The following is a 71,246-nucleotide window of genomic DNA, read 5'->3' on the forward strand; positions in this document are numbered from 1 at the left end:
ATTTTTAAATTCTATTTTAATATTTTTTTTATACAGAGTAGCTGTTTCAGCTACTTTGCATGCATACAGAATAGCTGAAACAACTACTCTGTGTAAACTAAATATACTGAAAAGTAAAAAAAAAAAAATAATTTTGGTCATGTCTGCCTGTTGGACTGGCGGACAAAGCAACAGGCAGACAAGACCAAATATTTTTTTCACCCATCTTCAAGCATTATGTGGAAAATTGTCCTTGTTTTCATCTCCATCAAATCGCTTCTAATTAGAAAGGTTCCAGTAGAAGAACGATTCCTTTCCACAAAGTGGAACCAAAAAAGCAAAACGTGCTTCGCTGCGTAGGTCGATATGGATTCACGAATCTTCATAACGCACAGGAGCCCTTCAAGAGAATATTGATAAAAAAAAATTGAAGCAGTTTATCATAGATGATTTCTGGTTAAATCAAGCAATTGTTAGCAGGGGGTGATCGATGAGAAGGTTCAGGAATTAGAGGAAGAGAAAAATAGTGAAAATGAAAATGAAAACATAAAGCAGGAAAATAAAGAGAAGATACGAGAGGATATCGATAAAGCATGGCGTGCTAACATTTTCACATGATAGGAGAGAACGAGGTGATTGCAGGAAAAGAGGCAAATATATGAAAGATGATACTCATAGATTATGCATACACTTTCTCGAAGAGAAACCTGAGGCAAAGTGAAAAGGTGTTTGATATTCCTAAGAAGAGCATATACTCAAAGTTGGTATCACATATGAACTTTAGAACATTAAGAACATTATTAGATACACCTAAAAGCTTTTTGTAAGTAAAGCTAGTTGCTAAATGCTTGTAAATTATGTTAGAGGTCACTAAAATATGCACTTTATAATAAAAATGTACCAAACCTTTTATTTATAATTGAATGGTTAATGAGCTATAATTTTAAGAACACCAATAAGTTTTTCCAGCAAGTATGAGGAGAAATTACATAGTGCATCATCAAACTTTATACTTTGTAATAAAAATGTATATAAAATTTTAATTTTAAAAAAATACATAAGCATTATCTTTTATAATAAATCAAAAGTTTGTTACCTTTTTATTATAAGGTGTAAAGTTTGGTGCTATGCATAGAATTTACTATTTAAGTGTATCAGAAAAATTAACCGATATTATTAAAATTAAAATTTAGCAATCATTTAATTATAAATAAAAAATTTAATATAATTTTGTTACAAAGTCACCGCTAATGTAATGTACCCTGCTGCATGGTTATAGATAAAAAGCAAGTCGATTGTAGTAACGCAAAGTTCTTTTCTTCATATATTAAGTAGAAAAATAATGTTGACCTTGTAAAAAACAAACAGGTAGTTATATATATATATGTAGAAGTTCTGTTGGTAATATAGGTTATCTTCCTTGGTTAAGAAAGAAATTTTCATCTTGAAAAGAAATTAAAAAAAAAAACCTAGAAGCTTAAATTATTAAGAACTAATATTTTCCTAAACTCATAAATAAAAAATCGATTAACTAAATTCTTAATTTAATTTTAAGATAGATCCTAATAAAAAGGAGTTTAGAACAAAGAGTTTAATAGTAATTTTTAAATTAATTGGATAGCTATTTAAGAAATATAAAAAATATTTAATTATTGATAATTACAAGTATTGAATGATTATTTATAGAAAAATTTGTAACTTACTAATACAATTTAAATAAATAAATGAATATCTAATTAAGAAATTAACTACACTTGATAAAATCTTTTTACTCACTAAAATGCAAGAAAACATCTTAAAATTCATAGAAAAATGAAAAGAAGAGATAAAATAAAAATTGTATAGCAATTAAGGATTATTCAAATACAATTTTTATAAATTTTATACAAATAAATCGATATTAAAAAATCATTGACTTTTATAAAAATATTTATATATTCTAGATGATTTTTTACGGAGTAAAATACATAAAAAATCTTAAGAATTTTTCTTCAATGTCTCTTAATATTTCAATCGCTTTTTTTTTTTTCTCAAACTCTATCTGTCTTCTTCTAAAATTCTCTTGCAATATTATTATCATTCATCCTCACTATACTCTTTGTTTTGAAAAGAAATCAGGAAAAGAAGCTTAGAAGCTCAAATTATTTAGAGTCAATATTATCTTGAACTCATAAATAAAAAATCAATTAATTGAATATTTTTAATTTATTTTTAGGATGGATCCTATCAAAAGAAATTTACACCAAAAACAGTTTAATAGTGATTTTTAAATTATTTTAGTATTTATTTTAATTATCTATCTAAAAGGATATTTCTGTAAAATATAAAAGTATATTAATTGAGGCTTTAAATTGGTAGAAATGATCAGGCAGTACTCCCCATATGATTCCAATCTAGAGCATGCTCATGTCCACCAATTTTCTTATTTTTCATTATTCTATTCCAATCAAATCAATTCTAAAGATTATATTAGAAATCAATAAGAGAAAAAGTAAATGGACCTAATTTATTACATCATAATTAAATTACTATTATGATAGTAAAATTCGATATAGATGAAATTGAAACAATAGCTCTGCTTTTTCTTTCCTTTTCATATTTCATTTTTCTTAGATTCCAGAAAATCTATCGATATTTCTGATTAAATCTTCTTGCTCCTAGTTATTCTATAAGAATAAATAACTATTGGTTCAACTGAATAACTAAATAAAATAGATAGACCCTTTTCTTCGTCTCAAGTCGATGGATCTTCTCAATTGGAGGATCTCCTGTATGGATAATACACATTCTAGTTGATCGGGCCTAATTCTAATTGTTTTATTCCGAAGCAAAGATATTCACGGAGCGGTTCGTCTTATTCATATATTCACGACCACGAAGTATTGGATTCTCTTTCGGATAGGCTCGGAAAGGAGAAGAAAAGCCGGAATGCCAACAGACGTCTATTATTGAATTCACCGGATCCGAGAGTATCTATTTTATTTTGGAAACATTTAGTGCCAAAATCACTGAATGGGTAAGTCGCCAATCCCTAAAACGGACTATGTAATGTACTTTATCTATTGGGTTACGGGCGAGCATTTTCTCAGAGATTTTTATTGTATCAACTACCCTTGTGTAATTCCCGTTGAAGCATATACTCGGGGGTGGTTGCAGGGCAGAGGGAATCGAACCCGCGTCTTCTCCTTGGCAAAGAGAAATTTTACCATTCGACTATATCTGCATCCTCATTTTTTTTCGTTCTTGATACATAATATTTGGATCATATTTATGAACAATTATGCTCGATATTTCAAAACGATTATTATTATAATTATTATATTATTAATTATTTATATTATTTATTATACTATATATATTATACTATAATTTATTATACTATAATTTATTATATATTATATATTAATATATATTAATTCCATTTATTATTTAATAATAATAATAATATTATTATATATATATATATATATATATATATATATATATTATAATTATCCCTTTAATAATTGAAAAGTCAATTAATCTATCACCATCACTAATTTGTAAAAATCTGTATTTTATATTTTATAAATTTCTATTTCCATTTCCATTTCTATCTCTATTTTTATTTTCTTTCAATCTAACCATTTCCGTCTTCATCTTCATGGTAAGTGATAAAAGGATATTACAAAAAACACTAATTTATAGCTTTATTTTCTAAATATCTATGAAGTTACACTCAATAAGACTATTAATTTCTTAAAAAATCTCATAATAATTTACTCATTCAGGTAAGTAGTTATTGCATTTATTCTTTCATTTGATTATAATAAAAGCTAAATTTAATACTTTTATTTATAAAATTGTATAGCTTTCGATATAATCGACATGACCATAAAATCATATATCTAGAAAAATTTATAAATTAATCCAATTTTCATATTAATCCAGCACAATTAACATTTAATTAATAATTGAACTTGCCTATATAACTTTATGAAAGAGAAAGTTTTATAATTAATATAATAATGAAATTGTGCATAATCTATATATATATAAAATTTTGAGCTAAGCTTCTTTCTTTAACAAGCAATGAAGAAATCATTATTGAAGAGATGCATCTTATTATTTAATTAATAAACAAATATACTAAGATGTATATAAAATTGACAGAAAAAATCTGAAAATAGCTCGATATATCTTGTTAAGAAAAATTATAGATATTCCGACATTTAATCTAGCTTCCTTCTTATATTTTCAAAATCTTTTTTCGTCCTTCATAAAGTATTGTCGCATTCATCATTTTATTAACTAATTAATTTTTTTAATTTATGGGAGAATCAATGAATTATAAGTTATATAATAAATGATAGTAATTTTTTTATATTTATTGTAAAATAAAAATTCATATAATATAAAGGAGAAGACTCAAATTCAAAAACTTTTACTTTTATAAACAAACAGTTTTTTAAATATACATTAATTAAAAAATATAATATTATATATAAAGAACTAAAATATTTCTCGATATAGCATTTGAAATTAATTTGCTATAAAAATAGTCAGCATCTAATTAAAAGATGTTTATCAAGTGACAGTCTTGATAAGGAAAGGTACTATTTTTTCAAATATAGAAATAAAAAGTGTATAATAAAACTAACTTAAGGATATATTTATAAGTATTCTATTATTTAAATTAAAAGAGAAGAATCCTTCTCGAAAACCATATTTAGTCAGCAGGTCACTAAATACAAATAATACACAAACAAAGGATATTATTGCAAAAAGAAAAGTCAAAAAATGAAATGAAAGAAGAGACCCGTTCTTTGCAGGGAACAGGACAAATAGGAGAAGTACGAAACTGCTGAAAATTACAGGTAAATCCAAGCAAAAAACTGTTAACTGATTGGTATATTTTGAAAACCTCTTACACTTAGCTCTATTTGGTAACCAATAACTCTCTCTGCTAAACTAAACCCAGTCCCAGTTTCTGTCTGAAAAATCCTCTGTTTCAGGTCAGTGCCGTTGCTTTCTTGCATTTCAATGTTTGATGTTTCTTTCTTTAACGTCCATCTCCCTCTCCCTCTCTCTCTCTCTCTCTCTCTCTCTATATATATATATATATATATATATATATATGTTTCTTTCATTGTTTCTTGAATTACAGTGTTATGTTTCTGTCATGCAAGTGATTGCAGCATTACTTTGTTTTGATGTATGTATATATGTATGCTCTTGTATGATGTTTGTGATTAGAAAGACAGTGAATTTGATTTGGATATAGTCAACGATTTTATAAAGATTGGTGCTTCTTCTTTTTTTTTTTTTTCTTAATTGGTTTCTACTTGGGGTTAATTTTGGTGGATCGCCTTCAATACGAATCTTTACCTTGTTTATTATTGAATGCTGTTAGTGTAGTTTATGGAATGGAGAAATGCTCAGTTATTGAAGATTTGTGTTAAATTACAGACTTCATAAATGCAGGATTGAGATTCTATTTTAATAAATTGAAGTAGTAGCAGTAGTAATTTACTGGTAATAATTTTTGGTAGTTGTTAGTTGTTACTGTAGTCACAGTTACTGCTATGTGGGCATTGAGAAATTGAATTCATGGTTGGTCTTCTAGTAAGTTTAATTTGTGATAGAAACTGATTAGTCTTTATTGTTTACAGGCACATAAAAGTTGAAATTGTCTAAATGGAGTTGGACTGATTTGGTTATTGTTTGTATAATGCAGGAAGATGTCTGAGGGAGAGATACCAGCGAATGGTTGCCAGGAGGACAGAGAACCTTCTGATTCTTTGCTGGAAAAGGTATGATCTAGTCACTTTTTCTGTTTTATTGCACAATCAAATTATATTTCTGATTGAAGGCAGATTTTAAATTTCTCATGTTGGGATTTGCTATTCTATTTGAAGTGATTGGAAAATTCTTTTAATGTAATTTGTGTTCTCAATCAGTCCTTTGATTTTCTTTATGATTAAAAGTTCCAATGTGTATAGAAAAGGATTTGAAACTTAATTTTGTTGAGGATTTTAAGATCCTAAGGATGGTGGATGATGCAGAAGCACAAGAATAAAGTTCACTTGGCATATGACAGCTTATTCTTTGTCCGAAACCAAGTCACAGCTTTTGTGGTGGCAATTATTTCAGCATCACATCGGTTGGTTGCTTGTTTTATCTTATTAATTCTTATTTTATGTGTGTTGATTAGAGAACTGGAGAGTTTACTGAAATGGTGGTATATCTTGTTCTTCTTTTTGTTTTTCTTTCATTTTTGGACTCTATGTTTGGATTCGTGTATGTATCATGATAATGAAAATGAAAGCTTCATCCCATAGGTTTTGTTGTTACATATGTAGTTTTTGATTTATATCTAAGCAACTTCAATTGACATTTCCTTCTTGCGTATTATGCTTTTGACTAGTTTGTTTTCTTTGGAAGCGCATATCTTCATAAATCAATGCTGCAGATGCTGTGTTTGTTTCTAATTTTTTTTGTATGTCTGGATTAAGGTTGACCCTGGAAGTCCTGCTTCACTGACCTGGCAGCGAAAGTTAAATAGTGAGGATATTGCCCTGTCACAGTTCAATTTAAGTTTTCAAGAGAAATTTCAATTGGTATGAATAAATTTTATTCTTTTTTAAATCCTTCAATTTCTCTTCTTTCTCATTATTATGTATAATGAGTGAAGAAACCTAAACTGATATGACTGAGGAGGCCTTGAAGTAAAAGGAAAGACTATACAGTATGTATACAATGCTGGAAATGAAGATCAACAAATGAATGTTGTGTTAAATATCATTGGGGCAAACACAAAGTATTAGAAATGCCACCTTGTAATAGTTTTCAGATGACTATATTTCATAGTGCAGCATGCTTAGAAGATTCACCGTTTTCTTTTGGGAACACTGCTTAATTCACTTGATCTTAAAAGAGATGTCATTGTTGTAAAATTTGGATGAAGAATTAAAATAAAGAAAATAATAAACAAGAAAAGAATGTGGCTTACAAAGTTAGAGGTCTATGAAATATCTCTCATCTTACTATCTTGCTAGTCTTGTAAGATCCTAAAATTTGAGCAACATCATTGGAAAATAGCTGTATCACTTTATTGTTCACAGAATATAGAATCCTTTTCCTTCTTTGTTTAGGTCACTTAAGAATGCTCTACCTTCATCATAACTTAATTATTTAGAATTTCCTAAGATGGGAATGAATGGATTAATTGCTGTCTTATTTTAGCTTAATTGAATTAATTGAAAAAGTAGTTAGCTGATTTAAATTGTTGCACCCAATGATAGTGAATTAAATTAGCTGATTTTAGTTGTTGCATACTGTAGTATCAAATTTTCCTCTTATATTTTTCACTTAACGTTGTGACCTGATATGCATGTAAAGACATACATGCATATATTATGGATTCATTGACACTTCTGCAAAATTATGGGAACCAAAGCCTTGACATTATTGGCAAGGTTTCTGGGGTGGCCAAGTTTTTCACTGCCTTTATCACCAATGTCCATAAGAAGTCACCAATGTCCATAAGAAGATTTCAATTGTATTTTGCAGGCTCCTGTAGGTATTCGGTTGTGGCGTCTTATCCGAGAAGAAACTGCCAAGGGAAGGGTTAGTGTTTCATTTATAATTTATCTAATATGCAAGTTATTCTTTGATGTATTATTTATATCAAGGCACACAGATTATTCTGATCTTCATGTTCTGTTTTGGCAATTGCAGGCAGGCATTATCAATCCATTTCTTAAGCGGTTTATAACATCTTGTCATGGCATTCCGCTTGGTGGCATTGGGTAGGTCTTATTCTATAGTGTACATTTTGTCTGTATCATGTTGCATTCCTCACAAATCTAACATTTTATAACTGTATCAGTTCACTGTCTATTATCTTCATCATATTTAGACTAGCATGGTTGATGTGTAAATTGGTAGCTCATATTTAAAATAATTATAAGTTAATTTGGATTGTTCAAGTCTACTGTTTGCAAATTTTGCAGGCCATATATCATTGATTGTTCTTCTTAGATGTAAATATGCTGGCATATTGCTGGCTGGGTGTTTCAGATGCAGCCTGCACATGACGTGTTTCATTTCTGTTATTAATCTGCATTGATTAATTTATGAATTACCCCTCTAATTACCTTATTTTCTTTTTGACGTTTCTTTTGGCACTTTACAGCTCTGGAAGCATTGGAAGAAGTTACAAAGGTGAATTTCAGCGTTGGCAACTATTTCCTAGAATATGTGAAGAAAAACCTGTTTTAGCAAATCAATTTTCTGTAAGTTTGAAACATGTTCCCAGCCAAAAAATTAGATGCATGTTATTTCATGTAGCTACCCTCAGGGAGGTGTCAGTAAAGTTGATCATGCATGCATCAAATAATGAATGTCAGACAGTGGAAAATTAATGACATACGTAACCTGTTGTTTCTGTCTTGTGTTTTGAAAACTGTGGATGGTAAATGGTTCAGTCAGTTCAGGTTTTGAATGCCTAATTCTTGTTGGAGCGGGAAATGTATTGCGTGACAGTGATAGTGACTGAATGTTCTGGTGCTGTCATGCTGGAATATATTATTGAAGTGGTTACTGTGGATATGGAGTGATTTGACCTTTACATTTGATTACAAACAATTTTGAATGTCCTCATGAAAGTGACTAGAATATTCGTTAGAGAATCTAATCAGAAGCTGTTTCAAATGATATGCAGTTCTTAATTTGAATGCCAACACTTAATGTAGGTCTTTGTTTCACGCTCAAGTGGTGAGAAGTACTCCAGTGTACTGTGCCCAAGGAATCCAGAGGTGCTAATGTAAGTGATTAAATTTATGATAATTAAATTAATACTGCACCTAATTTCAATGAGCATCAGTGAAGTTGAACTGCCGATTTTGAGAGAAAAATGAGCGAAGAATGAAAACCAGTTACTGTTTTAACTTACTGAATTTTATGTGCTGACTCAGGGAACCTGCAATTTCTGGAATCGGGTCATGGGACTGGAATCTAAAGGGAGATAATTCTACATATCATGCTTTGTATCCAAGGGCATGGACCATATATGATGGTATTTGACATTATCTAGTGGTAACCGAACCAAATTGTTGTAACCATCAATGTGGATATTTTTTCTCATTTTTTGGTCACCACTCTTAAAATGCAGGTGAACCTGATCCAGAACTTAGAATTGTTTGTCGCCAAATTTCACCTATTATTCCTCATAACTATAAAGAAAGCAGCTACCCTGTCTCAGTTTTCACTTTCACGGTAGGAATCTTTGAAGTTTGGGTGTTGGACATCTTAAAATACAGCTTATGTCAGTATTAAGTGACAGCTATTTTCTTCAGCTCTATAATTCTGGGAAGACTACTGCGGATGTCTCTTTGCTTTTCACTTGGACAGTAAGTCAATTTTAGCCCCTCATTTATTCTTTTCCATAAATATTTTTTATGGTGCTTTTCTGCTGGTTAATATTTTTCATGGTACTTTCACATCGATTTCTACATTAGAAGCCATCAAACCTTATTCGAATTTATGTTGTCTATGCCTACTCAGAATTCTGTTGGAGGGAATTCTGAATATTCTGGTCAGCACTTCAATTCTACAACAATGTGAGAGAAGTTTGATTACCCATACTTCATTTATTTTTGTTCTTGTTGTTTTCATATTTTACTTGTGAAATTGTATACGTGCTTGTTAATTATGGTGCTTATGGTTTTATACTAACCAACATGATTATCCATAATTAATCCTGCTAGGATGGAGGACGGTGTGCATGCTGTTCTTCTACATCACAAGTAAGCTCAGTTCCTAGCAAAAAAGACATTCTGGAATCATTTGATTGCTCTGTAAATTATTATACGTTCAAATATCCTTGATTTAAACTCTTTATTTATCACTACAGGACTGCAGAGGGGTTTCCTCCTGTAACATTTGCTATTGCTGCACAGGAGACAAATGATGTTCATGTCTCAAAATGCCCACGCTTTGTAATATCAGGGAACTGCCAAGGCATAACAGCAAAAGACATGTGGCATGAAGTGAAAGAGGTTGCTAAACTTTCTCATACTATAATGTTTGCCGCTTGCACTAAACATTATCCTAGTTTGTTTTGTTACTGCTCAGAATGCTTGTACAAAATTTCAATATGATCAACAGATGTTTCTTGACTTCTTTAATTTTGGATAAGGGAGAAGTAAGCATAATGGTTTCCTAATAGAAGAATTTGTTTTACAGTAAGAATTATGACCAATGCTGCATACACTAATTTCTTCAATATTACCGCTGCATACAAAATCTCTCATTTCTTATAAATGATATATATAGGTGCTACATTTTCTAATATTTTATGTAGTCTATTCACTTTGGAATAGATATCCTCCGAGCTTTAGAATGTTGTATAATACAGTCCACCCACAATGTCGATCCAAAGTTGTGATTGACCAGTTAATGCTCATATTTGCTGGGCAGGATTAGGGCCCTGTTTTTAATTCACATGTGTTACGCAATGCTTGCCAGCAGTAAAGAATGGATGACCTATCTAAAATACTTATTCTGATACCTAGTTTTGTTTCCCTCGTACTCCCTTTACTCATGCCTGTGCCCATCTTTTAGTCAATGGAAGATGCACCTGATATCAACACTTTGCTTTTGGTGAAAATATAAGAGTTCCCTAATTTTTACTTGGTGCGATTAGCATGCACGTTGTAGGTTCTTTTGCACCAAAATCTAGTTTCTGATGGGAAAAGATATGCTATAACTCGATATTCACTTATTATAAGAATGTGCAAGGTTTAGGATTTGGGTATTAGTTCAAGTGGGGACAGGTCAGCATGTGATAGGCCTTAGTTTTACAGCTTACCAATTTGAGAGTAAAAGAGATCGTGAGAATCTCCTTGATACAAATGAAATTGATAATGTTTAGGCATACATTTGGTTTTATTATTGCTGAGATTAAGTTCGCTACAGATGACTTGCCTTGGGCTATAGAAAGATGGTAGTTGTCATACACTGTAATTATTTTTTTTCAATCATGCATTATAATTCCAATAATGATTTTTCAGAATTTCAAGTTTTGGCTGGAGATAAAATGTTAAAGCTTCTCTATGGCTTTTCTTTCTTTCTATTTTCTTTGCTCATGCTTTTCTACAATATACATTTTCCTATGTTCTTCTCTGGCAATATTTCTTTAGTGGAACAGTACACACTAATCTTGCCTGTTCTGCATACATATTCCTTTTACATCATTCTATATATAACTGACAGTATGTTCTTGTTTTCAAATAGCATGGATCCTTTGACAACCTTAAGTCTGCTGGAACATCAGGGCCTTCAGAACCAGGATCATCTATTGGGGCAGCCATTGCAGCCTCTGTGACTATTCCACCAGATGCAATACGCAGTGTCACTTTTTCATTGTCATGGGACTGCCCTGAAGTATACTTCATGGGTGGAAGGACTTATCACAGGTAGATTTCCAAATGCTTTTCTGAACATATTGCTGGCTATATGCTGAAAGTTTCCATCAACAGGCGTTATACAAAATTCTATAGTACACATGGCGATGCTGCTGCAAGAATTGCACATGATGCAATTCTAGGTAATGTCCCATCCCATGCTATCCTCTTTAAGTTGAAATCCTCTCTCTTTCTTTCTCTCTCTCATTAATGGTCCTGAAAAGTTGAGCGAGATTATGCATAAAAACTGATGCCACATATTTTACCTTTAGCAACTTCTGTCCTATATTAATAAGTTAACGAATTGTTTCCAATTCTCTACTTTTCATTTTCCTTGAAACATAGAGCATGGCCTTTGGGAATCCCAAATAGTAGCCTGGCAAAGACCAATTCTTGAAGACAAAAGGCTTCCTGAATGGTGAGCATTGATATATAATTTTCTTATCCTATGCATAGTCAAATTCTGAAGTTCTTTTGAAGTTTCTTTGCAGGTATCCTATCACTCTCTTTAATGAGCTATATTATCTTAATTCAGGGGGGACCATTTGGACAGGTATATGGAGTTCATGGCCTATTCTTATTCTTAGGCGGATAGTCCGATTTTAATTAAAACAAATCCTTTTTTTTAGCTTGTAAATTTGAGGTTTTGACCATTAATTCATTAGATAGTGACCTTTTATTTTCATTTTATTTTGCAGATGGATCACCTCCATACCATAATTTAGTAAGCATTAGGGGAAGCAAATTCTCACTTGATACGTCAGGAGCAGGTTTGAAGAGCATTATTGATGTAACCCATGAAAATGATACTGCAGTTAATATTCTTGGCAGGATGACTTCAGCACTTGAGCAAATTCATGCTCATGTGGCTTCAAACTCTGCTTTTGGAACTAATTTGCTTCAAGAAGGAGAAGAAAATATTGGTCAATTTCTGTATCTTGAAGGGATTGAATATCACATGTGGAACACCTATGATGTTCATTTCTATTCATCTTTTGCATTGGTTATGCTATTTCCCAAACTTGAACTCAGTGTTCAAAGAGACTTTGCTGCAGCAGTAATGATGCATGATCCCAGTAAGATGCAACTTCTACATGATGGACAATGGGTCTGCAGAAAGGTTCTTGGAGCTGTTCCTCATGATATTGGAATTAATGATCCATGGTATGAAGTAAATGCCTATAGCCTTTACAATACTGATCGATGGAAAGACTTGAATCCAAAATTTGTCCTCCAAGTTTATAGGGATGTGGTTGCCACAGGTGACAAGAAGTTTGCAGAAGCAGTTTGGCCCTCAGTTTACATTGCGATGGCATATATGGACCAGTTTGACAGGGATGGTGATGGGATGATTGAGAATGATGGCTTTCCTGATCAGACATATGATACATGGTCCGTGTCTGGTGTGAGTGCGTATAGTGGTGGGCTATGGGTGGCAGCTTTGCAGGCTGCATCAGCCTTGGCACGAGAAGTTGGTGACAAGGGTTCTGAGGATTACTTTTGGGCTAGGTTTCAGAAAGCAAAAGATGTGTATGATAAATTATGGAATGGTTCTTACTTCAATTATGACAACAGTGGTGGTAGAAATAGCTCATCTATTCAGGCTGATCAATTGGCTGGACAATGGTCTGTTTCATTTGATGCGCTTCCTTATATGTTTTCAATGACATGCTTTTAAAATCATTCAGGAAAATTGATTAGCATCTCTGAAGTTTATCTTTTGCATTTTAAAGCAGAAATACTTCTAAGTTTGCTTTAGGAGGCATGGGTAGTAATATAAAAAGATAGATTTGAACATACCTCTGGAGATATGTTTGATATATGTGCATAAGCCTGTGCATAATAAACCTGAGTTCAATAGGAAAGTTACGTCAGGCTTGAGAATCTTTTTTCTGAGATTAGTATAATAAAGTGGTTCTCAGGCTTGAGAATGTTGTTTTTGAGTTCATGTCTTGCTCATTTTTCTGTAGTGGGGATGGGTTAAATTTGCTTATCGATTATAATAATGTTGTAGGTATGCACGAGCATGTGGACTTTTCCCAATTGTTGACAAAGACAAGGCAAGAAGTGCACTAGAGAAGGTTTATAACTACAATGTCTTGAAGGTGAAGGATGGAAAACGAGGGGCTATCAATGGAATGCTACCGGATGGAAAAGTTGACCTATCATCAATGCAGTCAAGAGAGATATGGTCTGGAGTCACATATGCTCTTGCTGCAACAATGATTCAGGAAGATATGTTGGATATGGCTTTTCACACAGCAAGTGGTATCTATGAAGCTGCTTGGTCTGAAAGGGGACTCGGGTAATGTACTTTTCCTTTTTTGTTTTCATCCTACAATTAAATCGTATTTATAAAACTTAGTCTCCCAAGTTGCATAAGAATCAGTGATCCAGTAAATAAAACTGCAATCTTTCATTTTTAGCGAATACCGTATTTTATTAATACAATCAGGAGCTGTCAGTCATGCTCAACAGTTATAGACATGCACACTCATCCGCGCACACATACATGAACATTATTGAAAGCTGACTAACGTGCTGCTGTTCTCATCACAGGTACTCTTTCCAAACTCCGGAAGCTTGGAACAATGTTGACCAGTATAGATCTCTCTGTTACATGCGCCCTTTGGCCATTTGGGCAATGCAGTGGGCTCTGTCAAGACCAAAACTCGAAAAAGAGGAAATGGAAATGGAAGTGAATGAAGATTATCTGCTTCCGCACCACGCTGGATTCACCAAAGTCGCTCGCTTCCTGAGATTGCCAGAAGGGGAAGAATCTCTAGGTCTTCTCCAATCTTTGTTTAACTATACTTGCAAGAAGTTGGGTTATAACTGATTGCTGTACATCACATTTGAAATTAATTGTTGTGTATAAGGAGGGTATATCATTCAAACATATGAATCAGGTTCATTTGTCATAAACTCTATTGATTTAAGATTACTCTCTGAACCCTTGAAACCAGCTAGCCCATCTTCTGTGCTCATTTATTCGGTTGCTTGCTACATGCATTATGTGATGATTGCTATTGGATATTTGGATATTTGTTGTCAAAGGAGTCGGGAAAATTATAAAACAAGAGAAAATTGCATTCAAGTTTGAATTCTTATATAAAGGGCAAACTAAAGCCTTATTTAGATCTCACAATTATCATAACCGCAATCCAAAGTGCATTTGATTTCAATTTGTTAATATGTCTATACATTTAATTTCTTTTTTTAATATCCATAATGTTGCTATTTTTGCTCTTATGGGTTGTTGATTTGAGCAGTATAGAATTTATTTCGTAAGTAAAATTAAAAATTGTTTTATAAAGAAATACTAAAAAGGTGTCAACTCAGTTGAGACGTAAAATCTTTTTTTTTTATATGCAAAAAAGAAAATTATTATTATTATTTCATTTTAGTCCCTATTATAGTACATTTTAATGACTTGAAAATCTTATATTCTTTCATGGTATAATTTAGAATATTGCTAATTTCGAACAACTCCCATATATGTATATATACACACACACCATATAAAATTTAAGTGTTCCATATAGTTACTTTCTGTAATAAGGCTTAGCAATATGAGACGTGATTCTACTAACCACTAACGGCTCTCTCTCTCTCTCTCTCTCTCTTTCGGGCCTGAGACATTGGCTCAAGATCAGATATAGTTCCACAACTCTCGGATAGCCAATCATTTTCTTTGTCTCCTGATAATAGAAAACAAACTTCCCTTTTAAATAATCCAACATCCTGTATAAAATTTGTCTCTCCATCATCTTGTCTAACCACTATTTTATCTTGAAGGTTGCCTTAGCAAATATACTATCCTTTCTAAGAGCGGTTTCCGGTTCTAGGAAACCGCTCTTCTCATTAATTGAATGATACTAAATTTCATTAACACATTTCTTGTTCATTTCCATTTCCTTGACTCATTGTGTTTTTCTTGATTATACATACGTTTTCTTGTATTCTTTCATATTTTACATACGTTGTTTTTGTTGTTCTTTTTGGGTATTGAGTACTAGTTTTAATTTGATTATACTGGTCATTTCGTATCTCTATAGCAATTCAACGTTATCAAACTGGATAAGTTTGAGAACTGGATGCATAGAACAGGATTATCAGTTTCCTACTTTGAGTTGGGTCAGTGTGCCCGATTCAGGATTCAGAAACTAGATTGTTGTTGTTGTTATTGTTGTTTGTATTCTATTCATAATCGAAAGAAGAAAAGGAAATGGTCAGGATTCACAAATGCTCATCTCCACAGCCTGGTGAATGGGTGAAAGGCAAAGTTATTGGATCAGGATCACACGGTAACGTTCATTTGGCTATGAATAAGTCCACTGGAGAACTCTTTATTGTTAAGTATTCGCAATCCAAAAACTCTATTCGATCCTTAGAGAATGAGGCTAATTTTCTTGAGAGTTTGAATTCACCTTATGTTGTTCGGTATCTAGGAAGGAACTCATCAAAAGGATCATCAAATGATGGAAAGACATTAAGTATTTTCATGGAGTACATGCCTGGAGGCAGTTTATCAGATGTTGCGGAGAAATTTGGAGGAGCACTTGATCAGGAAGTTATTCGTTTGTATACTAGAGAGATTCTTTGTGGTTTGAAGTATATTCATGAGCAAGGGATCGTCCATTGTGATGTTAAGTGCAAGAATGTGCTTTTAGGCTCGTCTGGGAACATAAAATTGGCAGATTTTGGATGTGCAAAGAGGATAAAAGACGTGGATATCAATGGAGATTTTTCAGATTCCTGTCAGGATATTGGAGGAACTCCATTGTGGATGGCTCCTGAAGTTCTGAGAAAAGAAGAGTTGGATTTTGCTTCTGATATATGGTCCTTGGGATGTACAGTTATTGAAATGGCCACTGGAAAGGCTCCTTGGTGTGGTCAGGTCTCGGATCCAATGGCTGCAGTGTTAAAAATTGCATGTAGCGATGAGAAGCCTAAGTTTCCAACTCATTTTTCCAAAGAGGGCTTGGATTTCTTGGCCAAATGTTTGGAAAGGAATCCTGAAAGGAGGTGGACAGCAGAAGAACTGCTTGACCATCCCTTTATTTCTGGTAAATCACAGAGGAAATCTGCCAGTTCGCCAGCAAGTGTTTTCGACTTTGGGATCTTGGAGGAGGGTTATGATTCTGATGAATCAGAAAGTCCTTCTGAAGATGATTATCGAGGCAAAAATCCATTTTCAACAAGGCATTGTGAGGAATGGAAGAGAATAGAGAAGAGGCAGCATTCTATGGAGTCTGATTTTGGTTCATCAGAAAATTGGATTACTGTTAGATCAGGTTGAAGATTGTGTATAGAGTGATAAATTTCAATGTACAGCTAATATAATATTTAAGGTAGGCAGTTTTAAAACACTTTTTAAGACCTCTCTCTAATGGTGAAGTGTATTGCCAATGGCAATGTTCTTTACTATGGTCTTGTGATATGAGCTAAATAATACAGTTTTTCAGGCAGTATGTCCGTGGTTGTTATCGAAATAATATTAGCATGTACTGTGAATGTCATTACAGGAAAATGAAAAGGAAAAAGGGTGAAGGTAGGGAAAAGAAAACCCACAGAAACAGGAACCTAAATCCACTGGAATAAGTATCATCAAGCCATCAACCTTGTGCGCCTGTGATAAAAGAAGATCTATAACTAGATTGACAAGTAGAAAATAGAAATTGCAGAGAAAATTGTTATAGAAAATACAATCATTTGGTGATGAGACAACTTTTGCTGCATTGTTAATTCTTATTTTAATTCTAACTGGAACATAAGAGGTTTATTTACCTGCTAATTTATTCCTGATAGAGGATGGTTGAGCAGCAGCATCGCTATGCAGTGATTCAGCAGAACAAGAGATTCCGATTTTAAATATTGAAATCAAGCACTCAGGGAGTTTATTGTTCTTCAAGGTTGTGTTTGCATCGAGCTGCATCTGAAGAAGGTTGAGATCTATAATCTGTGTGACAGGTCTGACAATGCTATTTTAACATTAGTATGAAGGCTTAAACCCTGTCTAAACATATCATCAGTAGGCCTCTTTCCCGTGAAAATCTCCAACAGAAGTATGCCAAAGCTATATATATCGCCAGATACAGAAACTTCGCTTCCCACCCATACTCTACGACATAGACGTAATGATCTTGTCAAGTACTTGAGTTTGTTTGATAAGAAAATTTAACAAATGTAGTTAAGAGAATTGACCAAAGGGGGTTTGGCTCTGTAGTACTGCAGTTGTCTCCAGAATTGCGAGATTATGAGTTCGAGCCCTTAAGAGCCAATTTACCAAAAAATAACAAAGGACTTTGCAGATACTCTAATTACTAAAGTAAAAGTACAAAGGAACGAAACATTTCTAATTTTCATTTGGAGATATGATCAGATCAAAAGGAAAGTATTTACAATTACGATCAAGTATATGTACCTGGAGGGCAATAACCAATGGTGCCTCTTATTCCAATGGAGCTAGACTGGTTCGTAGAACAATCGAGGTTAGCATTAGAAAGGAACTTTGCTAACCCGAAAATCGCTTACGCATCCAGTCATTTCTTCATCGAGAAGGACATTACTTGGTTTTAGATCACAATGGACGATTGGTGTTTCACAATGATGATGGAGATACTCTAGTGCACAAGCAATATCAATGGCAATTTTCAATCTCTGGAGAATATTTAAAGTCCTTCGCACTTCGTCTGACCCAAGAGCTGGATGCAACCAATCATCTAAGCTTCCATTAACCATGAACTCATAAACCAAGACTTTGAAATCATTACCACGATAATCAACACCTGAACAAGCTGTGAGTAATCTGACAAGATTTCGATGTTTGATGTTCCTTAAAGCTCTGCATTGAGCTATAAAACTCTTTGAAGCTCCTCCACGCATAAGGTTAAGCACCTTCACTGCAATAGTAAGTTGCTGTTGCTCAAGCATTCCTTTATAGACAGAACCAAAACTCCCTGTTTCGATCAAATTGTCTGAAGAAAAACCGTTTGTGGCTTTGAGGGGATTTTGGTAAGACAACTTCAGCAATTCATTCCCATAAGAGCAAGATGCAGATTTTTCTTTCTTCTTTCTTGATTTGCAAAGATGTAAACCAACAAGCATAAATGTTGCTCCGATAAGCACAGCAATTGCAGAGATTATTATCTTCAATTTTACACTGAGTCTCCTCTTTGGCTGTTCAAACTTGCAACCAGGTAACCTAAAATCTGGTCTGCCACCACAGAGATTTTCATTTCCTGCCACCAATGTTTCACTTGCATTCTTGAAAACGCCTTCTGTGGGTATTGAACCTTCAAAATTATTGTAAGATAGATCCAACAACTATAAAAATTTAAAGTTCACCAAAAAGTTTGGAATATTGCTTGTTAAATTGTTGCGAGAAAGATTCATTACTTGAATGCCTTGTAAAGAACCTAAAGATGAAGGAATGGACCCCTGAAACAGGTTAGCCCCCATCCGTAAGACTTCTAAACTTGTACAGCTGCCAGGACTATCAGGAATCTCTCCTGATAACCTGTTTTCCATAACGTCTAGAGATCCTAGATCTTTTAAATTTCCTACTTCAACAGGAAGGGAACCAGATAAACGGTTTTGAGACAGATCAAGAAAAATTGATAAGGAGGAAATTTGAGTTATCTGTGGGGAATGAGACCACTAAGATTGTTCACAGAAAGATCCAATCCGAGCAATTTCTTGCAATTCTCTAGACTAAAAGGGATCGTGCCTTGAAGATGATTTTCAGATAAATCAAGTGAAATCAAATTTGTCAAGTTTCCAAGAGAGGGTGGAATGCTTCCAGAGAAATTATTTATTTCAAGTGGTGGTACTTGTAGATTTTGAAGCTTTACAAGGCTTGTCGGAATAGTACCTGAAAGTTTATTCTTTGTTGCATAAATAGCTGGCATGTTGACAAGACCATCAATTCCACTTGGGATGCAGCCAAATATCTGATTGCTTTCTATATTGAAGATCTCGAGCTTCTTTGACAGGTTTCCAATGTGTTTGCGCAGCTCTCCTCCAAAATTATTGTTGCCTGTATCTAGAACTATTAAACTGGTGGCATTAGTTAACGGGGAAAGAAACCCCAAATCGTCAACATTCCCACTTCCTAAATGGTTATAGACAATGCTTAATCGTGAAAGCTTGTGCAACTGATCAAACGAAGGCACCTTACCTGTAAGATTATTTGCGGGTAGTTGAAAAACTTCTAGACTTGAGGCATTAGAAATTGAAGTTGGAATGGTACCTGTGAATCGGTTAGCGGCAATAGAAATGAATTGCAGATTTGGAAGAGAGATGCCTAAGCTAATGGAAGGGTGCCTTGTAACTGATTTCCTCCCATATCCATCATCTCAATCAAAGAGAGATTGAAGATGGAGGGAGGGAAATTACCTGAAAACCCGTTTTCTGCCACGACTAGAACTCTTTAAGTTCATCAATTGGCCTAAAGTATCAGGAAGAATACCATGCAATTTATTTTTATTTGCAAAGAGTCCCCGAAGGGAAGATAGATTACCCAAAGAGGGAGGGATGGTTCCCGTCAAAGGGTTTGGTCCTAAATAGACAACTTTAAGCTTCAGTAAAGAACCAAGCTCCTCAGGAATTTCTGTAAAAAATGTAATTGGAAGTTTTATTAATCTGTGATGATTTCAAGTTGAGATTCTAAGATTATATGACTATGAATGTTCTGTTATATACAAGTTTTGAGTATAACGGTCCTTTTGCTATCCGAAGCTTCCCTATGCTCTATGCCAACGTCCCTTTCTAGCTTGGGAAAGGTAGAAGTGACCTTTCTTCCTCTTTTTTTTCCTGATTTAAGGCCTGTGATGATCTATACTGAGGACTTGACCTTCAGTCCTTGATTGTTGGTCCTTATTGACTTGTTTCTGTTTTAGTTCCTCAACATTCCTCCTCAAGATGGGTTCGAACAAATTGATAGAACCCATTTTGCTAAGAAGGCTTTGATGATTTGATTTGTCTAGAGCCTTCGTAAAGATATCTGCCAGTTGTTCATGGCTCCTGATGAATGGGGTTTCAATTTCCCCAGACTGAACTTTTTCTCTTATGAAGTGGCAGTCCACTTCAATATGTTTGGTTTGTTCGTGAAAGACAGGATTTGATGCAATGTGCCTAGCTGTTTAATTATCGCAATATATTTTCATTGGGCCTTTGCATCCTATTTTCATGTCGGTAAGCACTTGTTTGATTCAAATAAGCTCGCTGGCTATCGACGCCATTGCTCGATATTCTACTTCTGCACTTGATCTTGCAGTCACAGTTTGTTTTTTGCTTTTCCAAGCTACTAAGTTTCCTCCCACGAAGTTGCAGAACCCAGAATTCAATTTTCTGTCACAGCTTCCAGCTCAGTCTGCATCAGAAAAACCAACTACAGTATTAGCATCTTTATTATTTTTCATCCAAATACCTTAACCTGGAGTGCCTTTGAGATATCTAAGGATTCTATCGATAGCGTCTAAATGACTAGTGCGGGGAGCATGTATAAACTGGCTTACCATACTTACAGCGTAGGTAATATCAGGTATAGTGACAGTTAGATATATTAATTTTTCTACTAGACGCTGATAATTTCCTATGTTGTCTAATGGTTTGCCATCTTCTAAATTCAGTTTGGTTTTAGTCTCCATTAGGGTGTTTATTGGTTTGACTCCTATTTTTCCTATTTCTTTTAATAGGTCGAGAACATACTTTCTTTGAGATAGAAATAGGCCTTTATGAGATTTGGCTATTTCTATCCCAAGGAAGTATGATATTTGACCTAAATCTTTGATATCAAATTCTCCTTTTAGTTTTAGCTTAACCTTTTCAATTTCCTCATTATTGTTACCGGTTATGATAATGTCATCGACATAAATGAGAATAATAATAGTGCATGTGTGAGTGTGTTTTACAAACATAGAAGAATCAGATACACACTTATTAAAATTGATTTTTAACAAAAAAATGGCTTAGTTTGGCATACATGCTCTTAGAGATTGCTTTAATCCATAAATAGCCTTTTTGAGTTTACATACCAAGGAGTGATATGATGAGGACTTATGACCTGGAGGAAGGGTCATATAGACTTCTTCGTATAGCGATCCTTGAAGGAAGGCATTTTTTACGTCCATTTGAAACAGACTCCAACCTGAATTAGTGGCAACAGATAATAGTATGCGAACAGTGCTCATTTTGGCTACAGGGGTAAAAGTTTCCTGGTAGTCTACCCCATAGGTCTGAGTGAATCCTTTTGCGACTAACCTAGTCTTATATAGTTCGATGGTACCATCACATTTGTACTTTATTTTATGTACCCATTTATACCCTACAGGTTTTTTATTTGAAGGCAAAGTGATAATATCCCATATGTCATTCTTTTCTAAGGCTTGAAGTTCTTCCTTCATGGCTTTACACCAATTGGGATTAGAGTTAGCTTCATAGAAGGATGTGGGCTCAGTGTGTGTTATAAGATTGCCTATATATGCTTTATATTGACTTGATACTGAATTGTAATTAAGAATTGTTGGATTGAATACGACACCTTGTGGGACACATAGTCCCTTAACCTGGCTGGCGGTCTGGTTGGTCGAGATGATCTCCGCAAGGTAATTTCTTCTTGTGGTGCACTTTATTCTTGTGACTTTCTCCCCTTAAAGAAGTTGCCTCGGGAAGTGGCTCATTGTCTAGTGAAGTATCCTGTATGTGACTGTTAAAAAAGGAAGAGTTAGACGGAAATAATAAGGTAGAAGGCCCATGAATGGGAGTAGGTCATTGGTGAAGTAGGGGGTGCTTTCATCAAATGACACATCCCGAGAGATATAGGTTTTGTAAGTGGAAGGGTCATAGCATTTATACCCTTTTTTTAGAGGAATATCCTAGAAACAGAGTTTTGACAGAACTCTTATCGAGTTTGTGGTGATGTCTAATGTGGACAAAGGTTGTGCACCAAAAATTCGAATGTGTCCTAATTCTATTTCCTGCCTTTGAGAATTTCTAAAGGACTGAGATCGTTGAGTTTGGTGCTGGGTAATTGGTTGATGAGATAAGCAGCAGTCAAGAGGGCATCCGACTAAAAAACATGAGGGACATTATTTTGAAACAGGAGTGATCTTGTGACTTCAAGGAGATGCCGGTTTTTTCTTTCAGAAATCCCGTTTTGTTCGGGAGTATAAATGCAGGTGGTTTGATGTAAAATGCCCTTTATGGAGAAAAAATCAGAAAAACTTTTATTTATGTATTCAATGCCATTATCGGAGCGAAAAATTTTAATTTTGGCATTGTCCTGATTTTGAATAAAATTAAAAAGTTTTGGAAGCAGGTAAAGACCTCATTTTTTCCTTTTAATAAATAAACCCAAGTTGTGCGGGAGTAGTCATCAATAAATGTGACAAAATATCAAAAGTGATTGTATAAAGTAATGGGGGCAGGTCCCCAAATGTCAGAGTGAATTAGGTCAAACATATTGTCAGAGATAGTAGAAGATACAGGAAAAGGTAATCTAGTATGCTTAGTAAATTTGCAAATGTCACAACAACTAGAATTCATATTTAGACAAAAAAGTTGGTTTAAGACTCTATCAGACAGATGCCCAAACCGCCGATGGATCAATATTTCTTGAGTGATAGGATTGGTCGAGACAAAACACTGGTTGGTGGAGTCTGTGAGATAATATAGGCCATTTTCAAAATGACCCTCACCAATCATCTTCCATGTGGTGCGATCCTGAAACAATACTGCAGTTGGTGAGAATATAACATTACAATTTAGAGTCCTAGTTATCTTACCAACAGATAATAAGTTAGTTTTAAAGTCCGGTAAGAAAAGGATATCATGAATATTATTATGCAATAAATTTGAGGAGCCAAAACCAGAGATTTTAGCCTGATCTCTATTGGCAACGACACATGTTGGGAATTAGTAGGGAAAAAATTTCGCAATTTTATTGGATCCCATGTCATGTGATACATTGCTCCAGAGTCGATGATCCAATTTTGTGAGGCATTTAAGGAATTTACATAATTTTTAGATACCAAACTTGACCCACGGGGTTGCTGGAGTTGAATAATTGACTAAAGTTTAGAAATCAGGTGAGAAAGTTGTGATTTTTTTGTTGGATCCGGGTCAGCCCAGTTGAAGGAATCGGGTCAGGTCGGGTCACTAGAGCCGAGTCTGGTCAAATTAAAAGAGTCTGACTTGTTACTTACCTCCCGACCCGATTCAGACGCCTCATCATAACCCTTAGGGTTAGATGAGTTAACAACTCCCAAGCCGCCAAATCTCTTTCTCCCTTCTTTCTCTTGTCTTCCACTTCTCCCCCTCTTATCCCTGCTAAGATTCGGTCGCAGATGCGGATGGAGATGGCAGCAGCGATCCTGAGAGTGCTCCTAGTTCATGCAGTGGTCGCACCTCTCGATGCTGGCAGGTGCTCCTCTCGCTCGGGCCATCTCGCGAGGGTATGAGAGGTTGGAGATGTAGGCCTTTTTTGTGTTGTCGAAACTGTTAGTTGTACCCATAGTTGTGCGTCTAGTCTCCTCCTGTTGGATGATGGCTATGACGGCGTCGATTTTGGGGAGGTTGCTTGACAATAGAATCTGCCTCTTTTGGGTCTGTTATTGGTAGGAGGTAACTTTGGAGTTCTTCCCACCAAGTCAGTACCTCAGTCGCATAACTCGTGCTTGTCCGAGTCCCTTATTTAATCTGTGCCAATTCTTGCTTCAAATTGAAAATATGAGCATAATTTTGCTCATGACCATACAGATTTTTCATTTTATTCCAGATGGCCTGTGATGATGCTAGTAACATGTAGAGTCTGGCAATCTGAGGCTCCATAGTGTTTGTGAGTAGTGACATGACCATATGGTCAGTCGTCTGCCACTCCTCTATTGCTTCCACTTCTTTTTTTGTTGGTTGATTAGGGTTGATTGATTGTGGCTTGCTTTGGGTTCTTGTGATAAACCCTAATTTTTTTCTACCACTCAGACTGATATAAACTGACCTCGACTATTCAAAATAATTTTGATTGCCTTTTAGCACAGTGTTGGTTAATTTTGTGATATCACTATGAGACATGGTAAGAAAGATTTTTTTGTTTGTGTTTGTGGTTTGGTTTAGATTGGTAGGGGATGACAGGATCAAGCCTACTGTGATACCATGTGAAAAATGTAATTGGAAGTTTTATTAATCTGTGATAATTTACAAGTTGAGATTCTGACATTATATGACTATGAATGTTCTGTTATATACAAGTTTTAAGTATAACGGTCCTTTTGCGATCAGTAGCTTCCCTATGCTCTATGCCAACGTCCCTTTCTAGCTTGAGAAAGGTAGAAGCGACCTTTCTTTCTTCTTTTTCCCTGATTTAAGGCCTATGATGATCTGTACTGAGGCCTTGATCTTTAACTGTTGGTCCTTATTGACTTGTTTCTGTTTTAGTTCCTCAACAATTTCCCCTACTAAGTTGTTGTTATCCAAATAGATTGTTACTAGGTTAGAACAACCTGATATGCTGGCAGGAATTTTACCACTAATCGAGTTGTTGAACAGAGATAACGTTTGCATTCTATGCAAATGTCTAATCTCAGGAGGAATCCCATGGCGGAAGCCATTGTTTTCCAAGTAAAATACCCTTAGAAAACTCAAGTTGCCAATATATGGTGATATGGAACCTAAAAGTTTAAATGACCATAGGTCCAATACTGTCACTCTCTGGTGTCTACGCCCACATGTGATGACGTACCACTGGCATAAGTGAAGAGAGCTATTCCATGAACTCATAATACCAGCAGGGTCATTAGTTATTTTGGACTTGATTTCTAACAAAGCTAGTCGATCTGTCTCATTATTCCTGAGGATGGCAGAGGCCAGCAAGCTAAAGCACAAGAAATGGAAAAAGGCAATAAGGAGTCCGAAGGATGGCAAAAATATTAGCAAACTTCTGTTAGAAAATCCCATTTGTGCAGTTGACAAACTTTCTAAGGGTAGCTCGAGATTACAGGTTACTATTAGTACTCGAGTGGTCGTCTTTGCAGTAGAAAGTTAGATGACAACGTCACAAATGGATAATAGTGTTAAAGTCCTCAATACCCTTACCCAATTAATAATAATAAAATTAATTTCGAGTGGCTATCCGCTAAAATTAGTCAGTTTTCTAAAAGAAAAATTCAAATGAAAACATAAAAATGCTTAGTTGTGCTATTTCTCAAAAACTAAAATATAATTTTTTTTTAATGTTTTCTCAATTATAAAATAATTATATAATATAAACCAAACACAAACTTTATCATAAATCAATAAGTTATTGAATAGAAATCAATTAGGAACATAAATATGTTATCATATCCTAATAAATTTAAATTAGAGTCTAAAATAATAGAAAGAATGAAAAAAATAATTATATTATTATATTCTTGTTTTAAATAAACCAAGCATAAACCTAATAACAACCACACATAAATTTAGCAAAAACCAATCAGACACAAAGAAAAAAATCAATTAGAAACCATTTAACTTGTTACCATATAATGTTTTAATAAATTTGAATTAGAGTCTGATAGTGTGCATTTTATGCATACTAATTATCATATTTTCTTAGTTATTATTAAGTATTTATGCTTAATTTTGGATCTTAAATGTGATTATTGATTTTTATATTAGAGAGAACGTATTGATGCAACATGAAGCCAAAAGGATGATATTTGATGAGTTTTCATAAAGATTGATGCTTTGGAGAGTTTTGGATAAAATGGAGAAAAGATGGCAGAAGATCTTTTTAGTTAGAGCGTGCTCACTACGTATTCCAGAAATCTGAATTTGTGGAAAGAGGCTTAAAGTGATATTATTTTCCATGTGGCTTTTTAATTCGTTTTTGGGAGTATTTATTTACTAAAAACTCCTTAGTACTTAAGGTTATTTTAGGAATGAATGATTCTTTTTTTAGACATAACTTATATTATTTCTTATTGGGCAAGTTTTTCCATTTGAAAAAAAAAACTTAGGAGATATATCAGTTTTTTTTAGGGTTAGAGAGTGAAAAGGGAGGCTGCAGACAATTTTCTTCTTCCTCTCATCTATTGTTTTAGCTTTCTTCTTTGCTTTATTTTTTTTTATAACAATTATATGTGGCTGAACTCTTTTCTTTCCAACTCAAGGTTAATTAAGATTTGAATTCATATGGGTTGTGAGATTTAATTGTGCTTCATTATTTTCTCAAATTTATTAATATTCATGTATCTTCTATGTCTATTAGGAATTATATTTTGTTGGTTGTATAAAAAGGCCTATTACCCAATTATCAATATAGTCTATGCCAAATTAGAATATTAAATCCGTAATTGTTTAATTATTCTAATGATTAGTGGTAGAATAACATACCCATGTTATGTGGATACATGATCTAGTCTAAATGAATTCATCTTATGTATTTGTTGACTAGAATTGGATTTCTCTAGATTGCATTGCTATTGGTAAATTAAATATTAGAAGCTTTTCTAGGGTTGTTTATTTAATAAGAGAATTAATCAAATAGCTTCCCTTGATTAATGAAAATTTAAGGAGAAATTAGGTTGTTAGAGCTTCTCAACAACTATAACCAATTTATTAATGGATTTGGAAATTATATTTGCATCAATGATCAATTCAACGAATTAAAACTGAGATTATACCTTGGGTTGGAGTTTTCTCATATTGATTTATCTTCTCAAATTTCATTATTGCTTCTAATTGATTTTAGTTTAAATTGTTTTGATTCCAAATTTAAAATCCCCCCTAATTTTATTTGAATTTTGTTAAAGAAATAAATCTTACCAATCTCTGTGGATTCGACCCTACTTGTCACTATTTACAAGTTGTTTTTATTTAAAGAGTAGGAATTTATTTTTGTTGGATTTGACACCCACTAGAGTCTAAGATAATAGAAATAATGAAGAGCTATAGTATTTTGAGTAATATTCATATGATTGTTGATGTTTTTTCTTAAGTAAATTCAGTCAAATGACTTAATTGATAACTAACATTCTTAATTTAGTCTTTAAATTTATTATTAAGTATCAATTTCATCTAGCCTTAAATTTTTATTAATTCATTTTATTTTTAAAATGATTTAATTTAGTTTCTAGAAGAAATAGTTAAAACTTATACTTTTAGGTTCCCTAATTTAATTTCAATAAACAGAAATCAAATCTACTCAAACCAACGCTACTAGTGATGCAGATCGAGCCAACTGAAAAAAGTAAATTTATTTTTATTGAGGAGTTAAAAGTTATTAAATTTTAGAATAATTGAATCTTAGTTTTTAAAAAAAAATGATTAAATTAATATTTTTAACTCTATTTACTATACAAAACTCTATAAGCTTTAATTCGGTGTTTAAGAAAAGATTTTACTCTCTATTTCCCATTTCATTATTTAATTTATTTTCTTTTTCTCATTTTATTTTTTATAATTACTTCCTCATATTTTCTTAGTGAAAAAAACATTCAATTAAATAACAAAATATTGATCACTATAAAAATTAAACTACTCCACTCTATAAAATGACAAACCAAACAACGTCGCTCGATATCAACATCTCTCGGCCTCTGTCACTAGCAGTGTTGGTTTGGGTAGATTTGATTTCTTTTTTTTGTAATTAAATCAGAGAATCTAAAAATATAAGTTTTAATTATTTCTTCTATAAACTAAAACTAAATCATTTTAAAAATAAAATTAATTGATAAAAATTAAAGTTTGGATGAAACTGATACTTAATAATAGGACTAAATAAAAGTTTTAGTTATCAATTAAGTCCTTTGACTGAATTGACCAACAAAAGAAAAAAAAGATGGAGGGATATAATAGTTGACAGAAACAAACGTTAAGGGGTAATTACTTCACTTTCGAAAATGTAGGGTTGGACTTGTAAATTATGGCAATCTTCAAGGGGGTAATAGTAATTTTTCCTTACATATATTGGATTATGTTCGTTGTAATAATTTAAGTTTGCTTCATTGGCAATAGGATTATGCTTAAATCTGAAGTTTGGCAAAGATAAGGAAGCTTAATTATGACTTAAATCAGATCAGATGATTTGCAAAGTAGTACACAATAAACTTTTGAAGCTATGCACTTCAGATTAGCTGCAAAATAATTAAGTCACAGACATATTTCAAAACAAAAATGCTGGTGTGAAATTTTATTTCAATTTATACACTAAAATCATCATATGACCAATAAGGTAAAACACTAGAAGAAAAACATCAGACAGATAAATGCTAGGGAAAAGAAAATTCTCAACGATCATCTTATGCTTCTTATCCACCAGCATTTCACAACCGACCCGTCAATCTTGTGCACCTGACCTGAGATGAAGAAAGAGAATAATCAAAGTTTTTTATGCATTATCTATGCCTTACTAGAATTTGATTCTATAATCAGAATAAATTGTTCCTCTGTGTAAGAGCAATTTTATTAATTAGAATCTTAACATACAGCATTATTATTTATACCTACTGCAGGGTTCTTGAATCCTCTCTCTGTCTGGGTAATCGCGTACCCAGAAATCTGTTTCTGACAGAAGATAGTTGAGCAAGAACATCACTGATATTCATGCGCTCTTGTGGTGATTCTGCAGAACAGGATATTCCAATTTCAAATATTGGGGTTAAGCACTCGATAAGTTTGTCTTTTCTCCTGTTCCTCATGTCTCGCTGATGATTCGATGTTGCATCTTCACTGAGCTGCACTCGAAGCATGCAGGGATCTATAATCTTTGTCACTTGTTCAGGCAACGCTCCCTTGACAAAATTGTGAAGGCTTAATCCCTCTGTAAACATGTCGTGAGTAGGCCTTTTTCCTGTGAACATCTCCAGCAAGAGGATGCCAAAGCTGAATATGTCACCGGACGTTGATATGTTGCTTCCCAAGCCATACTCTGGAAAACACACATCACAATATCGTTAAGTGGATTTTTTGCTTAGTTAATTATCAAATATAACTAATTCCTACAGAAAAATAGAGGGGGAAAACTAGGAATCATAGACTTCTACAGTAAGTTATCTTGACACTAAGCGTGAGCGGAAGAGAGGCTGGATTCTTTCCTGTTGTCTCAATCCATTTCTGACTGCTATAACTACTGATATGTGTCGCTTGTCATATAATCAAATAAATAAATTATACTATGACTTACTACATGTGCATGTTCATAATTTAAATTTTAATGGTGTCATAGAGAGTGTATATATATAGTTACCTGGAGGACAATAGCCAATAGTTCCTCTGGCTCCAACAGAGTTGGATTGATTTGTGCAAAAGTCGATGTTTCCATCCTGAAGGAACTTGACTAATCCAAAATCACTTACATGTCCACTCATCTCTTTGTCAAGAAGAAGATTACTCGGTTTCGGATCACAATGAACAATTGTTGTTCCAGAATGACAATGAAGATACTCTAGTGCACATGCAACATCAATGGCAATATTTAATCTCTGCACAATGTTTAAGGTCCTTGGCACTTCATCTAATCCAAGAGTTGGACTTGGATGCAACCAATCATCCAAGTTCCCATTATCCATGAATTCGTAAACCAAAGCTTTGAAATCATTACCGCGATAATCAACTCCTGAACAAGCAGTAAGTACCTTCACAAGATTTCGATGTCTGACGTTCCTTAACACCTCGCATTCAGCTAGAAAACTCTTTGAAGCTCCTCGACGCATAAGGTTAAGCACTTTCACTGCAATAACCATTCCATCCTGTTCAAGGATCCCTTTGTATACAGTCCCAAAGCCACCTGAACCAATTAAATTATCTGAAGAAAATCCATTTGTAGCCTTAAGGAGATTCTGATAAGACAACCGCAATAGAGCATTCTCAAAAGAACTCGATGTGGATTCTCGTTTGCTCTTTCGTAACCGCCAAATAGATAAACAAGTAAGCACCAGCGCTGCAGCTACTGCGGCGGAAACTAAATAGATTACTCTCTCCAACTTTACTCTATGTCTCCTTTTCGGTTGTTCAGACTAGGACTCAGGTAGGCCAAACTCACGAATGCCACCGCATAGATTTTTATTTCCTTCTATTGATGTTGCACTTGCAATCTTGAAAATGCCTTCTATGGGTACCGTACCTTCACAACCATCATAAGATATATTGTTGTTAGAATGGTTCCAAATTTAGTTTAAATAAATCTATTAAATTGAATTGTGTAAAGAAGAATTTTGAATCTTGCCTGACAAATTGTTGTGAGAAAGATTCAATTGTTGAATGCTTCCCAATGAACTTAAAGTTGAAGGAATAGACCCTTGAAACAAATTGTGACTCATGTCTAACTGTTCGAGACTTTCACAACTGCCAAGACCACTGGGGATCTCACCTGATAACATGTTGTATTCAAGGGCTAGCGAACCTAGCTGTTTCAAGTTTCCCACTTCATTGGGAAGGGAACCATACAAACGATTGTTTGATAAATCAAGAGATACTGATAAAGAGGAAAGTTCAAAAAGTCTCCGAGGTATGAGACCAGTAAGATTGTTATTGGAAAGATCTAATATTAGCAAAGATTTGCAATTCGCAAGACTTGAAGGGATCATGCCTTGAAGATTATTATAATATAAAAGAATATGAATCAAATTTATCAAGTTTCCAAGAGAGGATGGAATACTTCCCGAAAAATTGTTATCGTGCATATAAAGTTCTCGTAGATTCTTAAGCTTTCCAATGCTGGAAGGAATTGTACCTGACAGTTTGTTACTTGATACAGACAAAATAGTCAAGTTAACAAGAAACTCTATTCCAGCTGGTAAGTTTCCATGTATTTGATTATCATTTAGGGCAAGTAGCTCGAGCTTCTTCGAGAAGTTGCTAAGGTGTTCAGGCAGCTTCCCTCCAAAGTTATTGTCGTTTATGTTTAATAGTCTTAAAGCAGTAGCATTAGTCAAATCTGAAAGAAACTTCAAGTCGTTAGTCCTCCCACCGCCTAAATGATTCCCTGCAATGCCTAAGAAAAACATTTTGTTCAACTTTTCAAGAGAAGGGACTGTTCCGGTAAGACTATTTTGGTTCAGTTGAAGGATTTCTAGATTTGAGGCATTGGAAATTGAGGTTGGAATGGATCCAGTGAATTGATTTTGCCCAATGGAAAAGAAATTGAGGTGTGGAAGAGAGATGACTAAGGTCATTGGAAGAGTGCCATGTAAGTGATTGATTCCCACATCTATACTTTCAATCGAAGAGAGATTGAAGATTGAAGAAGGAATGTTTCCCGAAAACTGATTATCATACAATGTTAAAATTCTTAGATTCATCAATCGGCCAAAGGATTCAGGTAGAACCCCATGCAACTTATTTCGATATGCGGAGAATGTATCAATGGATGATAGATTCCTAAGAGATTGAGGGATAGTTCCTATCAGATTGTTCTTTCCCAAAAAGAAATATTCAAGCTTCATCAAGGAAGTAAGCTCCTCGGGGATTTCCCCTACCAGGTTGTTCCCATCTAAGTATAAATATACAAGATTAGAACAAGCTGATATGTTGGAAGGAATTTCACCACTAATCGAATTATTGTAAAGTGATAAGCTTTGGAGTCTACGCAAATGGCCAATCTGAGGAGGGATTTCATAACTGAAGCTATTATTTTCAAGATACAACTCTCTTAAAAAGCTTAAATTGCCAACATACGGTGATATGGAACCTGAAAGTTTGAGGGAACTTAGGTCTAACCTTGTCACCCTTTGATGTCTCCGGCTACAAGTGATGCCATACCACTTGCAGAAATGAAGAGACCTATTCCATGAACTCACGACCCCAAGTGGATCGTCGGTTATCTTGTCCTTGAAGTCCAGCAATGCTAGTCGATCTGTCTGATTGTTGGCATTGCCAATGGCAAAGGTTGCTGATAATACAGTGAAGGACAGGAGATGAATAATAGCAACAAGAAGTCTACACAAGGATGAAAAATATAGTGAGAAACAACTCCTGCAAGAAAGCCCCATTTATACAGTTTCTTTGTAAGGTGGATCTAGGTTTAGTTAATTAAATGGCCATTGGTTTTGAGAGGAGGAGGGAAAAATCTGGATTAGAAACTTACTAGCTTGATAGTTCATGTCCATATGCCTATTTATAGGAAATGGGTTTTATTTTTTTTAATAAAAACAATCAAAATACTTCAAAGTAATTATAGGAGTTAAGAATTCTTATATGTGTTCCTATCAGAAGAGCATGTTTTTTGGATTAAGATAGATAATGATAACGTTTGTATAATTTTAATCATTAATGTTTGGTTATATGAGCATGTAGACATTGTGAATGTGGCTATTGGCATAACCATACATTTGGTCATCTCTAAAGTAAATGGCGGATGGAAGGGGTTAGTTGTCATGGATTTGTCAATATTGCACTCAATTGTATATATATTAGTTGAATAAGAAATAAGAAATGATTCCGAAGATATAAAAATGAAAGCAGTAACTTTCAGTTAAACATTAGTTTTCTTTTTTAATTTTTATTTTTTGTGATCTACTAAACTATGATTGTATTAAAAGTAAACAAGATTTAACATTTAATCTATGCAACTCCAGAAAGTAAGCTAATTTTTATTGGTTTGGAAGGGAACAAACACTAGCTTGAGAGGTTGGATTTTAAGATACTAGCTTGGCAGTTCATTTCATGTTGGGGATGCATATTTCTAGGATGGCAAGGGTTTCTTTTATAATATAAATTCAATAGACTCTTTATATTTTATTCTATATTTTATTTTTATTTCTATAAATATTAGCCCTAATGAGACCAACAATCCAAACCTTTACTGATTTACAATTACCAAGGGTAAACAATTGTAATTTGCAAAGGGTTTGATATTGGTATAACTTACAAAATATGGATCTCCATATTGTAAAAGCGTATAGGCTTTTATAATGTCTCTTTATTACATTATAAATTATAAATTTTCTATTTTAACTTGTTTTGATATGTATGTATATTTTAATAATATTTTTTATTTTATTTTTAATTAATCTTTTATTAATAAAATAAAATAAAAATAAATAAAAAGAAAAGAATATAATTTTTTAAAAAATAAGAGAAAGAAATAATAATTTCCTCCCTCCTTAGATTTAAGGAGAGAATGTGGCTCTTAAAAGCATCTCCAATGTACTCTTTATTTACATCAAACTCTTTATTTTAAAGAGTCATATCATAAAATAACACTCAAATGTACTATTTATTCTTTAAATATAAAATAGAGACTTGATTTGACTTTCAATATATTTTTATTTTTTATTTTATATTTAATAAATACATTACAAATTTCTATTGATTAATTAATATTTGTAATTCTCGTTTTTCTATTGGTAAAAGTTAAAATAAGAAAAAGAAATTAAAACTATTAATGCTTATAGAAACAAAAATAAAATAAAGAATAAAATATAAAGAGTCCATTAGACTTAAATAACATATTTTATTCTTTATATCTGAATAATCTTTAAAAGATTTTTTGTTATAAAAATTATGCTATTTAAAATAAAGAACACAATTAACGATGCTCCGAGTCATTTTAAGGAAGAGAATAATTTAGGAAGTCTCTTAGAACATCTCCAATGCATTGTTTATATGTCAAACTCTTTATTTTAAAGAGTTTTACAATAAAATAATATTCTAATATACTTTTTAAAGTCTTACAATAAAATAACACTCTAATATACTTTTTATTTTTTAAATATAAATTAGAGAGCTGGTTACATATGAAGAGTTAGTTTCACTCTTTACTTTATATTTAATAAATACACTACAAACCTCTATGCTTTTGATAATTGATATTTGTAATTTTTGTTTTTCTATTGTAAAAGTTAAGAAGAAAATAAAAAGAAATTAAGACCATTAATGCTTATGAAAACAAAAACAAAGTAAAGATTAAAATTTAAAGAGTATTGGACTAAAATAAAAAATTTATTATTTATATTTGAATATTTCTTAAAATGCTCTTTAATATAGAAATTATACTCTTTAAGATAAAAAAGACACCATTTTGCATATACTCCCTAAAATAGACAATGAGTATGATTTAAGAGCTTGTTGGTTTTTATATATTTGAATTTTATCTTAGAGTCATCTTATAAAATAAGATCAATGACTGTTTATTCTTTAAATATAAAATAGAAATTTTACTTTCTACATATATATAGTCAAACTTTACTCTCTATTTAAATTTAATAAATACACTAGAAATTTTATGTACTTAATTAGTAGAAATTTATTATTCTTATTTTTCTATTAGTAAAAATTAAAAATAGAATAAAAATAACTAAAATTCTAATACCTATAGAAATAAAAATAAAACAAAGAATAAAATATAAAGAGTCTATAAAGTTAAATTTAGTACAAAACTAACTCAACAAATTTTTTTATCTATCGTTTTTAGTAATTTACCTTAAAACCTAATTCATCAATTTCTTTAACTACATCTCATTATGTGATTGATTGTTATTTTAATTAGTTTTTTAACCTTAATAAGAACTAAAGATATTAACCCTAATAGATATTTAAGTTAACCACCGTTAGAAATAAATTTAAATTAATTAACCTAACACAATTTACTATAAACCTAACTCATCAAATCTCTTTTCCATGGTTTTCATTAATTCTTATAGTAAACCAAACTCATCAATTTTTCTAGCCATATGTTATTAATGTTTGGTTTGTCATTTTAAATGGGTCCCACCATTAAAATTTTGGGTTTAATTGGACTTTTTTGAAAATGCTAAGAATGAAATTAAGATAAAATGAAGATTATGGATTTAATTGTCTTTCCCCAGTAGTTTACCTTTTGGCAAAGGGAGAAAATGACTGCATTTCTTTTCTCTGTTTGACTAGTTTATGATTTTGGGTCTGGAATTTATAAAATCACAGCTCATGCTTACTGTCAAGCACTTTAAGACTACTAAGCAAAAGTTTCTTGATATTTCATTGTCATTCTTAAATAAAGGATGACTGAAATTCCAATTCCCATTTCCTGCTACCCAGCAATGATGGAAATCCACCTCACTTTCCTCATAAATGAATAGCTACTAAACGTACGATACTTTTGGTAGGATCAAGCCTCATGTCTTGCAGATAAGATCAACCTATAAAACAAAATTGTCCTCAAAATAATTGACAGAAACTATAATAAAATGAAAAGAAAAATCGACTAAGAAACTTCATTGATAAATATAGGTCAAGAGTCAATAATGTAAAGTCTACCAACTTTGTAGTAATCAAATTTGATGTTGAAATATGCCTCAAAGTGAACCAATGGTATAAAGGTAGTTAAGCAGCAAGGAAAGTTCCATATCTTATGAATGAGAAAAGCTTTCAGTCATTTCGAAAATGAATTTAAATTATTATTATTATTATTATTATTTTTTTCAAAAACACGTTAGTTCAGTTTGCAAGAAAGAGTATTTTTTAATTTCTGAGATAATGCACCAGACCAATACCTTGAAGATCACCGGAAAGGAAATAGTTAGATGCCAACGTCCAAAAAGAAAGGCAACAAAATATTAAGTGCTGAATTAAAAAGAAAAGACAAGTTATAGCAAACAAGAACTTGCTTTCTATTGTCTTATTTAGTTGTATAGTCTTTATTACATGAGCATGCAACTGAGGATTACTCTATAATTTCGTTTTTATCTTTTCACGTAATCAAACGGCCAGATCAGATTCTAAACAAGAAATTGACATTAGAAACGACAGAGAACCAGAAAAGGAATTTAGGTTGCTTTCTTTTACATGTGGAGCTAGTTTGGTTTAGTACATTTACGTATATCAAGAAGATTCATATGTGTTAAGTATTATAGTATTTTGCTTGTGAAGGTTTTTGTGGAGGTCTGAGATTCATTTAGAGGTATGTATTGGAGCCTAACCAGACTTGGTCTCTAGCTTATAATTAAGCTGTTTCTACCCCATATTCTTGGTCAATACTGGCTAGCCTTATTTTCCTCTTTTTTTTTTTTTTTTTGTGTGTGTGTACGGAACTGCATGAATTAATATATAATTGATATATTTCTGTATTCAGGTTAAGAATCTTTCTACAGCCAGGAGTTTCTTGCAACTGTCCAGGTGAATTTTCAATGAAACTTATGTTCTACCATTCTATTAAGCTTGTAATAAGGAATTTTCACTATTTTTATCCACGTACTTTCAAATAAAGGGAAAAAGAATAGTGAGCTGTTTTTCATTGCTCCTATATTGTTTTTGAGAATAGTAACAATCTTCAGTTTCATGATAAGGAAGAAGCACATTAAAGAAAAAAAGGCCTAGCAACTAAAAAGATCCACACCTTTTCGACTCCTATCAAAATTTGATCAAATCTTTTTAGGGTTTCTCTTTTCAATTCTACTCTAGTTACAATCTTTTGTTGCAATTTTATCCATTTTTTAGAAATTAAACCATTTTATTTTATATTTTATGTGAAGTGACAGCCATGTAAGGTTGCATCTCATGTGAGATGGCAACCGTGCAAGATTAAATTGAAGAAATTTACTAATTTGCCGTCAATCTTGACTATTTTCTTCATTTTCTTCTCCACCCATCAAACCCATTTGTAAGGGTCAATTAGTAACCATTTCTAATTTACTCCTACATAAGACAAAATTCTACATAACTACTCAACTGGTGCTGCAAAGGAACCAGACATCTCGTGAGCAATTTAGAGCTCTGCTGGATAAAAAGCTCGTTTGAGATTGTTTGTTAAGTTAATCGAGTCGAACTTGAGTTTAGTTTTGAGCTCCTTAACTTTATTAAGTCAAATTCGAACTTGATAGAGTTTGATTTGTTAGCTCGTGTACTTGTTTGTTTATTGACTCGTAAGCCCACTCATGTGCTCGAGCTCGGTTCGTTTAGGAAGCTCGCGAATAGGCTTATGAGTATTTCGTATTAATTTTATTTTTAAATTTAATTTATTATTTATATTACCTATATAATATACATGTGATAACTATAATAACTATTTAATAATAATAATAACTAATATTAAAAAATGCTTAATAAGCTCGAGCTTGAACTAATTTTTTTTCTTCATTATATCACTATTTAAAGAGGCTAATTGTAGTTTAGCTCATTTAGCATAATAAATGAACTATTTACGAACCAACCTCGAACTACTTGCGAGCTTATAGTTTTGAAATAAGTGAAGCTCGAGCTTGAATATAAGAGCTCAAATCGAACTCGAATAAAATTAAACTGAACCGAGCTCGAGATTATCAAAATTTAGCTCGGCTTGACTCGTTTACAGGCCTATGCACAACACATGAGACACAAGCAATGGATTCAATTTCATAAAAATTGTATAAAATGTTGAAATTAGGATAGAAATTGACAAAGTTAAAAAGTTTGGTCCAAAGTGATAAAAGTCGAAAAGGTTTTGTTTTTTCTATTGTTTATTAGACCTTTAAAAAAAATATTGGCTATAGGTATCTCCAATTATTTTCACATTACAATCTGATCAGTGACCAAAAGTGAGTTGTCTTGTACATGAGGTAATAAATTTATCCCTCACACTATATAATAGGGAAAAACACTTCATTTTAAATTTTTTGAAGATTTAAGGAAATCAAAATAAATAATAATGATAAAAATAATAATTTGTAGATATGCTAAATTATGAGTCTTTGCTTTTTCTTCCATTCGTACACTATGCACGTAGAAAGGAGTGGAGGGGAAAGTAATTTAAAGAAAAGGAAAGAAACAATATTTATCTTTTTCTGTTTGACTACATAATAAATAATTATTAAAGAGAATAAAAAAGAATTAATTAGATTTTTTTTTATTAAAATCGTAGAAATAAAAATAACAATTAACTAAATTTTAATGTTTTTTTTATATTCCAAATTGAAATATAATCAATTTCAATTTCTACAAGCAGAATGAATGGGAATCATTCCCTTTCTATTCACCAGTTAGACATGCTTTTTTTAATGATCTTTTTTATGGTTATGCCGGCGATGATAGGTGGATCTGGTAATTGGTCTGTTCCGATTCTGATAGGTGCACCTGACATGGCATTTCCTTCTATTCTCTTCCCTTTCCTTTCCATTACTCTCCTTTCATGCATAGCATAGTGTTAGATATCTATAGTTAGGTAGTCATATGTGATATTCTTAATTATGATCCTAATTTTATTTATTATTAACATAAATAATTTACACCAAAGCCTGAGCTCATGAATTTATGAGTACCTTCTCAGATTTTCTCTATGATTACTCTTGGCGTTGGTGAAATAATAGCTATAGCATTAGCTGGTGCTACACTGTTGTATGGAGTTGGTAAAGATGCATACGTTTCTGTCCAACGCAAGGCTTCATACTCAAAGAACCTGAAAGAAAACTATGAATCCTTGCAATGGGAACTCAACTTCCTTCTTGGTTTTAGGACTGATATGGAACGTGCAATCCGTAGACGACGAAGGAATTACAGGGAAATGTATAACAAGTGGAATAGCCAAGTAGAACAAATTGAGGAGAGAGTAAGAAATTGCCTTGGCAAATATGAGCACATTAGGAACTGCAGTATTTTTCGAAGATCAAAACTTAGTAAACGAATGGTAAAGTTGTATAAGAAAGTTGTTGAAGTTAAAGGAGAGGGCAAGGATTTATCAAGGTTACTTTCTATATAATTGTAATTTAAAGTTGTAATGTCATTGTATAGTGTATGCTGTATTTCAATTCACGAATCCGAAACTTTGATATTAGAATTGGATATGTTGAATATTTAAGATTTCTTAAATGTATATTGATTTGAAATTGATGAAATCCATAAGAAGATCTAGAAGTTTAAACTTTGATGGCATTCAAATAAGTTTAAAATTTCTGCATAATTTGTTGCAAAAGTTCTGCAGCAGAGATCTACATAATAACTTACAGAAGTACGTACACACACTTCAGCAAGTTCTTGCACCTGGCACTTTAAAAGTGACTTCAAAATTCTAAATCATCAAAGCTCGACTTAATTCCAAAATGTTTAGCAGAAGATTAAGCATGGGCAGCAAGTACGTGCAGGGCACTAAAAGGTTCAAACACATTAGCTGCAGGAAACACTTCAAAAATCATTGAATGGCAGCAAGCAAGATTGAAAATTACATCTGATTGCAGCTTAATTTCAGTAGTTGCAACTGTAATGCCACTGTTGATTCCCATCATGTTGAAAGGAGAACAGAAAAATCAGAAGGATTGGTCTCAGAGGCTGCACAAGGTAAGTTGCTTGTGCAGACTTCTCATCACAGACCTGCATGGGCAAAAGGAGCAACCTTTCCTGCTATGCAGGAAAGGTCGCTTCTACCTTTACCAAATTGAGAAATATCCGTTAATGCAACCGTGAGAGTAGAAATTATGCATGTATATATATCAATCATCAATTTGTAAAGTCTTCAAAATTCTTTCACATAATATAAACTCAGATTTTTAAATTCTTCATGGTATCAGAGCAAGACTCAAACCTGTGAAGTACCAAATCAAAACAAAAACCAAATTCACATCCTTTTTCTCAGAATTCCTTTCGGAAGTCATCATGTCCCAAAATGACAACAAATTAACCAACATAATTTTGAAAGGAAATCAAAATTACATCGAGTAGTCAAAATCAGTTTACATCGGGCTTAGTGGCAGAAGAAAATTAGGGTTCGTAACAGGGACTAAACCCAGACCAAAATCAACAAGACTAGAAGCCCCGACAGAAGAAGAATCAGAAAAGATCAAAGAATGGCAAACGACAGACCACATGGTCATGTCGTTGCTTACCAGCACAATGGAGCCCCAAATTTCCAAGCTCTGCATGTTGCTAGAATCATCAAAAGCAATATGGGACAAGGTAAAAGGTCTATATGGTCATCAATAGAACTTTGCCCATGTATTTAATCTTAAACAAGAACTGGCAAGAATCACTCAAGGCATAAAATCAAGCTCACAATATGCCACAGAGATATTAACACGATGGGAACAGCTTCAGAACTACTTACCTCCTTCAACAAACGCAACAGAAATTCAAAAAAGAGTCGAGAATGACCTCATGTTTACTTACCTAGGAGGATTAGACTTAAGCTACGAGAACTTGAGGTCTCAAATCCTCCTGTCCTCAGAATTGCTGAACATCGACACCGTTATAGCTACTGTGCAACACGAGGAGACGCGAAGGACTCTAATGAATCCTTCGGCCTCTCTCGAACTCATAGAGACGCAAGCCTTTGCATCGCGTCCCCCAGTGCCAACGAAGGAAGCCGAACAAGGGGAGGACCGAGCACAGGGGATCGATATGACCACTGTAAAAAGTAGGGCCATCACCGTGCCTAGTGTTGGCACCTACACCCACATCTTCGGCCAGCTCGAAGCTGGGAGAAAGGGAGCGGCGCATAAGGCACAAGGAAAGGAGGGAGAAGACGGGTAGAAGAAAACCCTAGGGAGAAAGGAGAGTTTGGGGGCTGGGCGTCATATGCAAAAAATTATATGATGCCCCGACCCGACTCCTTAGGGTTACAGCAACCCGACTCCGAGTGCATTGATCTGACCCGACCCGAGTTCTTCTCAACCGGCAACCAAGTGGACTTGACCCGACCCGGGTCTATGCCTCTAGAGCAGGCCCTCATCAGGCCCATCAGGCTCACGAGGCCCAGCCCACTCAACATGACAAGGCCCAGGTCCGCCAGGCTCAGGCCCAGTAGACTCCTTAGGCCCAAATGGTAGAAGTGTTGGCCCAACTGCAAGCCCTGGTTCTCCAACCCAACGGGTCCGGGCCCACTCAATCCAATGGGTCAGGTTCGGTTCAAATTGCCTTAAATTCTTTTCAAAAATTTTCAAAAATCTGCCAAAATGATTGGATTATTGACTCAGGTACAACAGATCATATGACTTGGGATCCAAAAAATTTTAAAATTTTTTATTCCATTTCTGATTCCTATCAAGTGACTGTTCAAATGGCGATAAAGTCAAAATTTATGGATTTGGCACCACTAATTTACTTAATTCCAACATTGAAAATATTTTGTTCTTGCCTGACTTTAAATCAAATCTTTTATCTGTTGGAATAATTACTCGTGACTTAAACTGCAATGTCATTTTCTCACCTGTTTCAGTCATATTTCAGGATCGAATTTCCGAGATGACGATTGCTGAAGGGAAACTAGATAATGGTCTTTAGTATCTCCATCACCCTCCTAAGAATTGTCTTCTATCAACCAATCCCAATCAAGGCATGCTTATGCACCAGCGTTTTGAGCATCCCTTTGACATTGTTTTAAACAAACTATGTTATTGTAAAATCAATTCTAGCAATTGTGATGTGTGCAAATTTTTGAAATACACCTGTTTACCTTTTTCTTTATCCACAAGTATGTCCGAAAAACCTTTTGATCTAATCCACTCGGATGTTTGGGGTCCTGCCCCCGTAAAATCTTATAATCATTTCCGATATTTTGTCACATTTATTGATGATTACTCTCGCACTGCCTGGGTCTACTTATTAAAAGGCAAAAATGAAATTTTCTCTCGCTTTCAAGAATTTTTTCATTTCATTCAAAATTAATTTAATGCGCACTTAAAAATTTTTCGCTCTGACAATGGCACCGAATATATCAACCAAAATTTTTCCACATTCTTTAAAAAAAAAGGAATTGTGCATCAAACTACCTGTGTTAATACTCCTGAAAAAAATGGTGTTTCTGAACGTAAAAATCGACATCTCCTTAATGTTGTTCGCACTCTCCTTTTTCAGAAAAATATTCCATCTATGTTTTAGTCAGATGCCCTTCTCACTACTGCCTATCTCATCAACGGACTTCCAACACCTACTTTAAATCATAAGAGTCCTCTCGAAGTTCTCAAAAACTGAAAAATTGACTTAAGGCACCTTAGGGTTCTTGGTTGTGTATGCTTTGTTCATATCCATCGTCATCACAAACTCGATAAAAACTCTGTTAAAACTCTTTTCCTAGGATACTTTTCCACTCAAAAAGGGTATAAATGTTATGATCCCCTGACCCACAAAACTTACATCTCTCGAGATGTCACTTTTGTCGAGACTGATTCCTATTATCCCAATCCAACCCACCATGCCCCTCCAAATCCTCATGGGCCATGCACGTTATTATTTCCGCCTAACTCTGATCTTCATCTTAGCAGCCTTGTTCAGGATTTTTCTCCTCAAAGGGAGTCCGCTCTAGTCTCAAGGACAATTTCTTCAGGGGGAGACGATACAACTTGAGGGGAAGATGCTTCAGGGGGAGAAATCTCAGGGGAAGGTAATACCACTTCTGACAGTCATCGTCAAGATGAAGTAATCGCCTTGAGACGTTCCACCCGGCAAACCAGACCCCCCTTAAAATTACACGACTATATGTCTCATAAGGTAACTTATCCAATCCAGAATTGTATCTCTTATAATGCTATATCAAGATAATATTGCAGCTACTTAAGCAAAATCTCAAATCAACCTGAACCCACGAACTTTTACGAAGCCAATACCAAACCTAAATGGTGCCAAGCTATGACGGAAGAACTACAAGCCCTGGAAAAAAATGATACCTAGAACATTGTACCTCTCCCACTGCATAAAAAAACCTGTTGGATGCAAAGTGGATATACAAAATTAAATATAACAGTGATGGGACCATCGAGAGATACAAGGCCAGACTAGTCGCTCGAGGTTTTACTCAAACTTATAGGGTTGACTATCAAGAAACCTTTGCTCTAGTTGCCAAGATGAACACTGTCAGAATCCTTCTCTCCATAGCAGTAAATCAGGGATGGAATCTATTTCAAATAGATGTCAGGAACGTCTTCTTACAAGGAAACCTAGAAGAGGAAGTCTACATGACACTACCACTTGGACATCAAGCAACTGCTGACATCTCTCTGGTATGTAAGCTAAAAAAGGCTATCTATGGCCTAAAACAATCTCCAAGAGCATGGTATGCCAAACTCAGCCACTTTCTATTAAACATTAATTTCAATAAATGTGAATCTGATTCATCAATGTTCGTTAAACATACTCACACACTCACTATTATCATTGTAGTATATGTTAATGATATCATAATTACAGGGAACGATGATCAAGGAATAAAGGATGTCAAACAAAGTTGGGAGTTTGATATCAAAGATCTGGGTCAACTCTCATACTTCCTTAGCATAGAAGTGGCAAAATCTAAAAGAGGTCTTTTCCTATCTCAAAGAAAATATACTCTTGACTTACTAAAGGAAACTGAAAAGATAGATGCTAAACCTGCCAACACAATGGAAACCAAAACCAAGCTTAATCTAGAAGATAGAGAACCTCTAGCCAGTATAGGACATTATCAATGATTGGTAGGAAAGCTAATATATTTAACTGTCACTAGGCTTGATATATCATTTGTTGTAAGTGTGTTAAGCCAGTTCATGCATGCTCCCCGTACTATTCACCTAGAGGCTATAGACAGGATCCTCAGATACCTAAAGGGAACTCCAGGTCAAGAAATATGGATGAAGAACAACAATTCTAACTCTATAGTTGGTTTTTCTGATGCAGATTAGGCTGGAAGCTGTGATAAAAAGTCAATGACAGGTTTTTGTATCTTTGTAGGAGGAAACTTGGCGACATGAAAAAGCAAAAAATAAAGTGTCATTGCAAGATCTAGTGTAGAAGCTGAATATCGTGCAATGGCATCCACAACTAGCGAACTCATTTGGATCAAGCAAGTCCTCAAAGACATGAAAATTGACAGTAACGGGCCTATGACGATGCATTGTGATAACCAAGCTGCTCGCCATATTGCATCAAACCCTGTGTTCCATGAACGAACCAAACACATTGAAGTTGACTGCCACTTCATCAGGGAAAAGGTCCAAAAAGGAGAAATTGAAACTCCCTATATCAAAAGTCAAGACCAACTAGCGGATATTCTTACAAAGGCCCTTGACAAACAGAGTCATCATTCAATTCTCAGCAAGATGGGTTCAATAAATTTATATGAACCCATCTTGAAGGGGAGTGTTGAAAGGAGAAAAGAAAAATCAGAAGGATTAGTATCAGAGGCTGCACAAGCCAGGTTGCTTGTGCAGACTTCTCATCACAAACATGCATGGGCAAAAGGAGCAACCTTTCCTGCAAAGCAGGAAAGGTCACTTCTACCTTTACCACATTAAAAAATATCCGTTAATGCAACTGTTAGAGTAGAAATTATGTATGTATATATATCAATCATCAATTTGTAAAGTCCTTAGAATTCTTTCACATAATATAAACTCAGATTCTTAAATTCTTCACATCAACCTATGCAAAAGAAGAGCAAGAAACAAATTAGCAGCCAACATCAAGGGAACATTACAGGAGCTTAGCCCCACGAATCAAATCATCAGAAAGACAATGGCCAACAATTCAAATAATTATAACCAAGCAATGAAGCATTGTGGGATTCGATGATTGATACATAATCAATTATTTAAAATTAATATATATATGTATCAATTATCTATTAATTTAGAATATATACCTAAATTAAGCAAGAATTTTTCTTATTATATTTCCTTTTGGAATGGCGCGTGTTCTCCTCTTGAGGGGAAGGCGCGCATGCACATGCTATCCTACTAAGCAAGAGGGCACGCCTCGATGCGTATGGTTTTCCTTTTGAATAAAGATGAAGGGGTTTAGGCACTTTATTTTAGAGATATAACATTATTCTTGCAGTCTCCCTGTTTAAATTTTTGGATGGAATAGTTCTTTGATATGGTATTAGAAGCTTAATGATTGAAAAGTCCAGAGTTTAATCATTTAAGCACAAGATAAAGTAGGTTTGTGCTTGACCACGCTTCAAACCAAATGGTTATTAGTATGCAGAGGTGTGTTAGAGATATAAACCTATTATTCAAGTCTCACTTAATAGCTTAAGTTCTCTGACACTTTACACCTTTGTATTATTACCCATGTGATTTTCATTGTCTTTTCTTTTGCGTCATTGCAGGATTCTTGAACATGTTTACTCCTATTTCCAAATTTGAGAGGCCAGTGCTTTTGGCCATTCCTCGAGATCAAGGCAGTCACATAGCAACAAAAAGGACGAGGTAGAGCCATTTGCTTTCAGAGATGGTGATGAGGACGAGGTAGAGCCATTTGTATTATTACTCAGGCTCAATTTGGTTTTTTTTTTTTTTCACTTGTTACTATAGTACATGCAACTTACTCTCTCAAAAAGGATTAAAAATGAGCTAAAAATGCCAAGATTTGGGTTAAATTATTCACAAAGGTGAAAAAAGGGCCAGATTGAGCCTATTCTCAAAGTTCAGGGGCTAAATTATTCCTAAACTCAAGCATGACAGTCGTGCACTATTAACACTTCATGCACCATTAACATTCTCATAAATCCATGGCTTTGTATGGTCTTATTGGGCCTATTAACCTTGCCATTAACTCTGTTTTCTTGCTTTTCTGAATTTTGATATTCTACAACTTCTTGATATAATATAATTCAAAACATAGGTGCAAATACCTCTGCTTAGTTAGCATTGTGTCAAATCTTCATACCACAGGCTGTGTGGCAAAATCCCTGATACCACTCGTCATACCTCAATTCCAAATTCAACTACTCGCATTCTCAACAAAAAAGACTGTAATATATTTCTAACTTTCTTATTCTATTCATCTTTTCCTCCGCAATTCAGCATTGATAATGAATTCTGCTCTGAAAAATAACTTTTTGCACTGTCAACTTTCAGTCATCTCAAGTCTTAGAATTCATGTCGTGCACGTTCGGAAAGACTAAAATGAAACGACACCAGCTAGGATTTGGAAACTTTTACCCACTGATTACCAACAAATTATATGAAATTGTAATGAAAGGGCTTTTAGTTAATGAAATCAGTTTATAAATCTATCAATTATTTTTCTTGCGAATATCTAAAAAGAACTTTTCATGTCAACATCCCGCTTCTGGAGACTGATACGTACTGAATGCCAAGAATGAGAGGTTCTAAATAATTTCATGTTTGTGGGATATTCGATGATACATGCAGTTGTTGAATTTTCTTCTTTGTCTGAATAAAATTAGAGGAGAATTACCATTTATATTGGTGTTATAAATGGTAATTACCTAAATTACTGTATTTTTAAATATAATTATTTTTTTTCATGGATATTGAATATTCTTATTATTTTGACTAAATTGTTTATCTTTCAACTTATGTATAATAAATGATTATACCTATTTTTATATATTAAAATCAGCAGCCACATACTGCCCAAAATGTATAAATAAATAAGCTGTGAAGCTATGCACTTCAGATCAGCAGCAAAAAATTTAAGCTTTTACAGACATAACTCTTTAACACATATACGTACTTGTCAGCTAAGTTTCCTAATGTCAGAAAGGCAGGTCGGGATCCTGATAGCAAAGGCAGGTGACCAAGGATAGGCCAGTAGACCTCTTTACTACATAGTAGAAAGCAAAGAAAAGTATAGCAATAAGCCCTGCTGTTGTGGTATTCACATATGGTAATAGAACGGCCATTACAGCTTATAGTGCTTAAGTGGGAGAGAAAGAGAGGGATATAACTAGAGGGATGTTTTCATGTTATAGGAGCTCTTCCAATTGGGCATATTTATAGAGGACGAAGTGGCCAACCATGTGGCTGGAACTTCTATTTTATTATTATTTCTTAAAACAAAAAGGCTAGGTGATTGATGAGGCTGGAACTGTTAGGAAAAATAAAGTTCCAGATCATAGAAGTAAAGAAAAATGGTGCAAGGAGTTAATACCTAATTAAATATTTATGAAGTGAAAACAGAAGTAGTGACGATACTAAGATATAATTACCTAATTAATTACATAACTATTTACATGATGTTATTATACTTATAATTATTGAATATGAATAATTAAATAATAGCTGTTGCCAATATAGAATTGGTCTAATACAGACTTCAAAATGTTTTGGAAAAGAAAATTCTCAACGAACATCTTGTGCTTCGTATCAATCAGCATTTCACGAGTCGTCTGTAAATCTTGTGCACCTGAGATGAAGAAAAAAGAAGAAGAAAGGAATGATAAAATATAAGTTTTATCTTTGTCTTACTAGAATTGAATATAAAGATAGCACTGTTATTTATACCTAATTTGTAGAAAAATATGAACTAGTAAAATCACAGCTAATAATTTAAAAAAATAAAAATAAAGTAAGATAAAATATAAAAACCACGGGCAAGGATAGAAGAATTTTACTATAAGAAAATAATAGGAGTTACAAACTCTCTATTTATAAAAGATAAAACATTAAAATTCTCTTTTTATAATAGCAGAAAAATAATTGCTTAACTCTATAATATTTTTTTCTTATTTTTGGAATAATTGAATAATAAAGTGAGGCCTCTATTATATAGACTTGGAAGGTACCTCAAGATTGTTAACTTAGCAATGTGGGAGAAATACTCCTCAAAAATTAATAACTTAACAATGTGGGAGAGATACAAATCCCTAAATATCAATAATCTCCCACTTGAAGATTTGATTGAGGATCAGTCAGATCTTCACACCGTTCTTTCTTCCTTGCCTTTCCATGCTGCTTATACTTTTATCAGGCCACCAGAGGATTGACACCAAATAAATTTATCAGTGTTAACTGCCTTCGTCAAAAAGTCTGCTAGGTTGTCTTTAGTATGAATTTTTTGCATATCCACAGTGCCCTCTTCCACTTTTTCACGAACGAAGTGATATTGGACTCGTATGTGCTTTGACTTTGAATGAAAAGCCGGATTCCTTGCGAGATGCAAGGCACTCTGACTGTCACAGAACAGAGGAATATGCTCTTATTTGTGCCCGAGTTCCTCCATCATCATTTTCAACCATACTGCTTCCTTACTAGCTTGTGTAGCTGCTACATATTATGCTTCTGTTATTGATGTCGCTACAACTGACTGCAGTTTTGATACCCAGCTCACAGCTCCGCCAGTAAGTGTGAACACATACCCTGTAGTAGATTTGCTTTTATCAAGATCACCCGCATAATCTGAGTCAACATATCCTCTGATAATAAAGTCTGATCCTCCATAACACAATGCAACATCTGAGGTTCCCTTAACATATCTTAGAATCCTCTTTACAACATTCCAATGCTCTCTGCCAGGATTCGCCATGTACCGACTTACTACTCCAACTGCATGTGCAATGTCTGGTCGTGTACAAATTATCGCAAACATTAAACTCCCCACTACTGATGCATACGGTACTCGAGACATTTTCATCCTTTCTTCTTCATTACTAGGACTCATACTGGAGGATAATTTGAAACTAACAGGAAGTGGGGTAAAAATTGACTTACGCAAGAGGGGTATATCTTTCAACATGAGAAAATAATCCTAAAAAAGTGGTACATTTGTCAATATGAGAAAACAACCCCGTAAGAGGGGTATATATGTCAATATTAGAAAACAACCCCCTAAGAGGGGTGTATCTTTCAACATGAGAAAACGACCCTAAAAAAGTAGTATATTTATCAACATGAGAAAATAACCCCGTAAGAGGGGTATATTTCTCAATATTAGAAAATAACCCCATAGGAGAGGTATATTTGTCAATGTGAGAAAACAACCCTATAAGGGAGGTATGGCTGTCAATATCAGAAAACAACCCCATAAGAGGCGTATATTTATCAATATGAGAAAATAAACCCCGTAAGAGGAGTATATTTGTCAATATTAGAAAATAACCCCGTAAGAGGCAGATATCTTTCAACATGAGAAAACAACCCCAAAAAAGTGGTATATTTGTCAATATAAGAAAATAACCTCATAATAGAGGTATATATTTCAATATTAGAAAACAACCCCGTAAGAGGGGTATATCTTTCAACATGAGAAAACAACCCCAAAGAAGTAGTATATTAATCAATTTGAGAAAGCAACCCCGTAAGAGGGGTATATTTGTAAATATTAGAAAATAACCCCGTAAGAGAGTATATCTTTTAACATGACAAAACAACCCCAGAAAAGTGGTATATTGTTTGAGAAAACAACCCCATAAGAGGGGTATATCTTTCAACATGCGAAAACAACCCCAAAAAAGTGGTATCTTTGTCAATATGAGAAAACAACCCCGTAAGTGGGGTGTATATTTCAATATTAGATACCAACCCCGTAAGAGGGGTATAGCTTTCAACATGACAAAACAATCCTAAAAAAGTGGTATATTTCTTAATACAAGAAAACAACCCCGTTAGAGGGGTATATATTTTAATATTAGAAAACAACCCCGCAAGAGGGGTATATCTTTCAACATAAGAAATGAATCTTAAAAAAGTGGTACATTTGTCAATATGAGAAAACAACCCCGTAAGAGGGGTATATTTGTCAATATTAGAAAAAACCCCACTAGAGGGGTATATCTTTCAACATGAGAAAACAACCCCAAAAAAGTTGTATATTCATCAACGTGGGAAAACAACCCCTTAAGAGGGGTATATTTATCAATATAAGAAAATAACCCCGTAAGAGGGGTATATTTGTCAATATGAGAAAACAACGCCGTAAGAGGCATTTATTTGTCAATTTGAGAAAACAACCCCATAAGAGGGGTATATTTGCCAATATTACAAAACAACCCCGTAAGAGGGGTATATTTGTCTATGTTACGAAACAGCCTCGTAAGAGGGGTATATTTGTCAATACTAGAAAACAACATCGTAAGAGGGGTATATTTGTCAATGTTAGAAAACAACCCCGTAAGACTTGTATATCTTTCAACATGAGAAAACAACCCCAAAAAAGTGGTATATTTGTCAACATGGGAAAACAACCCCGTAAGAGGGGTATATTTATCAATATAAGAAAATAACCCCGTAAAAGGGGTATATTTGTCAATATGAGAAAACGACTCTGTAAGGGAGGTATATCTGTCAATACTAGAAAACAACGCCGTAAGAGGCGTATATTTGTTAATATGAGAAAACAACCCCGTAAGAGGGGTATATTTGTCAATATTACAAAACAACCCCGTAAGAGCAGTATATTTGTCAATATTAGGAAACAGCCTCGTAAGAGGGGTATATTGGTCAATACTAGAAAAGAACATCGTAAGAGGGGTATATCTTTCAACATGAGAGACAACCCCAAAAAAGTGTTGTCTTTGTCAATATGAGAAAACAACCCCGTAAGAGAGGTATATTTTTCAATATTAGAAAAAAACCCCATAAGAGGGATATATATTTCAATATGAGAAAATAACCCCAAAAAAGTGGTATTTTTTTTAATATGAGAAAACAAACCCGGAACAGGGGTATATTTGTCAATATTAGAAAATAACCCCGTAATGGGGATATATCTTTCAACATGAGAAAACAAACCCAAAGAATTGGTATATTTGTCAATATTAGAAAACAACCCCGTAAGAGGGGTATATGTGTCAATATGAGAAAATAACCCCGTAAAGGAGTATATATGTCAATATGAGAAAACAACCCCGTAGGAGGGGTATACTTTTCTTCCATATTGAAGCGTCGCAAGACCTTCTTCAAATAATTTTTTTGAGAAAGCCAAATCTTCCTATTGTTTCTGTCTCTGTGAATTTGCATCCCTAGAATCTTGTTTGCTGGTCCCAAGTCCTTCATTTCAAATTCCCTAGACAACTGTGACTTTAGTTCTTCAATATGATCTTTGTTGGGGCCTGCTACCAATATGTCATCTACATACAACAGTAAGATAATAAAATCACTTTTACCAAACCTCTTGAAATATGCACAAGGGTCTGCATTAAGTTTGTTGTATCCAAGGCTCATGATGAAGGAATCAAATCTCTTATACTAACACCTCGGCGCCTATTTTAAACCGTATAAAGATTTGTTCAACTTACAAACCAAGTTCCGCTTTCCTTTTTCTTCAAAACCTTCTGGCTGGAGCATATAAATCTCTCCCTTGAGATCTCCATGAAGCAAAGTTGTTTTCACATTTAGCTGCTCTAGATGTAAGTCAAATGTAGCACACATCGCCAAGACTACTCGAACAGTTGTTAATTGAACCACAGGAGAAAATATTTTGTTGAAGTCAATCCCCTCCTTCTGAGCATATCCTTTCACCACCATTCTTGCACGAGACCGCTCCACTTGATCATCACTATGTCTTTTGATCTTAAAGACCCGTTTGTTGCCAATGGCCTTTCTTTCTTGTGGTAGTGGCACAAGCTCCCAAGTCTTGTTCTTATGTAGAGCTTCCATCTCTTCTTGCATTGCTGCCATCCAGTGAGATGCATCTGAACTGCTCATTACTTCTTGGAGAGTTGATGGCTCCCCTTCCTCAGTTAGAAGACAGTATGCGACATTGCTGCCTATATCATATTCTTTTTGCCAGGTTGGTGTAAATTTTATACGTTTTTCCTTTCCAAGTTCTGACTCTTCAAACTCGGCTGGCTCTTCAAACTCGATTGGTTCTTCCTCTTCGTGCTCTGGTGTTGCTTCAGAAGAATCTTTTTCTGTAGACTTTCTTTCCACCTGTATAGTTGTAGTCTCTGAATTTTCTTTTGAAGTGCTATCATCTTCTCCCTTCAATTTATCTTCTAAGAAGATTACATCCCTGCTGATTATAACCTTGTGGGCAGTGGGATCCCACAGGCGATACCCCTTCACACCATCAGCATATCCCAAGAACAAACACTTCCTGGATTTTGGATCTAGCTTTGTAGTTTCTTGGGTATTATACATCACATACATAGGACTTCCAAATATATGGAGGTTTGAATAATCAACTGGCTTCCCAGTCCACATCTCCATCGGTGTCTTTTGATCAATTGCTGTAGATGGAGACCGGTTAATCACATAACAAGCGGTGTTAACTGCCTCAGCCCAAAATGCCTTATTCAGGCATGCAGCTCCCAACATTGCTCTAGTTCTTTCTAACAGAGTTCTGTTCATCCACTCTGCCACTCCATTTTATTGAGGAGTGTATGCCGTAGTGAACTGCCTCTTAATGCCTTCTTGCTTACAAAAGCTATCAAATTCATTACATGTATATTCTCCTCCATTATCTATCCTCAAACACCTGATCTTATTGCCTAAATCAAGTTCAACCCGCGCTTTGTAAGTTTTGAAAACTGCAAATACATCTCCCTTGTTCTTGATAGGATACACCCAACATCTCCTGGAGTAATCATCGATGAAGGACACAAAGTACTTAGCTCCTCCTAGTGATGAAACTGGTGCTTGCCATACATCAGAGTGAACTAATTCTAGAACATCCTTGCTTCTAGAATTGGATGTATTGAACTGTAGTCGATGCTGCTTGCTTGTTATGCAATGCTCACAAAAGGGTAATGACACCTTTGTGAGACCGGGAAGTAGATTTTTCTCAGCAAGAACCTTCATGCCTTGTTCAGACATATGTCCAAGCTTCTGCCACACCATTGCAAATCTCTTGCTCGAACTACTTGAAGCAACATATGCTTCTGCTTCATGCATAGTCTCCCCTAAAAACATATACAAATTAGCAGTAATTTTTCTCCTTTCATAATTACAAGCGCTCCTCGGCTAATCTTTATGATTCCTTTCTGAACTTTGATGATGCAATTAAGATCATCCAGCTGTCCCATAGATAACAAATTCTTCTTCAGACCTTCCACATGTCGCACTCCTTGAATAGTGCGGACTGTACCGTCGCGCATCTTCAACTTGATAGTTCCAATGCCTATGATTTTTAAGACATTATCTTCACAACTATACATAGATCCTCCTAATATAGGTTCATAATGATGAAACCATTCTCTTCGAGAGGTCATGTGATAAGTTGCTCCTGAGTCAAGAAGCCATACATCAGCATATCTCTTCCTGCTCTCAGTTGATATTGCTGCTTTACAGCACAATACATTTCCATCATCCGAAGTGCATGCCACATTTCCTTGAGCATTGGAATTCTTTAGACTCCAACAATCCCTCTTCAGGTGACCTTTCTTACCACAATGGTAGCATTTATAATTCTTCTTACTTTTTAATTTTGATCTACCATGATTGTGACTCCCATTTGGACCACGTTCTGTTGATCTCCCTTTCATCACCATCAAGGCTTCCACTTGTTGTGAACCTGCCTGCTTGTCTTCCTTGTTCCTTCGCCGATTTTCTTCTTCAAGAATAGCGGCTGCTATATCATCAAAGACTAGAATTTCGGTAACAACATTATTTGTCAAACTGATGATGAGTTGATCATACGAATCAGGTAGACTTTGGAGTAGAACTTCTGCACGTTCTTGTGACTCTATTTTATAGCCCAAAGATGTGAGTTGAGAAAATAGAGTATTCAAGACATTAAGGTGCTCACATCAAGTAGATTCGACATTCTTAATGTGTAAAGTTTCCTCTTAAGAAAAATTTTGTTGTGTAATGACTTGGCTTCGTACAGTCTAGTGAGGTGGTCCCAAATCTCCTTTGCCGTTTTCTTTTTTTCTATACTGGACAAGATCCCATCTGCAAGTGCCAGATGAAGGTTTGCAATAGCATTCCCATCCATCTCGTTCCACTTATTATCATCTGTGAGTGTTGTCGGTCGTTCACTGATAGCCGCAAGACAATTGTCTTTTCTCAATACAGCTTTTATCTTTAATTTCCACAGTGAGAAATTACTCCCGTTGAACTTTTCAATCTCAAATTTTGTTGCCATTGCTTCTATCACAAACGGTGCCTTTTAGCTTGTAAAATGAACCGCAGTAATGAACACAACTCACTAGGTAAGTTCCCAGGAAAGACTGGAGGGTCACAAGCGAACCTCTTAAATACCAAACTCCTTAGACAGAACCTCCCCTAAATTGTAAGTATTCTTACGACTCCACACAAGCTTTTTTGCACCAAAGAAACCTCAAAATCTTTTTCTAATGCGAAAGATCAGACTGAGCTGCAATCATAGAATTTTAAGGAGTTTCTTACCAACCAAGCTCTGATACCAATTGTAGAAAAATATGAACCTGATAGAGGAAAATCACAGCTAATAATTTGATAAAATAAAGATAAAGTAAGATAAAATACACAATAGAACACACAAATTTACGTGAAAAACCCCTAAACAAATTAAGGTAAAAACCAAAGGCAAGGATAGAAGAATTTTACTATAAGAAAATAATAGCAGTTACAAACTCTCTATTTATAAAGGAGAAAATATTAAAATTCTCTCTTTATAATAAGAGAAAAATAATTGCTTAACTCTCTAATTTTTTTCTCTTATTTTTTGGATGATTGAATAACAAAGTGAGGCCTCTATTATATAGGCTTGGAAGGTACATCAAGATTGTTAACTTAGCAATGTGGGAGAAATACTCCTCAAAAATTAATAACTTAACAACGTGAGAGAGATACAAATCCCTAAATATCAATATAGTTGAGTAAGAACATCACCCCGATATTCATCCGCTCTTCTGGTGATTCTGTAGAACAGAAGATTCCAATTTCAAATATTGGGGTCTTTTTAGTGATGATTCGATGTTGCATCTTCACTGAGTTGCACTGGAAGCATATTGGGATCGATTATCTTTGTCACTTGTTCGGACAACGCTCTCTTGACAAGATTGTGAAGGCTTAATCCCTCTGTGAACATGTTGTTAGTAGGCTTCTTTCCGATGAACACCTCCAACGAGAGGATGCCAGAGCTGAATATGTCACCGGATGTTGATACGTTGCTTCCTGAATCTACATTCAGTAGAGTTTCGGAACGTGGGGTCTTTTATGACTTGGCGAGCTTGAAATTGTGGAATTGCAGAGATCGTTCAATTGAATTTTCAGAATCAATCAACAAAAGAACATAACTTAACTCATAATTATACGAAAGTTAAGCTGCGCTTCTTCAGATAATTTACGCAAAGAAAGCTGAACAAAAACAGAGTACCCATTACTAAGTGGAACTGTAGTTTCTGATTAACTATTGGCATTGGCAGCTATATCTAGTGTTTGAACTGATGAAACGACAGTTAAGATTACAGTAATTGCAGAAATATAGAAGAATACAAAATTATTGCTACACATAGACAAATGCCATAATAAGGTCTAGAGACCAGAACGCTGCAAAGCAATTAGCATTTTCCCTCCAGGCCATCATCCTTGTACCCTGTCACAAATGAAGAATAATTACATTTCCCAGTAACTCTTGCTTAGCTGTAACAAGTATATAGATAGGCAATTGATGAGCTTTTACTTGTCTCCTAGACTATGAGATTTCGAGTTCGAATTCTGCTTGAAGATTAATTATAAGAAAGGAAAAACAGGAAGATAGTATTACTTACCTGCCTTTCGAAGTGTACTTACAGTATTTCTCTCCCCATCACCTCAAGTTCCAAGAAATTTGTTTCTGATAGAAGAGAGCTGAACAACAACATCATCAATATTCATACGCTCTCGTGGTAATTCACTCGAACAGCAGATTCCAATTTCGAAAATTGCAATCAAGCACTCAATGAGCTTGTTGTTTCTTCTACTCCTTAAGTTGGGGTGTCGGTTAGTTGTTGCATCCGTTTGCATTTGAAGAATCTTGCAATCTACAACCTCTATCACTTGTTCAGACAATGCGTTCTTAACAAAATTATGAAGTGTCAAACCCTCTTTGAACATGTCATCTGTTGGCCTTTTTCCTGTAAACATCTCCAACACCAATACCCCAAAGCTAAATATGTCACCAGATGTTGACACATCGCTTCCCAGGCCATACTCTAGAACACATGTATACATTAAAATGAGTAATTGAGTTTACTTGGTAAAATTATGCAACAAAAATAGACCGGGAACACACAATAAATAAGAATTTACCTGGAGGACAATAACCAATGGTTCCTCTAGCTCCAACAGAGCTGGAATGATTTGCAGCAGAGTTGAGTTTCTCATCAGAAAGGAACTTAGCTAACCCAAAATCACTTACATGTCCAGTCATTTCTTTATTAAGCAGAACATTACTCGGTTTTAGATCACAATGAATAATTGGTGTTCCGGAATGACAGTGAAGATACTCTAGTGCACAAGCAACATCAATGGAAATATTTAATCTATGCAGAACGTTTAAAGTTCTCGGCACTTCGTCTGATCTAAGAGGACGTGGATGCAGCCAATCATCTAAGCTCCCATTATCTATGAACTCATAAACCAAGGCTTTGAAATCATTACCATGATAATCAATACCTGAACAAGCAGTGAGTACCTTGACAAGATTTCGATGTCTGACATTCCTTAAGACCTTGCATTCTGCTAAAAAACTCTTTGCAGCTCCTCGATGCATAAGGTTAAGCACTTTCACTGCAATAACGCTTCCATCTTGATCAAGGATCCCTTTGTAAACATAACCGCAGCCACCTGAACCAATCAAATTATCTGAAGAAAAATCATTTGTAGCTTTAAGGAGACTTTGATAAGACAACCTCAATATCGCATTCTCAAAAGAGCTCGGCCTGGGTTTAGCTTCGCTCATTCTTGATCGCCAAAGAAATAAACAAATGAACACAAATGCTCCACCCACAAGGGCAGAAGCTACAGATATTATTATCTTCAGCTTCACTGTGAGTCTCGTTTTCGGTTGTTCAGACTCGCATGCGGGTAGCCCAAAGTCTCGTATGCCACCACAAAGATTCAGGTTTCCTTCTATTGATATTGCACTTGCTTTCTTAAAAATGCCTTCTATAGGTATCATACCTTCAAGATTATTATCAAATATATTGTTGTTAGAAAGATTTTCCAATTCAGTTAAATTAAATCCAGTCAAAAATTTTCAATCTTGCCTGACAAATTGTTGTAAGAAAGATTCAATTGTTGAATGCCTCTCAACGAACTTAAAGATGAAGGAATAGACCCTCGAAAGAAGTTGTGGCTGATGTCTAACTGTTCGAGACTTGCGCAGCTGCCAAGATCACTGGGGATCTCTCCTGATAACATGTTCTCTTGAAGGGCTAGAATTCCTAGTTGTTTTAAGTTGCCTACTTCATTGGGAAGGGAACCATGTAAACGATTGGCAGACAAATCAAGAAACTTTGATAAATAGGAAAGTTCAAAAAGGTTTCGAGGTATGGGACCAGTAAGAATGTTATTGGACAGATCCAATGCTAGCAAACTTGTGCAATTCGCAAGACTCGAAGGGATCATGCCTTGAAGATTATTATAAGAGAAGTAAATTTCAAGCAAATTTGTCAAGTTTGCAAGAGAGCTTGGAATATTTCCCAAGAAATTATTATTGTTCAAATAAAGTTCTCGTAGATTCTTAAGTTTTCCAATGCTGGAAGGAATAGTACCAGAGAATTTATTCCATGATGCATACAAAAAATTTAAGTTAACAAGAACCTCTATTCCAGCTGGGATGTTTCCATGGAGTTGATTGTTATTTATGAAAAATATCTCGAGCTTCTTCGAAAGGTTGGCAATGTTTTCAGGCAGCTTCCCTCCAAAGTTATTCATGCCTATGTTTAGTATTTGTAAAGCAGTAGCATTAGTCAAATCAGCAAGAAACTTCAAGTCGTCAGCTCTCCCACTTCCTAAATGATTTAAACCAATGCTTAAAAATGACAGGTTGTTCAACTTTTCAAGAGAAGGGACATTTCCAGTAAGATTATTTGCGGATATTTCAAAGTTTGCTAGATTTGAGGCATTGGAAATTGAGGTTGGAATGGATCCAGTGAATTGATTGGACGAAATGGAAATGAATTGGAGTTGTGGAAGAGAGATGCCTAAGCTCATTGGAAGAGTGCCTTGTAAGTGATTTCCTTCCACATCTATATGCACAATGGAAGAGATATTGAAGACTGAAGATGGGATTGTACCTGAAAATCGATTCTCAAACAAGGCTAAATATTTTAGATTTGTCAATCTGCCTAACGATTCGGGTAGAACCCCATGCAACTTATTAGTATCTCCGGAGAGTGTCCAAGGGAATGATAGGTTCCCCAGAGATGGAGGGATAGTTCCTATCAGATTGTTCCTTCCGAAAAAGAATTCTTTAAGCTTCATCAAGGAGGTAAGCTGAGAGGGGATTTTCCCTACCAACTTGTTTCCATCTAAATATAAATATACAAGATTAGAACAAGCAGATATGTTTGGAGGAATTTCACCACCAAATGAATTATTGTAAAGTGACAAGATTTGCAGCCTACGCAGATGGCCACTCTGAGGAGGGATGTCATGGCTGAAGCTATTATTTTCAAGATACAATTTTCTTAAAAAACTTAAATTGCCAACATATGGTGATATGGAACCTGAAAGTTTGAGGGATCCTAGGTCTAGCATAGTCACCCTCTGGTGTCTCCGGCCACAAGTGACGCCATGCCACTGGCAGAAATGAAGAGAACTATTCCATGAACTCATCATCCCAAGTGGATCATCAGCTATCTTGTCCTTGAATTCCAGCAATGCTAGTCGATCTGTTTCATTATTGGCGCTGCGCATGGCAAAGGCTGCAGGCAATACGGCGAAGGACAAGAGCTGAAAGATAGCAAGAACAAAGCTGCACAAAGATGACGAAGAAAGGGATAAACAGCTCCTGCAAGAAAGCCCCATGTATGCAGTAGTATGATACTCTAACTTTTGAAAAGTATTATACGACCTTGCAGGGCTTGTCGTTATTGGCATGACCTTACATTCGGTCATCTCTCCAAAGTCAATGGCGGATTCCACCTTCTTTAAATTTCCACGGGTAAAAATCTGTATGATTCCACCTTCTTTAAAGCTCTATCATCAAAGCACAATGGTTTAATCTTTACAAATTTAATAGTTTACGTTAACGATGAAGTCAGAAAATATTATTACAACTTGTTAATTAACGTAAAATATCAGAAATTTATAAAAATATTTTATTATTCTAAGGGTTTGCTAGAGTATCTTTATATAGATTACATACAAATCTTTAATCCTCATCTTTGAATATATCTATTGCATCCCCCATAAAATATTTGAAACAAATAATAGTAGCCCTTAGATGCTAAATTTGATGGTAAGTGCATATCTCACTTTGAATAAATTTTTAAATTTGAATTATTCTCTTTTATTTTATATTTTTTAGAGAGTAATAATAACTTTATAATTATAATTAAAACTAATAAACGATGAAGATGTAAATCAGTATTTAAAGGAGTTATTTTAATTGTATTAGTAGTGTGTAAACTTAAAAATTTAACAAATGAGTGTTTAATTTTTTTTCTTTTATAATAAGTAAGTACTTAAACCTGTAAATTATAGATATTTAAGTAATTTTAGCCAATTTTTATCAACTAGCTCAATACCAAGTTCCAACATGGAAAAACATAATGAAAATTAATTGTTGAGATGGAATAATGACAAAAAAAAGTCATTAGTGCTCTAAAATTTTGAAATTTAGAGATTTTTCTTCACTTTATTCTTCTTCTACTTCATTCAAACTCTTCCCTATTATAGAGAAAAATAAGATGTTGTTAGTGGTCATGGTTTTGTAAAATTTATTTTAACCATTTTGCTTTAAGAAAGAAATGGGGTTAAGAGTAAGAGAAATTTGTTGTTAATTTTAGAAAAGGAAAATTACAAATTTGGTGTTTTCATTTTTCTATTTTGGTGTATAAACTATGTTTTTGTTTAATTAAGTGTTTGAACCTGTTAAAAATATTCAAAATAGTGTTTCTAGCTGGTTTTACAAATTAAAATGCTTATTTGATTAATTTTGAATACTAAATTGACTTAAATATCTTTATTTAAAATAATATTATATTTTTATATTTTTTATATTTTTATATCTTTATCCATTTTCAATACTACTTTTTTTTTAATTCATTTGTTTTTTAAAAGATTAAAAGAAAAAATAAAATTATTTTATTTTTCTCATTCATTCGAATAAAAATAAAAAATTAAATGTTATTTACTTATTTTTATTTTATTTTCGTGCATTCATTTCAAAAGTTAAAAATAGAATATATTCTTTCAGCTTAAAATAATAAGAGGAGAAAGAAAAAGGTATTAAGTATTTTAAACAAATAATTTTTAGAGATCAAAAGATGATTAGTAAATTTTTATTTTTAAAATAAATAAAAATTAAAAGAGTTTAATTCTAACATTCTTTTAGTACTAAAAGAAAATTTTATAGAAAGTAGAAAAAAGATTAAAATTCTTTTTTAAAAAAAAAGAAATAGAAAAAATTATAAATAAGGATGAATAATGATATTTTAGTTATTTAATGTGTAAAATGAATTAAATTATTATTTTAACCTGTAAAACTTATAAAAAACACCATAATATATATAAATTAACATATTTAGATACTTGATTGAATAAAAAAAATTAAATACTAAAATTAAAAAATTAAGATACTAAATTTATAATTATCCCTTTTTAGAAAGAAGAAAGAGGAATTAAAAGTAATGAAATAGTAACTTGCTAAGAGAATTGTCATCCTTGCCAAAAGCTATTATCAAGAGAGTTAAAGATGATGGTTGGTATCGTTGAAAAGAGGAGGAAGAAACCAATAAGTTTTTCCTTGTCTTGTGACGGTGAGAGCGGTAAGGAGAGAGAAAAAAAAAAAAAGAGTTTTAAGAACTTGAAACTTTGAGTTTCAATTCTCCTTCATTTGACAATAATAAGCCTTGATTCCAGTCTTAAATGAACGACCGCCGATTGCGCTTTCTTTTTCTCATAGCAACATCGTCTAACTTGAACAAGTCTTCATTCCACTTTTAAATGAACGACCGTCGATTGGGATTTTCTTCTTTGATAGTGATGTCATCTAACTTGAACAGAAATAAATTATGGTGAGGAAAGAGAAAAAATCCAACATAATCTTGAAAAACTTGCTTTTAAGTTTTAGATTGAATAAGGAGATAGTAGTAATTGTACAATTATAAAAGCCATATCCAACTCGCATGAGCAATTCTAGTTACTCGTATGATCCAACTCAACAAGCTTAGTGGAACCGGATTTGTCTATGGCAGCATCTTTTTAATAGAAATCGGCTCAAGACATTGAGATATCTATAATTTATAGATTGATATATTTAAAGGGTGTTTTGGTCAAATATTTGATGCAGCTGATAACGGTTTTAGTCTCAATCAGCTGTTGATTGTATCAACTAAATTTTAAAATTCTTTCTTATCAGCTGATTTGATTTTTTTTATTTGAACACTATTATCTTTATTAGAATTTAGTAATAATAGCTTATTTTAAGTTGATCTCATATAATTAAATTTTTATATTTTATAATAAATTATTATTATTTTAAAGTTATTCTAATATTTAAATAATTTTAATATTTATAATTATGGTATTTAAATTAGAAATTTTTATCGGTGAATTTAAATTTAAGTTTCTATTTTTAAAATATTTTTTATAATAAATATAATTGAGCTAAAGAAAACTAATTATAATATTTTTTATTATTATAAGTTACTTTTATTAATTTGTATCATTAAATATAATATAATGAAATAAAAAATATTTAACCATAAATTATACTCTCAATGGTTGTTTAATATACTAACAGATACTGCAAATAAAATTTTATCAAACAGTTTAATTTATCAGTCATCAGTTACCAGCTATCGGTCACTAACTACAGCTATCAGCCAACTAAACAAGCCTTTAGTTATTATAGAAATTCTAGATACTTGTTTGTCAAATTCTTAAAACTTGAGACTCTGCTAATATAATTATCCCTAGTCTTATAGATGTATTGAAGAAATGATAATCACAAAAAGAAAAACAAATAACTAAATATCTAAACTGAGGCAACTTTTACAAGAAAGGAAAAAAAAAAAAAAAAGAGGGTTGACTAGTTGAAGTAGAAAATAGATGGTGCAGGAGCAATGGCAATAAGTAATGAGCCATGTGTCACGCCCCGCCTCGCAGCTAGCAAGGGAAGGCTGCACAACACGGCCGTGTTGGATTTCAACACTGCCCGTGTTGACCAACACGCCCAAAGGACACGCCCGTGTTGGTTGAATAAAAATGCGAAAGGCCTAGAAGCTTCGGGAAACACGGCCACAGTAGGTAACACGGCTATTTACCCCAGACCGTGTTCCCAACACGGCCTTGAGCACGGCCATGTTCCCAACCGTGTTCCCAACACGGCCAGGAACACGGCCATGTTGGCGGACAGGGGGAAAAACGCTATAAATACCCCTTCCTTGTACCATTTGTAGTGTGTGTGATATATGAAGGAAGAGAGCTTGTAGAGAGAGAAAGTGTGCTCATTGTAAGTAGCTTTAGTGTGAATTAATCAATACAAGTACACACTTCCACAACTCTTGCGTCTCTTTGTGCCACTTTCGTGAATTTACTTCCGCTAGCGTATTTGCTATTATTCTGCCGGGTTTGGCAATCAAGGGTAGGTTGACTAGCTATCTTGACTTTCAGGGAAATCGAGCAAGTTAGGCCGCACGTGGGCAAAGTTTTGGAGATAAAACAAAACTCACGTGACAGTTGGTATCAGAGCCTGGTTCGAGACAAAGCCAAGTTCGAGACAGAGCAGAATTGGTATCACGCCACAGTTGGAAGTATACCGCGGATAAGTTCTTTGGGAGAATTCTTGCACGAGATAATGGCCAAGGTTGGTGAGCAATCTACTTCTACCGCTCCTCCTACACCAAGGGAAGGAGGAAAGGATAGCGGAAAGGGCCGGAGGGATAAGTCCCGCGACGTGATTGGCGAGATGGAGGAAAGGCTAGTCAAGGTGGAGACTACCATGTCCGATTGGGGGGATAAAATCGAAGACATGGACCTACGCATCGAGAAGCTAGAGTCCAAGGGGGACGACGGAGAGCTTCGCGAGGAGATGCAAGGTGCCTTGAATGTTCTCGCCGACAATTTATCAAGGGACAATGAGGCTCTCAAGAAGTTGCTTGTCCAATGCCTAGAGAAGGTCGATAAGCTCGAGGTGGAGCTTAATTTGTGCAAGACCTCGTTGGCAAAGAGTGGAGGAGCGCAAGCAGCGACGGTCCACAAGGTCGATGCTCCTAAACCAAAAGCCTACGGTGGGGCGAGGAATGCGAGGGAGATCGACAACTTCCTGTGGAACTTGGAGGGATACTTTGAGGCAGTGGGCATCGTGGACGACACCACTAAGGTAAAGTCCGTATCTCTCTACTTGTGTGATATTGCTACCGTCTGGTGGAGACGGAGGTGCGAGGATGTGAAAAAGGGCCTCTGCACCATTAATACTTGGGAAGATTTTATTCGGGAGCTTAAGAAGCAATTCTATCCCGACAATGCCGAGAAGGAGGCGAGGTCAAAGCTTCGACGTCTCCAACATAGAGATGGTCATATTCGGGAATATGTGAAGGAGTTCTCCGAATTGATGTTGGAGATTCCCGATTTGGGGGAGAAGGAAGCTTTTCATGCCTTCATTGATGGGTTATCTCGGTGGGCTCAGTTGGAGCTAGAAAGGCGAGGTGTGCAGGACCTTGCCACCGCGATGGCGGTTGCCGAGTCCTTGATAGAGTTGAAGAGGAAGGACTCGTTTAAACCAAAAGTAAAGAAATACGAAGGAGGTGACAAAGGTGGTGGAGATAGGGGAAAATCTTCCACCAAGGATGGCAAGGCTTCATACAAGGATAAGGGCAAGTGGAAGAAGGAAGACAGGCATAGTTCTTCCCCGAGAAAGCTTACACCTTCATATCGACCGGACCTCGTGGTATGATTGTCCAAAGCGAGGAAAGCTTGGAGCACTAGTGATCACCGAAGAGGAAAGGCAAGAAGAAGAGCGAAGACTTGCTTCCCTTCGACTTCTCAATGCTATCCAAGCCAAAGTGGAGCAAAAGCCTCGTGGACGAATGTACGTGGAAACCAATATCGGAGGCAGGAGTATTCAAGCCATGGTGGACACTAGAGCTGACACGGTATACATGGCGAAAGAGGTGGCTGACTCTATTAAGCTGCCTTATAAGAAGGAAAAGGGCTTTATAAAAGGGGTAAACGCAAAGAGATTACCTATCATTGGTGTTGCGAGAGGAACTAACATCCGAATAGGCCAATGGCAAGGTAAGGTCGATATCACAATTGCTCCTATTGATGATCAACGGTTTTATCTTAGTATGGACTTCCTCGACATGGTGAAGGCATTCTTGGTTCCTTACGCCAACACCATGTGCATAATGGAGAATGGCCAACCTTGTGTTGTGCCGATAAAAAGGGAGTTAAGTCAAGATAAGATGGTGTCGGCCATACAGCTCTCAAAAGGGGTAAAAAGGAAGGAGCCAACCTTTCTAGCAACCCTTAAAGTGGAAGAAGGTACCCATGCTGGTGAGGCTACACTTCCAAACCCTATCCGAGGCGTGCTTAATGAGTTTAAAGATGTTATGCCGCCAGAGCTGCCGAAGAAGCTTCCTCCACGCCGAGAAGTGGACCACGAGATTGAGCTGGAATCGGGAGCCAAACCACCCGCCTTTACCCCCTACCGTATGGCGCCTCTTGAGCTGGAGGAATTAAGGAGGCAACTTAAGGAGCTACTTGATGCAGGCTATATAAGGCCGTCCAAAGCTCCGTATGATGCGCCGGTGTTGTTCCAGAAGAAGCATGATGGGTCTCTTCGGTTATGCATTGACTCGGCCGAACAAGATTACAATCAAGAATAAGTACCCGATTCCTAACATTGCGGACATCTTTGATCAACTTGGTGGTGCTAAGTGGTTTACCAAGTTGGATTTACGGTCCGGGTACTACCAGGTATGCATCTTCGAAGGACATGAACCAAAGACGGCGTGCGTGACGAGATATGGGTCGTATGAATTTCTTGTCATGCCCTTTGGCCTCACAAATGCGCCGGCCACATTCTGCACGTTGATGAACAAGGTACTTGCTACTTACCTTGATCAATTTGTTGTTGTTTATCTAGATGATATTGTGGTGTACAGCAACACGCTGGAGGAGCACGTAGAGCATTTAAGGCTAGTGTTCAAAGCCTTGCGGGTTAACGAGCTCTACGTTAAAAGGGAGAAATGCTTGTTTGCCCAACGAGAAGTGGCGTTCCTTGGGCATGTCGTTGGCAATGGGAAGTTGAGGATGGACGGGTCAAAGGTGAAGGCCATCCAGGATTGGGAACCGCCGGCCAAGGTGACGAAGTTGAGGTCTTTCCTTGGATTGGTGAACTACTACCGGAGGTTCATTAAGGGTTATTCTTCCATTGCCACTCCCTTAACGGATTTACTAAAGAAGGGTCGTGCCTGGAACTGGTCTACGAAGTGCCAAGAAGCCTTCGAAGGGCTAAAGAAGGCGATTATGGAGGAGCCGGTCTTAGCACTCCCCGACTATACAAAGGCGTTTGAGATCCACACGGATGCTTCTGATTTTGCTATTGGTGGAGTACTCATGCAAGAAGGGCATCCGATAGCCTTTGAAAGCCGGAAATTGAATGACACCGAAAGGAGGTATACGGTGCAAGAAAAAGAGATGATCGCGATAGTCCATTGCTTGCAGACTTGGAGGCACTACTTGCTCGGGAGCAAGTTTGTTGTCAAAACCGACAATGTCGCCACTAGCTACTTTCAGACACAAAAGAAGCTCACACCTAAGCAAGCTAGGTGGCAAGACTTCCTTGCGGAATTTGACTATGTCATGGAGTACAAGCCAGGAAGAGCAAACCTTGTTGCCGATGCCCTAAGCAGGAAAGGAGAGCTAGCCGAAATAAGCCGTCCTGCATGCAACTTGGCGGAGCGCATCAAGGAGGGGCTAAAGCATGATCCAATGGCCAAGAACTTCTTTGCTCTTATTCGAGAAGGTAAGACTCGAAGGTTTTGGCTGGAAGGAGACTTGCTTTACACAAAAAGGAGGAGGATATATGTACCGCTCCATGATAATCTAAGGAAGGAGATACTTAAAGAGTGCCACGACAGCAAGTGGGCAGGTCATCCCGGCATTCAACGAACAATGGCGCTTGTGGAGAATGCCTACTATTGGCCTCGCATAAGGGAGGATGTGGAGGCCTATGTGAGGACTTGTCTTGTGTGCCAACAGGACAAGATGGAGCAACAAGCCCCGGGTGGTCTACTAGAGCCACTTTCTATTCCTGAGAGACCATGGGAGAGTGTCTCCATGGATTTTATTGTGGGGCTTCCTTTGTCAGAAGGATGTGCATGGATCTTCGTGGTGGTGGATCGGTTCTCTAAATACGGCATCTTCATTCCAGCTCCAAAGGCCGTCACCGCCGAAGAAGCTGCCCGCCTGTTTATGAAACATGTGGTAAAATATTGGGGTGTGCCAAAATCCATAGTGAGCGATCGAGACACTCGCTTCACGGGTCGGTTTTGGACCGGGTATTCAAGCTATTGAGCACCGACCTCGTGTTTTCTACGAGTATGCACCCCCAGACGGATGGGCAAACGGAGAGGATCAATGCACTTCGGAACTTTATTTGAGGCACTACGTGAGTGCCAATCAGCAGATTGGGGCGAAGTTGCTTGATGTTGCCCAATTCTCTTATAACTTGCAAAGGAGTGAGTCTACCGACAAAAGTCCATTTGAGATAGTTACGGGCCAACCCACCGGCATGAGCACTCTTGCCCTAGACTGGTCAAGCCACAGTCCACCCGCCTTTAAGCTTGCGAAGGAATGGAAGGAGCAAGCCAATGTCGTACGAGCCTACTTAGAAAAGGCATCTAAGCGGATGAAGAAGTGGGCGGACAGGAAGAGGAGACCAATGGAGTTTCAAGAAGGGGATAAAGTGCTTGTCAAGCTATACCTGCATGGGAAAGCCGACGGACTTCATTGGGGGCTCCGAAGAAGGTATGATGGGCCTTTCCCCATTATTAAACGAGTGGGAAAGGTGGTGTACAAGGTTGAACTTCCCCAAGGCATCAAGATCCATCCTGTTTTCCACGTAAGCCTGTTAAAGCCCTACAAGGAGGATCATGATGACCCAAGCCGAGGCAAGTCTGCGAAAGCTCCTTTGAATGTGCGGGCTCAGTATGATAAAGAAGTGGACTACATCATCTCCCACCGTAAGGTGCCACAGTCCAATCAACCTCCTATGACGGAGTTTCTAGTCAAGTGGAAGGGACTCCCCGAGAGTGAGGCAAGCTGGGAGCCAATTCGTGACTTGTGGCAATTTGAGGAGAAAATTAAAGCTTACGAGGAGCAGGCAACGGGGGCGTTGCCAGATTGAGTGGGGGAGAATGTCACGCCCCGCCTCGCAGCTAGCAAGGGAAGGCTGCACAACACGGCCGTGTTGGATTTTAACACTGCCCGTGTTGAACAACACTGCCCGTGTTGACCAACACGCCCAAAGGACACGCCCGTGTTGGTTGAATAAAAAATGCGAAAGGCCTAGAAGCTTCGGGAAACACGGCCACAGTAGGTAACACGGCTATTTACCCCAGACCGTGTTCCCAACACGGCCTTGAGCACGGCCATGTTCCCAACCGTGTTCCCAACACGGCCAGGAACACGGCCATGTTGGCGGACAGGGGGAAAACGCTATAAATACCCCTTCCTTGTACCATTTGTAGTGTGTGTGATATATGAAGGAAGAGAGCTTGTAGAGAGAGAAAGTGTGCTCATTGTAAGTAGCTTTAGTGTGAATTAATCAATACAAGTACACACTTCCACAACTCTTGCGTCTCTTTGTGCCACTTTCGTGAATTTACTTCCGCTAGCGTATTTGCTATTATTCTGCCGGGTTTGGCAATCAAGGGTAGGCTGACTAGCTATCTTGACTTTCGGGGAAATCAAGCAAGATAGGCCGCACGTGGGCAAAGTTTTGGAGATAAAACAAAACTCACGTGACACATGGTCCCACTTTCATCCGTAGTGACAGGTGATCGACCAAGACCAAACGGCTTTAGGCCATTAAGCTTATCGGCAAATTAATGGCATCTCACCAGACTCGTCTCCGGTCTCGAATTTAAACCTATTTAGACCTAAATTTAAGGCAAATTTCACTTTGTTAGTTGTCACTATTGAGCTATTCACATGAATCTCTTTGTGTTTGAGTTCGAAAATGATAGGTGGCATTTGATTGGAAATCCAAGAAATTAGATATTTTTATTAAAAAAGTTAAATTTAAAATTTAAAAAATGTGTAATCTTTTATTGGATAGCAAATTTCAATAATTAATTTTAAATTAATATTTAAAATTATACAAACATGACTTATCATGTTCAACTTAAACATAAAAAAATCTTAATCTATTAGTATAATTTTATATTTGGTAATCTCTAAATATAACGGATATAAGGGTTTTGATTATCATCGACCACTGGTCATAGTCTACGGAAAAAAAATTATAGAAGAAATTAAAAAAAATAAATATAAAAATTTAGGTTTAAATGTGTGGATGCAACCAAACTTTCATAATGGAAACCTTCAATATGTGGTGCTGTACTGTCGGCAGAAATGAAGAGAGCTATTCCATGAACTCATGATACCATTAGTTTAGTTATTCTGCCGGCATCTTCGTTAGGTTCTATTATTTTGGTGTTTTGAATTGTTTCTTTTCACTCTACTTCATGAAATCTTATATATATAAAGAAATAACTATTTAGGAAAGTGTTTTAGAAAAATGCCAATTAGCAAACAATGTTAAAATGAGGAATCAAAAATAACTTTAATCTCAAAAATTTAATCGAAAATAACCTTAAACTCAAAAAAGTAAAAAGGAACAAAAAGAATTTAACACTTTCATCTTCTTTAGAAATAAAGCATCATATTCAGTAGTATTTTGATCAGATCCAGAATTTATTTCCTAGATAAACTCAAACATCATTCCTATATCACTATTGTACACCAGATAAATAATTGATATATATTTATTAATTTTAAATAAAAAAAGTATATATTAATCATTCAATACTATATATATACGTATCACTTTATTATTATTTATATTGTACATAACAAGTTTAAATAAAATTTTCTAGTAAAACAGTAGTTATTATTACTGTGTATCATTTTCTTTTAATCAAACCTTGACAACTATTACCACAATCAACACCACTGTAGCCACCATAGCCATAATTCAAAATTTTAGGGTTAATTTCTTAGTTAATTACAAAGGAAAATGTGTATTTTTACCCCTAATGTTTGGTGCCATGAGCATTTTTGCCCTCAAACTATTTTTAGGTTCAATTATACTTTTAAACTATCCAGAATCTGTATTTTGAGCTCCTCTCTTAACTGAGCATTAAACAGTCGTTAAGTCTAGATGACGAGGCAATTTATGGACCCACCCTGTTAAAAAGGGAAAAAGAAAGAAAGAAAGAAAGAAAACATGAGGAGTCAGAAAAGTAGCATAGTAGCATATCAATCAACAAATTTTTTTTGATCATATGATGAGAAATGATAGTGTAAAAAAGAGCAGAGCTTTTGGAGTAGTTGAAGGATCTCAAGGCTGAGTTGACGCTGCTATAGTTACCGGTGGCGCTCCCAGCAAGCTTTCCAAAGTCAAGGTGGAGAGGTGGTCAATTGCACAAGTATTGACAATGATTTTAGAGAAGCAGAAGGCTAGCTGCTCTGAGGGAGGCATACAAGAACATAAAATTCTTGCCACTTGATTTGCATCCCAAGAAAACTAGAGCTATCCTCATGAAGCTTACTAATCACTAGCTATAATTGAAGGCAGAACGTGAGAAGAAGAAAGAGATGTACTTCCTCATGAGAAAGTATGTTATTGTTGAAAGAAGAAATAAAGTGAGTATGGCCTCAGACACTGCATAGGCAGAAAAGCCTGTTCAGGGCAGCTCATCACAGGGCCTGAAGAAAGGGAGCAACCATCCCTGTGATAGGGAAAGGCCGCTCCAACCTTTTCCAGAGAAGAAAGGGACGTTGGACAGAGATACCCAGGCAACCAAATAGAATAGGCTACCATTGTACATGTACATATAAATACCAGCACAATCAATTGTAAAAAGATCAGAATCATATAAACAACCAATTCATCATTTCAATTTTCTACATGGTATCAGAGCAGGTTTAACCTGTACCCATCATCTACCATTTTTTTTCAGCCATGTCTCAAAATGACAAATTAACCAACATAACACTTAAAGGCAATTCCAACTATTTCGAATGGTCGAAATCAGTGTACATTGGCCTCGGTAAGAAAGTCCGGGTTCATCACTGGGACTAAGCAACAGCCAAAGCCAGAAAGGCCAGAGGCCCCAACAGAGGAAGAACTAGACAGAATGGAAGAATGGCAAATGACTGACCATTTGGTCATATCAATGCTTACAAACACCATGGAAACCCAGATTTCCAGACTTTGTATTTTAATGGAGTCATCAAAATCAATATGGGACAAAATGCAGAGCCTATACGGACACCAACACAACTTCGCACACATATTCAGACTCAAGCAAGAGTTATCACAAATCACACAGTGGACCAAAAACTCATCTCAATATGCAATAGAAATACTCACAAGATGGGAAGAGTTGCAGAATTACCTTCCGCCATCAAACGACCCAGAGGAGATATAGAGACGAGCGTAACAAGATCTCGTATATACCTACTTAGGAGGTTTGGACTCAAGCTACGAAGGCTTGAGATCATAGATCCTCCTCGGAGTAGAACTCCCCAAAATCGACGCTGTAATAGTAACAATATAGCGCGAGGAGACTCGAAGAAGCACAATGAACCCTATCCCCGACCCCACAGACAGCCAAGCCTTCAACATCCGTCAAGAACCAGCCCGCGCGAAGGGAGGACCGAGCGCCATCGCACGCTGTGACCACTGCCAAAGGCAGGGTCATTCCCGCGATGGTTGCTGGCACCTCCACCCACATTTGCAGCCATCTCGGGGGTGGGAAGGCCCTGGGGGAGTGAGGAGAGGGGGCAGAGGAGAGAAACGGAGTGGCGGCATAAGAGAAAATAGAGAAGGGTTACACGTCGAGAGTGGGAACGAGAGTATTTTTGATTTAGGGTTAAGGGAGTCTGGTGTATATACCGGGTTAGATAAGCAACACCGACCCGACTCCAT

The 71,246-nt window shown here is 35.3% G+C and overlaps 5 protein-coding genes and 1 pseudogene across 16 annotated transcripts; 3 read left to right on the forward strand and 3 right to left on the reverse strand.

Annotated features, from left to right (window-relative positions):
* The first annotated feature begins 4,799 nt into the window (after positions 1-4,799).
* On the forward strand, positions 4,800-14,391 carry LOC8288684 (non-lysosomal glucosylceramidase). 8 transcript variants are annotated; one of them, XM_048375985.1, is made up of 21 exons: positions 4,903-4,973; positions 5,696-5,771; positions 6,024-6,121; positions 6,474-6,578; positions 7,531-7,587; positions 7,699-7,769; positions 8,156-8,184; positions 8,715-8,785; positions 8,937-9,037; positions 9,134-9,237; positions 9,318-9,371; positions 9,526-9,581; positions 9,729-9,767; positions 9,875-10,019; positions 11,257-11,438; positions 11,502-11,569; positions 11,772-11,844; positions 11,918-11,979; positions 12,125-13,052; positions 13,441-13,731; positions 13,986-14,391. In XM_048375985.1, the coding sequence occupies exons 6-21, from the start codon at positions 7,745-7,747 to the stop codon at positions 14,263-14,265; spliced, it is 2,508 nt and encodes an 835-aa protein (XP_048231942.1). In that variant the 5' UTR covers positions 4,903-4,973; positions 5,696-5,771; positions 6,024-6,121; positions 6,474-6,578; positions 7,531-7,587; positions 7,699-7,744; the 3' UTR covers positions 14,266-14,391. The 8 variants fall into 8 exon arrangements, with proteins under 8 accessions (XP_048231941.1, XP_015580670.1, XP_048231942.1 ...); XM_048375987.1 differs by having other exon boundaries at positions 6,474-6,522; XM_048375984.1 differs by lacking the exons at positions 4,903-4,973; positions 6,024-6,121 and adding an exon at positions 4,800-4,835 and having other exon boundaries at positions 8,156-8,255.
* A 685-nt stretch (positions 14,392-15,076) lies between these two features.
* Positions 15,077-16,900, forward strand: LOC8288661 (mitogen-activated protein kinase kinase kinase 18). The gene has a single exon (XM_002528801.3). It carries the CDS (start codon positions 15,655-15,657, stop codon positions 16,726-16,728), a length of 1,074 nt encoding a protein of 357 aa, XP_002528847.1. The 5' UTR covers positions 15,077-15,654; the 3' UTR covers positions 16,729-16,900.
* Positions 16,901-16,902: 2 nt separating this feature from the next.
* LOC8288662 lies at positions 16,903-19,986 on the reverse strand (annotated as a pseudogene).
* Positions 19,987-28,568: 8,582 nt separating this feature from the next.
* LOC8288663 (probable LRR receptor-like serine/threonine-protein kinase At3g47570) lies at positions 28,569-32,712 on the reverse strand. 3 transcript variants are annotated; one of them, XM_048375381.1, is made up of 4 exons: positions 32,127-32,259; positions 29,656-30,531; positions 28,917-29,337; positions 28,569-28,765 (listed from the first exon to the last, which is right to left on the reverse strand). In XM_048375381.1, exons 2-4 carry the CDS (start codon positions 30,149-30,151, stop codon positions 28,747-28,749), a joined length of 936 nt encoding a protein of 311 aa, XP_048231338.1. In that variant the 5' UTR covers positions 30,152-30,531; positions 32,127-32,259; the 3' UTR covers positions 28,569-28,746. The 3 variants fall into 3 exon arrangements, with proteins under 3 accessions (XP_048231338.1, XP_048231339.1, XP_048231337.1); XM_048375382.1 differs by having other exon boundaries at positions 28,913-29,337; XM_048375380.1 differs by lacking the exons at positions 28,569-28,765; positions 28,917-29,337 and having other exon boundaries at positions 30,272-30,531; positions 30,634-32,712.
* Positions 32,713-55,226: 22,514 nt separating this feature from the next.
* Positions 55,227-58,910, reverse strand: LOC8288665 (probable LRR receptor-like serine/threonine-protein kinase At3g47570). Of its 3 annotated transcripts, XM_048376257.1 has the most exons (5): positions 58,582-58,910; positions 57,118-58,383; positions 56,159-57,031; positions 55,639-56,061; positions 55,227-55,463 (listed from the first exon to the last, which is right to left on the reverse strand). In XM_048376257.1, the coding sequence occupies exons 1-4, from the start codon at positions 58,880-58,882 to the stop codon at positions 55,682-55,684; spliced, it is 2,820 nt and encodes a 939-aa protein (XP_048232214.1). In that variant the 5' UTR covers positions 58,883-58,910; the 3' UTR covers positions 55,227-55,463; positions 55,639-55,681. The 3 variants fall into 3 exon arrangements, with proteins under 3 accessions (XP_048232214.1, XP_025014825.2, XP_025014824.2); XM_025159057.2 differs by having other exon boundaries at positions 55,661-56,061; positions 57,118-58,910; XM_025159056.2 differs by having other exon boundaries at positions 57,118-58,910.
* Positions 58,911-62,879: 3,969 nt separating this feature from the next.
* Positions 62,880-64,911, forward strand: LOC125370291. The gene is made up of 3 exons (XM_048375303.1): positions 62,880-63,873; positions 63,920-64,567; positions 64,646-64,911. The coding sequence occupies exons 1-3, from the start codon at positions 62,880-62,882 to the stop codon at positions 64,909-64,911; spliced, it is 1,908 nt and encodes a 635-aa protein (XP_048231260.1).
* The last annotated feature ends 6,335 nt before the right edge of the window (positions 64,912-71,246 follow it).

Source organism: Ricinus communis, chromosome 6 (genome assembly GCF_019578655.1).
Source record: "Ricinus communis isolate WT05 ecotype wild-type chromosome 6, ASM1957865v1, whole genome shotgun sequence".
NCBI lineage: Eukaryota > Viridiplantae > Streptophyta > Magnoliopsida > Malpighiales > Euphorbiaceae > Ricinus > Ricinus communis.

Coding starts and splice junctions, on each gene's coding strand:
- LOC8288684 (XM_048375984.1), top strand. CDS start 5,700: ATGTCTGAGGGAGAGATACCAGCGAATGGTTGCCAGGAGGACAGAGAA. Junction 10,020..11,256: donor TGTGGCATGAAGTGAAAGAG/GTTGCTAAACTT, acceptor GTTTTCAAATAG/CATGGATCCTTTGACAACCT. Junction 13,732..13,985: donor TGGTCTGAAAGGGGACTCGG/GTAATGTACTTT, acceptor TTCTCATCACAG/GTACTCTTTCCAAACTCCGG.
- LOC8288661 (XM_002528801.3), top strand. CDS start 15,655: ATGGTCAGGATTCACAAATGCTCATCTCCACAGCCTGGTGAATGGGTG.
- LOC8288663 (XM_048375380.1), bottom strand. CDS start 32,398: ATGGGGCTTTCTTGCAGGAGTTGTTTCTCACTATATTTTTCATCCTTG. Junction 30,532..30,633: donor TTCTCACAACAATTTGTCAG/GCAAGATTCAAA, acceptor ATGGTTGTGAAG/GTACGGTACCCATAGAAGGC.
- LOC8288665 (XM_025159057.2), bottom strand. CDS start 58,882: ATGGGGCTTTCTTGCAGGAGCTGTTTATCCCTTTCTTCGTCATCTTTG. Junction 57,032..57,117: donor TTCTTACAACAATTTGTCAG/GCAAGATTGAAA, acceptor ATAATCTTGAAG/GTATGATACCTATAGAAGGC. Junction 56,062..56,158: donor CATTGGTTATTGTCCTCCAG/GTAAATTCTTAT, acceptor CATGTGTTCTAG/AGTATGGCCTGGGAAGCGAT.
- LOC125370291 (XM_048375303.1), top strand. CDS start 62,880: ATGGCCAAGGTTGGTGAGCAATCTACTTCTACCGCTCCTCCTACACCA. Junction 63,874..63,919: donor AAAATCTTCCACCAAGGATG/GCAAGGCTTCAT, acceptor GAAGGAAGACAG/GCATAGTTCTTCCCCGAGAA. Junction 64,568..64,645: donor AACCCTTAAAGTGGAAGAAG/GTACCCATGCTG, acceptor TTATGCCGCCAG/AGCTGCCGAAGAAGCTTCCT.